At 36.1% G+C, this 63171-nt stretch overlaps 4 protein-coding genes across 4 annotated transcripts; all 4 read left to right on the forward strand.

The window, feature by feature from the left end:
- The first annotated feature begins 8266 nt into the window (after nucleotides 1-8266).
- elovl6 (ELOVL fatty acid elongase 6) lies at nucleotides 8267-28763 on the forward strand. Its single transcript, XM_028459157.1, has 4 exons — nucleotides 8267-8592; nucleotides 23882-24013; nucleotides 25920-26071; nucleotides 27182-28763. The coding sequence occupies exons 1-4, from the start codon at nucleotides 8510-8512 to the stop codon at nucleotides 27622-27624; spliced, it is 810 nt and encodes a 269-aa protein (XP_028314958.1). The 5' UTR covers nucleotides 8267-8509; the 3' UTR covers nucleotides 27625-28763.
- A 14740-nt stretch (nucleotides 28764-43503) lies between these two features.
- On the forward strand, nucleotides 43504-44688 carry LOC114470829 (golgin subfamily A member 6-like protein 6). Its single transcript, XM_028459158.1, has 2 exons — nucleotides 43504-43929; nucleotides 44287-44688. The coding sequence occupies exons 1-2, from the start codon at nucleotides 43528-43530 to the stop codon at nucleotides 44677-44679; spliced, it is 795 nt and encodes a 264-aa protein (XP_028314959.1). The 5' UTR covers nucleotides 43504-43527; the 3' UTR covers nucleotides 44680-44688.
- A 3175-nt stretch (nucleotides 44689-47863) lies between these two features.
- Nucleotides 47864-50203, forward strand: LOC114470805 (golgin subfamily A member 6-like protein 6). Its single transcript, XM_028459135.1, has 3 exons — nucleotides 47864-48581; nucleotides 48938-49102; nucleotides 50180-50203. The coding sequence occupies exons 1-3, from the start codon at nucleotides 47898-47900 to the stop codon at nucleotides 50201-50203; spliced, it is 873 nt and encodes a 290-aa protein (XP_028314936.1). The 5' UTR covers nucleotides 47864-47897.
- Nucleotides 50204-52539: 2336 nt separating this feature from the next.
- On the forward strand, nucleotides 52540-53954 carry LOC114470806 (golgin subfamily A member 6-like protein 6). Its single transcript, XM_028459136.1, has 2 exons — nucleotides 52540-53205; nucleotides 53562-53954. Exons 1-2 carry the CDS (start codon nucleotides 52540-52542, stop codon nucleotides 53952-53954), a joined length of 1059 nt encoding a protein of 352 aa, XP_028314937.1.
- The last annotated feature ends 9217 nt before the right edge of the window (nucleotides 53955-63171 follow it).

Here is a 63171-nt window from a genome sequence, read left to right on the forward strand (position 1 = left end):
GTCCATGCACTCAGAAATGACATAAACTGCGTGTAATGTAAGCCATGCATTATGAATCCAATTTGTTTGGGGGAGATTACGTAAAAAAAGAGTGTAAAATAGATCAGTGAAGATAGAAACCACTAGAGGGCAGTAGGAAGGTGACTATGGAACATCTACAGTACCTTTAAAAAACACTAATGCACTGGTTCCCAAACTATTTCTGGTCGTGACCCCATTTTTATATTCAAACAAGTTTTTTGCAGAGGTTTAAAGAGTACTGATATATCTTCCTCAAGTAGAATTATGGAGACCAGGGCTTGTTGTGACACAGGTAAGTTGTCACATCTTGTCCACCAGAGGGCGCAACTAAAAACTGGAATACTAGTTTTCCTCCTTTATGGTCACGTGTCATGTGTGGTGCAGACAAATTAACCATTTTGCACAACCCAAAGTACAAAAATATTAACTTTATACGTTTCAAAATACACTTCTGTCAGATAATAATCCTAACAGTGACACATGTGGACTTGCTAGAGGAACGATTAAGGCCTCCTGTCATACCTCAGTCGTTCCGTTTTAAGCTAACTTTAAGCTAGAGCTAGCGTTAGCAAACATGGCAGTTCGAGGCAACATGTCTCAGTCATTTTGGGGTTCATTGTCACATGTGATGAGTAATGAACCAATGCTGTCTTTATATGAATCTCAAATCAATCTGGAATGTTGAGTTTAATAAAGGTAAAACAAGCATTTGAGGCTGAGAGCCATAGCCTGTGTGCCAGCAGTTACTAAGGACTTTAATCCAGTGCATGTTGCATCAACATTTGTTCAACCGCTATGGTCAATGACTTTTTCCAGCTAAATATTGAACATTTTTCTGTGCCTGACGTCAATGTGTACTTTCAAGTAAAAAAAGAAGAACAAATAATTTTGTCCTTGTTTTATTAGTTGCAAAATCTAGTGGGACGTTATTGCCTGATTGTGGGGCAACATGTCACATGTTCATACTCTCTATTTGATTGATTATAACTCTGCACTGACACAAAATATGAAAATACCATGAATACAAAATATATACCCAAAACTTTGGTCTTTCATCTGGTACACATTTTGTCTTTAGAATGTAAAAAGTGTGACAACAAGCCCCGGTGTCATGTACTGAGTTTGCATCATACTGAGATTGTATATGCGCATATATGCGCACTACCAGAAAAAATGAATTTTTGCTAAAAGAAAAAAATCTTTTTTGTTTATTTTTGTTTTCGAAGTCAACGGACACGTGTTTTATTTGTTTATTGGATTGGGTTAGGGTGAGGGTTATAATCTCAGTACGGAGGTAAACTCAGTATGTGACACCAGTCTCCCCTAATGTGACTTGATTAAAATTGTACTCAAGTACAAGTTCAAGTAAGTCGTACCTAAAATACTCAAGTACAAGTCAAAAAGACACTCACATACCTCGGTTCCCTTGTATACAGTAAACATCTCATGTATAAAGTTCAAACAGAAAAGACCAAATCTTGTACAATTGAAACCTAACTTATTTTCTACAAAAGCATTTGTATAAAATAAAAGGATTGTCAAAATATAAAATTGTTTCTTATATAAAATAACGCCAATTAAATCAATTCAAAATATATATATATGAAAAAAAATGTATCAGGCTTTAAGTTTAGCTATACATTAATAAACTCTAAAACTGAGAAAATTAAATACATATAAAAAAATAAATAAATTTTTTTTTAAAAAAATGTAATTTCAATCAGTAATTTGATTTATTTTATTAATACTAGACATTTCAGATATTGATCATTCAGAAGAAAAATTGAGTCAAAACTATTTGCTTCAAAACATCCTATTTATTATTTATTATCAGTGTTTTTACACATTTTCATTGAAAAAAAGAAAATGCAGTGTTACACACGCCATCATAAAATAAAGTGCAACAAGTGTCTTTTCACTGAAACTACTGTGTAGATGTCTCAAAGTAACCATGACAACATAATGACGTCATTGTACCAACTGTAAGTGAGAACATTAAAGATAAATCACCCTGAGTTACTGATGATGCACAAAAACAAAAAACTAAAAAAAATGTATAATGTATCCTATTGTGTCAGTTTAAACACTGATCTGAACAGATTATATGAAAATAAAATGTCTGTGCACACATAAATATTGCAGGTATTACACACTGCCATCATAAAATCAAGTGCATCAAGAAACCATTGCAACACATTGAAAACATTGTAATCACTGAAATATTGCACAAATACACAAAAATATTGATTTTATATACATATATATATATATATATATATATATATATATATATATATATATATATATATATATATATATATATATATATATATCGTGAAATTGATTTTTTGACCCCATTTTATTTCCAGGTGACCCAAGGTTGATAAACCTTGCACTAGTGTATAATGCCTCTATTTGAATGTAAAGTACACATAGTACAATTAGATAATATCAAACCAAATGGTATTTAATTTTTTAATATAGGTTGATATTGAATATTGCGTTAATGGGTCGCATTCACCAGTTTCTTTTCAAAATGTCCAGACCAAATAATTCAAGCATTCAAAGATTATATGATACTTTATTAAAGAAAAACAACAATCTGCTGCAAATATGTATCATTACAATATATACCGTATATATACTTACACAACAGTAATTTTGCTCACATTTAAGCACCTGGAAAAGAACTCTATACACTGCGTTCACCATGCAATATGATAGACCTAGGTTTTTCAACCTTGGGGGTGTGACTCGCCTGAAATGTAAGTAATTGCTAGTTGAGTTTTAAAGACATATTTTAAAATCTTTAATTATTGTTTTTTATTTTCAAACTAAAAGACTAACATACAATCTTGAACAACTGTATTCTATACTTTCACTTTCTCAAATATAAATTTAGTTTAAATAAAACACAGTTTCAAGGAAAAAAAGTAATAAAAAATAACATACAAACACATTTGAGCTAGCACATTTTGTCACTTTGTGCACTAATCCTGGTTACTCTGTATTTGTTGCACAGTTTAACAAACATTAACAAAAACAAATTGAAGAAAAAAGTCTTTGGGGTCTTTGAGAGTTCTTTCCACAGTTTGCATCTAAAAATGACTGCATTTTAGTGATATAAGCATGGGAGAAAACTGCGAGCCTCTGAAAATATTATGGAGTTTCATTAAATTTGTGAATTTGAGACATCTCCAACTGGATTATTTAATAATTTACACAATAATTATTGTTTTCTACTGTCTTCTGCGGGCCGAATTGGATGCTCTCAAGGGTCAGATTTGTATTTGACACAAGTATTGTCACTGGTACTTGAGAATCAAAGTTGTGTTTTACTCCAGAGAGATGAAGAAAACGAAGGACACAAAGAAACAAGAGTTTTGCAGCAGAGATTAGCCACTGACCTTGCGGATAGATTGGAGTTTAAATCTCTTTGTGTGGATTATATATAGTCTAAAATCACACTTTCCCTCCAGCATTACAGTGTTGAATTCTGTCACAATAGTAGAGTCACTTTTTTCTTCATTAATTGTCCTCATCTTTCCTGTCAACAACAAAACAACATCTGTCGGTGTAGTTTTGTAACTGTGATCACTTCCTGAGTATTCACTCAAGTGATACAATGTGCCAGTTGAGTTTTATTTAGTTTTTTTTTTTTTTAAAAAAAAAAAGGCATCATTGTGAAAGAGCAGCACCTTCTCAAAACCCTCTGAACAAAACAGATTCCTGGACAATAGCAGACAAACCGGTCTCCCAACGCATATTTCCTTTCTATAGTGAAATCCCTTTATGTTCTCTACGTGCTCAGTAGTTGTTACCAAAGCAACACCTCAGGCCAGCAGCTGTAGTAAAGCGGTCATAAAAAATGTTTTCACATATTTGTAGTGACAGTGAATCATACAACGTGTCGAGCTTCACTACTGATCTCCAAACAGTTTTTTGACAGAAAATTCACATCATTACAACTTTGATCCATTCACTCTATAGCCATAGATAGCTAACAGGCTACGGCGTTAGTGGCTCGTGCTAGTGGCTACTATAAAGAAATATTTGTTAATCAATACTATAAATAATTCATGCAACAGGTGGCCGACAAGGAAACAAAAAAAAACCTATAATAAAATACATAACTACATACAAGATTTCCCCAAGTTGTTATGTAGTACTGCACCGCCAATGTGATTCTGGTTGTAGTGATGGGACTTGATTAAAAAAAATGTATATAATTAATTAGAGACTGTAACTAATTGATCTCGATAATATAAATTAATTACATACCAATATTTGACACGAGAGGCAACATTTTTCCAATATAAATGGATTTTGGTATATGATTGAATCAATTAAATCAATAAATGAGCTTAAACAACAAAATTGTGTTTATTATTGAAAGTGTCTATTCATACGGACAACCCCCGGTGCTATTGGTACGTCTACCAAAGTACACGTACGTAGCATCTTAGGGTTAGGGTTATGGGATAACCCTATATCTCAACAACTTTTAGGGTTAGGGTTAGATTTGCTGTTAGGTTTAGTCTTAGTCTTAGTCACGTGACCTAAACTGGCCAATGAGGGGCGCTGCATACGGATAGAATATTGGTATATTGATATGGCAACCGTACGGATAGCTAGCTTAGTGGTTAGCACATCCGCCTCACAGCAAGAAGGTCCTGGGTTTGCATGTTCTCCCCATGCTGCATGGGTTTCCTCCAGGTACTCCAGCTTCCTACCACAATCCAAAAACATCACTGTTAGGTTGATTGAAGTCTCGAAATCGCCCGTAGGAGTGAATGTGAGTGTTAGCGGTTGTGTGTCTGTGTGTGCGTTGCCCTAAGATGGACTGTCGCCCTGTCCAGGGTGTAACCCCACCTAACGCCCAATGAAAGCTGGAGATATGCACGACCGGACACCCACGACCCTGAAAACAGGAATGATTGGGTCAGAAAATGGATAATGGATGAATGTTCACAAAGCACAAACATGAATTTAAGTAAACTTTATAAATGCAGCTAGCACTGTCAGAGTGTCCGTGCTAGCCACAACATGTTTAGCATTGAGGTGGTAGCAGAGGCTGCAAAGCCTCGGTGATTGGCTAACTCTTTCTTGTACGATTTGCACACAACTGGGCTTTTGTTTTCCATCTGGTGTTTTTATAAACCAAAACTATCGCCCGGAAGCACAGCAATGACTTCTCCTCAGGTTCTCCTGTTTCTTGTGTTGTAGCCTATGCATCAGTATTGTGGTTATACCTGGAACTCATGAAATAAGAAAGGTTTCACGCTGTTTGGAGTGCAAAAAAAAAAAAAAAAAGATTAGCTGCATTATTTTTTCAAAGCTTCTATTTGTACGGTTGCTGTACGGTCAACCCCCGGTGCTATTGGTACGGTTATCAAAGTACAAGTACGTAGCGTTTTAGGATTAGGGGATGGGGTTTGGTTTAGGGTTAGGGTAAGGTTTCATCTTAGTCACATGACCAAAACTGGCCAATGACTGACCAATCACGTGACAGAAACTGGTCAAATATGGTGCTGCGTATGGATGGAATGTTGGTATATTGATACGGCAACCGTACGGATAGCAACTGCCTTATTTTTTTCAGCGCGTTATTCTTCTGTGATGAATTAATCGCAATTAATGCGTTAAAGTCCCAACCCGAGTTTCTGGCTAAATGCTAGCTTGGTATTTTCATCTGTTGCATATTTTTTTCTTTGCCTGAATGCAACAAAAGTGTGCCCCTATCCCTTTGTCTGTGTATTATGCTGTTATACATCAGAAACTGTAGTTTGAACTTGTTTGAGCAACATAAAATGGAAGAAAATCAAGCATATTTTCCACTATATTTAAGTTTGCTCATTTGTCTTGAACTTATTATAAATTATAGCGTTAAAACAACATGGCCCATTCAAAGGCCACCCACCAAATTGCTGAGCGTGCAACTGAAGACAGGACAATTTCAATCATCTGCAGCAACATCACAGATAAATATCTTTGAGCGAGACTTTTGGACCAAACTCCCCTAAGGGCAGACTGCAGGTGGTAAAAGACTCGCAGGTGAGCACGTACACAGATGCTACAGATGTTTAAAGTCCTCGTGCACATGCACACGCACTCCCAGCCCTCAGGAGTTCACTGATTGTTTCAAGTGAAAAGAATGAACTGAGGTTAAGTAATACCAGCTAATGCTATAGAGCACAACCTGGTAAAAGTGAAAAGTTCACACCTGAAAAAATAGTCTAATATTCAAAGACTAATAATTAGGTTTATCAGTTGGTTTAAGTACAATTCCTGAGTTTATTTAATGTATACAGAGCATACAGATGATGTACATGTGTTTGAGTGTTTGTGTGTGTGTTCATATGGTAAGTCTGTAACAATTAATGAACAATAAACAATTAAATTCATGTCTTAAAAAGTCTCATTTATTGTACAACAAGTAGGGGCAGGACTAGATAATCATTAAACTTCCTTCTGCCCCTTCTCAAACATTGCTGGAGCTCGTTTTATTTGAGCAAATGATTGCTTTATATTGTTTTGTAATGTTTGAGATAAATAAATCAATCAATATTCATGTGTTTTGACGCTTTTGGTATTTCTTACCCCTATTTAAACACTTAAAATGATCCGTTTTTTGCACAAAATATCAAAATTAGGGACTGATGATGAATATTGTTTGAGTCCAAAAAACTTTGTCCTGTATAAAAGTCTATCTCATCTTTTATTTTATGATTTTACAATAGACGATGTCTTATGGCAACCCACTCCATGTGTTTCATTCAAAATAGGTTTTTTTTTAAAATTAGTTTAAAAACAAATCTGTGATTAAAAACAGTTGTGTTCAGCTGTGTGATTGAAGGGATTGTGCGTGTCCATGTTGGCATTATGCAGGTGAATGTTCAGACGGACACGTAATGTTCAGACAGACACGTACACATTGCCTCACCATTAATATTTGCCTTTTTCCAAACACGACATCATGAGTAAGCATTTTCTGATACAGCTTTTGGACACAATTGTGATTCAATTATGATTGACACAAAATGCAATAAAAAAAAAAAAAAAAAAAAAACTTGAAACAAAAGTACGTCACCAGACATTATGAATTCATTATAATTGTGATAATGTGTATAAACGATTCACTTTGATAGAGATAATTGGGATAAAAAGATCAACCTGTTTGTTTGCAATAGACCTCATCCGTCTTTCAATATAATTTTGGTTTCTTGTTCTGAGCTGTGACATTTTTCTAAGAGTTCATTTAAAATTCCAGCTGTTCAGCCATGACTTTATCACCCCTGGGTGGTATGTGTCCATGGTGTACTGCACCCTGTACATAACTAATCACTCGTCATGCAGCTTTATAGAAAAACTAAACAATCAACTTCTTTACAGGTGTGGTGGAATGTGTTGTCGAGCAGGATGAAACTGGCTGAATCAGGGCCCCCGAAACCTCATCTTTAGAAAAAAAAAAAAAAAAGAACAATTATAAAGACTGTTGTGTATGATTCTTATACAAAGTAGTTGGAAAGTTGATTTTGAGAAGGGTTCGACATCCATAAGAAAAGACCAACCCCTAACCAAAACCACAAGCCAGGACTCAACTTTAGGCCCTCTTGCTTTTGGGTAAATATATTGATACAATAAAATGCACTATTATGTTTTAATCTAATTGAGTCATTCATTATTTTTTTGTATACCCATCCTGTACAAGGTCACAGGAACTTTATTTCATTTTATGTACAAATTGACAATTATATATATATATATATATGTAAAAGCAAAAAAAAATAATTGTATCGCGCATTTCATATACAAAGCAACTCAAGGTGCTTTACATGATAAAAAAGTGACAAAGAAAGCACAAAGAAAGAACATCAAAATCATTCGCAAAAACAATTTAACAAATTACATAAACAAGAACATGATTTAAAAAAAATCCTTCTCAGTCATACACAGTAGAGAAAAAAAGTGCATTTACTGTATTATAATACATTTATACAATTGATTTGCTTTTGTAACCGCCCCAATTTATATAAAATTATATTGTGAGCGGCTTTAGGACCTGGAGGCCACCCTCCTTAGGAGAGTGTGTCGGCTTGACCAGTAACGTTGCCAAATAAGGACATTTCCCGTAATTTATGTTTTTTTTTTTTTTCTTTTACATCCAGTTTGTGGGTGAAAATCCAATGACAGTCTAACGTATTTCTTACATTTCTGTGGCGGTAATCTATTGAAAACTCCAGTCACAGAGGTTTCCTGACGGAGAGTTGTTTGCAGTATCTGGCAACCCCGGCAGACTGGGAAAAAGACACCGCCGTCGCCGAGCTGCCTCGCGCACACATACGCCAGGTCCCTGAGAGCGGCGCGAGCAATGCAAAGAGTGCAGGGCCGCGAGGACTGAAGACGGAGAGGTGCGCGTGGGCTGAGCGGTTTACATTGAGCAAAAGAAGAAGAAAAAAGCGGAGAAGAAGAAGAAGAAGGCAGCAGTATGTCGGTGTTGGCTCTGCAGGAATATGAGTTCGAGAGGCAGTTCAACGAGGACGAAGCCATCCGATGGATGCAGGAGAACTGGTGAGACATCACTGCTAATCCTGCCTCAATCACCGTGATTAAAACTCACTATATATATGCGATATTCTCATTAAAATAATACAATAATGGATTAAAGGAAGATTAATCACACAGGCCTCTAGTCTGACCGCGTGCCCCGCATCTGTTGAACGGTGCATCTTTATGTCTGAGCACGAGGTGGCATTCGTCCTTGACTTTCACCGGTTTGGTTTTGTCCTCAGACATCAACACTGAGATGATAAAGGTCGGACAAAGCACAGATTCCAGCTGCTGTCGCCCCATTATTTACTCTCTGTGTATTGAGCCAAGCCTGGTGATGATGCTCATCATTTTAATAAAACCAACCGCCTTGGAAGTGTCTCCTAGGGCTGGGCGATATGGACCAACATTCAAATTCACATCTCTATATGTTTTCCTCAAAATGGCGATATACGATATAAATCCCAATATTATTAACTCTGTAAAGTCTTGTCGCAAAGACAATTCTGATGCAAAACGCTACACAGGCACATTTATTAATTAACAACTGCACAATATGTGCCAGTTTTGCCTATTTCTCTTATAAGGGACAGCACGTGTGAGTGAGTTTTGTAGTGTGGCTTGTTTAGGGGGAAGGTCATGGTGAGGACACCCTTAAAAATCCACCAAACTGTGATTTTCATGCTGTTATGAGAAGTAGTGAAAGCAGACTCCTCAAACAAGTATTTTAATGTAAAATACGCAATACCACATGAACATATCGATATAGACGATATTGTCATTTTCTATATTGCTATAATAGAAAACTTGATACATCTTGATTCTCGATATACTGCCCAGGTTAGTGTCTCCTTAAAATGAGGGATTCTTAAAGATGCACAATGGCAAGGTGCTTAAATTCCTTCTTTTTTTATATTCTGGATTTTCTACATTGCAAAGTCTAACTACCGGTAGTGTGAGTTTCAGAAGTTTTGGTGATAATTCAAGACGATGCGTTGAAGCAACCCCCTTCATAGTAGGGCTGTACATTGCCATGAGTTTGTCAATATGATGCAATTCACGATTTGCATGTCAAAATACGATATCTTAAGGCTGAACGATTAACCTTAATCGCATCGATATTAAGGTTTTCGCTACCGTGATTACGTAACCTCAGACGCTGAGGTGTTTTTGTCTTTATCATTTGAGTGATGTATATGTTCACCAATCAGAACCTCCTTCCTGAGCTGCTGGCCAATCAGAGATGGTTACAGGACACAAGCTTGTATGCGCTGCAGCGAGTCTCAGTTACCCCTCAGCGCTAACAACAGCTACACTTGGGCCCTGTAAAATTCACATTAATGGAATCACATAATCGACCAATGAAAACGCAATCTACCGTTGAACGCGGAAATGAATAGAATGGGGTTGAAGCGAAGTTTCGGGGACTGCTTATTGTGGTGCACCGTCCACCTCACTCCCATCCTGGCCACTTCAGACACAGTCTAATTTGCACTAAAACACTGTCTAAACTGCCAGAAAACTACACATATCATCACTGACTCCTAAATCAGAGCCGACTAGTGCCCGTTTAACTTTAACGCGTCTATAAAGCTCCGCCTGTTTCTCATGTAGCGCTTTATCGCTCCGTGAAAACATGATCAGCTTTAATCAGCTTCACCTGCTCAGTTTTTAAACATCTCATAAGAGCTACAGAAGATCTGTGGATAAAGTTGTTTTATTGTTGTGGACGAGACCATCAGTTAGGATTGTAGAGTCTGAAACATAATGATAACTTCTGAAACTTTGTCCATTTATTTTTGTTTAATCATTACTGTCTGGAATTATGTCATCAGGATCATTTAAATAAGGTTGATCAAAACTTCATCAATAAACCTGCTCAGATTCAGTAAACCATTGATCCCTGAAGGGGAAGTGGGTGACATTAAAGCTGCTATCCGGATTTTCTGAGAAACGTCTCGATGTCCCGCCCCCAAACAGCTCCACTTCCTCCCAGTGCCTTTGCCACGCCTCTACTTTTCTGCACGCACATCGCGGAACATAACCAAGTCGCATCAGGCCACATTAATATAGGTCTATGGGTCAGGTAAGAGCCAAAATCATATTTACCTGTTTGCTGTTGTGACACGCTGCCTTGGGTCCGTGCACGTTCACTTTGATTGACAGTCTCAAAAACAGGAAGTCAATGCCTATTGGCTGGGTGCACTTGGTGATCGTTTCCATTTGTATAGGGGTCTATAGGACGAAGGAGGGACTTGTATACATTAATGTATATGAATGACCACATAGTAGAGAACATAGTAAAAGACTAGTTAGATATTTTTATGAATTTCAAAAGAATCATACATAAACAGATTTCTCAGAAACTCCATCTATCAGTATTAATGCTGCTCTCATACATACTGTATATGACATGAATAATTAAAAATGAGCAGAACAATCCATGTCAGTACAACTTATATATATCTTTTAATTGTGTCTTACTCATTATTTTAAGTTACATTTTGATTTTTAACATACATTTTTGTTTAATTATGGGTTTTTTATTTATTAGTATTTATTTAGTTTCGTCACTTGAGTTAAAAATACATTTTCTGAAAAAATGTATTATTTCTAAAAAAAAAAAATGGAATGTAGCAATAATTACAAATTAATTTAAAAAAAAATTAAAGTCACAAGTAGAAAGTAGCTCAATTAAAATAGTACTCAAAGTAAAAGTTACGAGTTACTTTCACCTCATCCTTACGACAGAGCTGCTGGGAAGTGATATTCGAATGTGAACTGACCATATAAGGTTTTTTATATATTTTAATCGTACACATGTAAATATGACAGTTTTGTGGTGTTTTTAATTGTAAATTAAAACAAAAAAACTGATAAACACATTGACAACCAAAAACCAAACAGAAAATAAAACAAAAACCAAAATAAATTGGAATTCACTCAACATACATTTCCAATTCTTTTTAAATAGCAGGGTTCCAACCTTTTAAATAGTACACAAACTGCCGTAAGATATGGCGAACGAATGGAGACGTGTTTCACGCTTGCGTTGAAAGGATCCGAAAGGACCAGGCCTGCAAAAGGAAAAAAATATCTGTTTTGGCGTTGTGCATTACGTTTAATCTGGTTGGTCCAATTTGACATGATGCTTATATGTTGTCTGGTCATTTCATTTTTTGTAGTTTCACAATGTCCGTTGATCATTTTAATACTAAAAATACCAAATATGCTCACTAACGGTTGGGTGTAGATTATTTGAAAACGTACTTAAGTACAAGTAAAATGACTGATTTAGAAATTTAGTCAAAAAAGTACAAGTATCCATAAAAGCAGCTCAATTACAGTAAAATGAGTAGTACTTGTAATCTGTTACTTTCACCTCTGGTTAAACGAAGTGTGTTTACACTAAGTAGCTGAATGGTGGAAAGTGTGTCAGTGTTTACTCATGGTGTGGGTGTGATTGCCACTGCGCTCATAGTAGCATTAACCTCAACACATAGTAGACGAACCATCAAGTGCTTCCTGGTCGTGTGCGGCGATGCTTTGTTTTCTCATGTAGGCCATGACATGAGCAGGTTCAGCTCATGGCGCTTTGCTTTTGTCCAATTCCACATCTGCTTAACCAATAAATGGTTTCAAGCAAAACAAAACTAGTCGAGTGTAAAGTTAGGTCAAGCTTGTGGCACAATCATAATAACGTGAATGAAGCGTAAAGTAAATAGCATTTTTTTTTCTGTGTAATTTTCTAACAACACTTGCAACAATACACTTTTTCACATAATGCCTCGCCATGTGGCTCGTAGCCACTGGCTACTAACTATTTCCCCTGTTAATCAGCCATTATTCAGCTATGTGTATGTTCTTTACATGCTGTAATTTACACTAGCAATCACTGAAAGCGGATGCTTTCGGCTCAGGTGCTGTAGCATTAAGGAAGTGTCGTTATGGAAAGCTAATTCTGTCTTGCAGTACACGCATTGTACTGTGTTTTGCATCCGATTTAGTTTATAATGGTCCCACACTTCAGTTTACGTCGTTTTCTTTGCTCTCTCTGTTGCTCGCCTTTGTCTCCATTTTGCATTCCGCACTTTGCACGGTTGTGACATCATCAAAAGCGGACGTAGCTTAAACAAAGCATCGAGTCTGAGAATTTTGCCTCGAGGCATTTTAGTAATCAAATTACTGGAATAACTCGAAGAATCGTTTCAGCCCTAGTTATAATTACGTTTTTAATTACCCATGTTCAATTATGATTACAGTGAACATGACTTTTTTTTAAAATTACAATTAATTTACAACTATTTTTTATCCTCTGAAAGTCAATTACAAAAAAATAGTGGCATGTCCTGAAGAAAATGCAAGTAAGGATGCAGGTGCTCGCCCGTGTGGCACTGCAATAGTTAGCATTAGCCTAGCGTTAGTATTAGCCTTGCATTAGCCTTAGGGCGACCGTGGCTCAGGTGGTAGAGGGTCGTCTTCTGATCGAGAGGTTGGGGGTTCGATCCCAGTACCTGACTATGTGTTGAAGTGTCCTTGGGCAAGACACTGAACCCTAAGTTGCTCCCAGTGGTCGACTAGCGCCTTGCATGGCAGTCTGTCCCACTGGTGTGTGAATGTGAGAGTGATTGGGTGAATGAGCTGATGTGTAAAGCGCTTTGGGACTGCTTCAGTGTGGTGATAAAGCGCTATATAAATCAAGTCCATTTACCATTAGCTGAGCGTTGGCCAAGCATTAGCATTAACCTACCGTTAGCATTATTATTAGCCTTGCATTAGCCTAGCGTTGGCCTAGCATTAACCTGCTGTTCGCATTATTATTAGCCTAGCGTTAACAATAGCTTAGCAATAGCATTAACCTTGCATTTGCATTAACTTAGCATTAGCCTAACATTGGCAATAGCCTAGCAATAGCATTAACCTAGCATTAGCACTAACCTAGCCTCCTGCATCCTCACAAATTACATTCTCAATTACTAAAGTTCAATTACAATCAATCACAATTTGTTAGTTTTCTGTTAGCAGCTCTTATGATAATAAAACACTAAAAAAATACATATATATATATATATATATCATATATTCTCTTTCTTATCTATTGGTTACCTTGTTAGGCTTCCTGATCAATGAAAATATAGGTATTCATTTTTTTGTGTGGACATCTGAGCCTTTATTGTGTCAGTATACCCATCTATTTAATTTTTTTAAAATGGTAAAATGTGGCAAAGCTTGATATGAAACATACTTTAATAATTCACTCCTTATGTCTAGAACTGATCATAGAACTGTAACATGGTTCCCCAGTTTATAATTGACATTTGTTAGTTATAATTGACCCCAACCCTGGCGTGAATTAAACATCTCAAAGTTAACGTTAATAATTGTTTTTTTTGTTGTGTGTGTGCCAATCTTTATTCTTTGAAGATATCCTATATCATAGAAGTTTGTTTTATTTTAATCTGTTGGAGGAGAGGTGACTCACATTTAGAGGACGGTTTGTCTGACAGTTTGAGTTCCTGGAGTACATCTTTGGATTGATATCCAGTTATTCAAATGAAGTGTAGCCGATGAGAAGCAATGGTGCAGGAGCTGTCCATACCCTGGTACTGACAGTCCACCAATCACATTCATCTTCTGATGTCTGCTGACTGAGCAGCAGCGAATCACGTGGCAGTGGGTCTGCATCACCCTCCCTCCCTCTACCACTCCTGAATCGGGGGGGAGTGCACACTGCACACATGGCTCAGAGCGAGCAGCAACCACAACCGGCTGAGAGTTGATTCATTTCTGATCAAATGTGACGTGTTTTCATGGCTTTAGGGTTGGATTTAAGGAGTCAGATTGAGGGCATGTGGTGGAGAAAACACACATTTTCAACACAGAGACTCACAGTGTTTGTTGTTTGCCATTCAGCCACACACTAATGCCACTTTTTGTCTCATGGTGTGGATAAAGCCACATCCTACAAACCTCTGAGGGTCCAAAATGACAACAAATCTTTAATTTGGTATTTTTGGTCCTGCTTTTGAATGTAAAGCATGTTTCAAGTGATAAAAAGTGTAATTGACTGCACCAAAGGCCTGAAAGACAAACTTTATTTATTCCTTATTTTATTTATTGTCAACCTCTTATTTTTAGTGATTGATCCTATCTTTCTTTTAAGTGTTAATTTTTTCCATTTTAAATATTAAAAAAAGAAGAAAAAAAAAGAACTTTCTCTATTCTAAAGGCCCAATAAAATCCTTTTTTTCCTTCAAAATTCCATTTAATTTCCCCCCCCAATATCGCCAAAATAGAAAATTCAATATCTTGATAAATTGCCCAGGCCTATGCATTAATTGAAAAAGCTGAATAAATTAGCAAGTTTATGATTTTTTTTCTTTTAACTGTAAGTGACAATGGGGTCAGAACTTTTTTTCATGGGTGTTCCAGTCATCACTGGTCAGTATCTATTAAATCCATTGATGGAAGTATAAGTGGTGAACCAAGCACAGGATAATGCACCTCCATGGCGCCACAGTGATTGATGGCCATGGATAATTTATGCTCGTGTGTATATCAAAGTGATGCCCATGGCTCCATGTGTTCAGATTAGTCACAACGTTATTGCTGGTTCTGATCAGAATATACCCTGCTTAGTAGTTGTTGTTTTTCCCTCTCTAATAGTAACAGTTTTGGATGTTTTTAGGATTAGTACGATTAAGAACACACAGTGCTCGTACGTAACTGCCACATGCCTGAGGTTTGAACCTTTGTCTTTTCTTCTTAGAGGTGGCATTGGTAACCTCCATGACACCCAATGACAACATGCTTAGAAAACCTCTTGACCTGAACATGTACACCTTCAAACACATTAGCGTCTACACACTAAACACAACAATAACAGATAAACACCAACACGGTTATTTCTAGAATTCATATCCACAACATTGTTTTCCTTTACTTTACACATCTTACTTTGAGTCATTTAGTGTCAAAATCTTTGCACAATTTTTCTGGAAAATATTTCAAAGTAATTATTTCAATGACTGTCATTTTTTTTTACACACTTGATGTTATTTCTAAAATATCCTGACTGACTAAGATGAAATATCTTTTATGTAGGGCTGTAGTCGACACGTGCACACGTAGCAATTAGTCGACCTAAAAAAAATAAATAAAATGATTTAAAAAAAGGTGCTGTGCTGCAGCTGTCAGTGCACTGTGCTCTGATCGGAGCAGAGGGGCATGCAGTATGTGGTTACTTAAATAAAAAAAAAAAGAATTTAAGAACTTAACAGAATCAGAAACAGAATTTGTTTTAGAAGCAAAAGTTAAACTTTTTTTTTTTATTGAATTTGACAATTTGATAAACATACCACTTGTGTTTGGATTTATATATATATATATATATATATATATATATATATATATATACTGTATGTATATATATATATATATATATATTTGTACTTGAATTACAGTTAGTCACCATTTATTTGTTCTCACAAGTTAAATAAAAAGTAAAATAAATAGTATTTCATATCATTATGTACTGGTAAAGTTGAATTTTGTAGTTATTGCTATCGCGAAATATACCGAATTTTTTAGTATCGGGATGCATCGTATCATCTGATTCATGGCAATGCACATACCTATTTGTAAGTGTATATTTATTTAGGGTGTGCGTGCGTGTGACAGATATGTTTTAAGCTCCAGATATTTTAATGCACTTAACAAGCTGAGATTCATATTTACCAGTTTTACTACTCGGATCAACCTGTCTTCATCAAATTGTCAATGATCAGTCCTGATTCTGTAGCCTTAAATGTTTTTTTTTGGTGTTTTTTCTTTAATGTATTTTGACACCTTACATTTAGTTGAGTATTAGTTTAGGACAAGTTGAATCTTTTTCCAATCTACTGCTATTACTTATTGCGTTAACGCTCATTTTTTCTTGTCGGGTAATACTGTGATTATTTGCGTACAAACTGGGGTGCATCATGTTTTCATAAACACAGTTTAATATAATATAAACACACACTCAGCATTTGGCAGTAGCTCTCTCACTGGCTTTGCCGACTCATCCTTGGACTGTAAACCATGGATTACGTAACGGGGGAAATCTCCTGGACCGGCTAATACAGATCCACGTTCCAGAAAAGGTTATCCCACAGCTTTATAGAAAGCTGCCGTTGGGGGGAAGGGAAGATCAATGAGATGCTAGACACTAATGTTACATTATTAGCTCACATTATAATTCAATTTATTCATAAAACACTATTAAAAACAACACAGTTGACCATGTATAAACATAATAGACATTAGGCTGAAAAAGTGTTGCTTAATACCCCATGTTATTATGTTGCTTTATTGTCCTAGATTGATTAGTGTCTCTCTGTCAAATGGTGACAAATACAAAGAAGCCTGTCAAAGAAAAACTTAGTCAACAATGTTCTAATGCAGTTCCTAGAGCAGGTTTCTCAAATGGGGGTGCGTGTACCCCTCGGTGTATGCGATGGCACTACAGGGGGTACTCGAGAGAGGGTGAAAAATTAACATTAAAAATATGAGATTTTATGTTTGTTTTTAATTAAAAATTATAATCATACTATATAATACCAGCAACTCACCAAACGACAACAAAAACACACAAAATAAGAGGGAAATACACTGAATCATATCAAGAACAGACAAAAGCACAACAAAATACACAAAATGACACCAAAAACGCACGCACTAATTGAGAAAAATACATACTATTACCAGCAACACACAAAACGACAACAAAGACACACGAAATGGGAGAAAAATAAACAAGATTGTGACAAAATACAAACAAAAAAAACAGAAACATACAAAACGACATAAGAGACAACCAAACAACACCAAAAACACACAAAATAAGAGAAGAATATACTGATTAATAAAAAGAACAGACAAACAACAAAACACACAAAGTGACACCAATAACACACTAAATAATGATAAAAGTACAACACATTAGGAGGCAGATGACTGGAAATTATAAAAACTATAGAAATAAATCTAAGGCACTAAATATCATTTCATTTCACTTATTTACAAAACAAGATTTTTTAAAATGTGTGCTATCACTCGTTCATTCCAGCATTATGCTGTAAAGTTGTTTTTTTTAGAATTCAGAGTAAAATGTTGGATTCAGGAATAAGATAAAGGGCCAAAAAGGTCCTAGAGGACAGATATTGAAGTGTAGTTTGTTGTTGTTATGCTAGAATGAGTTTTTTTTTTTTTTCCACTGTCTGATAATTGGTGTGTTTTGGCTGCAGAGACGAGCCAACACTGAAGATCTCACCCTGCGACAACAATCACACATGAGAGAGAAATATGCCAGAAATGCCCTGACTATTTAACAAGCAGCTTCTTTGTGCACAACACGAGTCATGTCAGTACAAATGTTGTCACGGTTTAGGTTTATTTAGCAACCGTTTCTCGTGCAATGACTATTTTGTCAGGATGGAAGCTGCTTTTCAGTGAATCTCTGATTCATGCTGAGCTTCCATGAAACTTCTGGTATTGTAGTGTTTCATTTTCTTGCTGCATCAGCTCACTTTGACGATCAGTCCAAACCTGCTGCATCAGGAAGTAGAGAGCAAGGTATTTTTATCCAAACTGTGAGAGTCTTTTTTTTTTTTTAACAGATAATGTGACATATTGTTGTCTACTCTCATCCATAAGTGATAGAGGCTGATTAAGGCTGCAATGAGTTTTGTAGTCGGCATAAGATTTTAGAGTTTCAATACATTCTTTAATCTTGTAAATTAATGACAAAACCCAGCCCATGGCCGCTTCCTGCTTTCTTTCTGCTGCAGTACCTTACATTGACCACTAGGCAGTGTCACCCTACTAGCTTTGTGCAAGTAAACAGCAAAGAAGAAGAATGGCGGAAAGAGGAAAACACTGAATAAACTTAACGTGACCTAAAGTTTCTAAAGCTTAAGAAGTTTTCACCAGTGAAAAGCTTTTAAGTGTAAACCCTGAAGTTTCACTGTCGATCATCAAAGCTGCTATTCGGAGTTACTGAGAAACGTCTCGATGTCCAGCCCTAAACAGCCACACTTCCTCCCCCGGCCTCTACCAATCTACCAGAAGCCACGCCTCTACTTTTCTGCACTCGCATCACAGAACATAACAAGGTCACATTAATATTAGTCTATGGGTCAAGTAAGAGCCAAAATCATATTTACCTGTTTGCTGTTGTGACTCATGGCCTTGTTTCCGTGCACAGTCCCGCATTCACTTTGATTGACAGTCTCAGAAACAGGAAGTCGAAGCCTGTTGGCTGGGTGCACTCAGCATTTGTATAGGGGTCTATAGGACGAAGGAGGGACTTATATACATTAATGTATATGAAATACCACCGGCAGTAGAACATAGTAAAGGCTAGTTTGGTATTTTTATGAATTTCAAAAGAATCATACATAAACATAGATTTCTCAGAAAATAACGGCGTTAGGTAACGGCGTTTTTTTTTTTCAGTAACGGTGTAATCTAACTAATTACTTTTTACGCCGTTACAATGCCGTTAACGTTACTGAACGTTAAATGCGGTGCATTGATTGAATAAACTGTTATTCAAAAGCACCCCTAGCTTCATACGCAGCTGTAGTGAGGAGGTGGGTTAAAAACAAGGTGAGCGATTATGATTGGCTAAGGCGGTGTCATGTTTCATGGTAGCCAATCAGAGCCAGTGTTTTTACACACGTGCTACACACACAACCACTACAGATTTGATGAAGTAGCAGAGATGGCGAGCGTGGAGCAGTCAGATGAAAAGTTGTTATTTTTAAGGTGACGATACAAACACTACTTTAAATTAATTGTGGTCAAAGGCAAGAACGTGCATGTGAAGTGTTCATTATATCCGGGAGTGAAGACTTTGTCGACATCCTTTGTAAGCAACTCAAATTTAATGAAGCATCTCACAATGACACGCATCTAAAAAATCTGAATTCTTTGACATAAAGCAACTTTTTTTTTTTTTTCAAATAGTTAGTTTTCTTTGTAATGAGTTACTTTTATTATAGAGTAATTCAATTACTAACTCAGTTAACAAATTACTTTTCGAAAAAAGAATGGATGGATTAGTTGACTACAAAAATAATCATTAGTTGCAGCTCTACTGAACTCCCCCGACCAAGAACCGCAAGGCATTTTGGGGGATGTAGGCTAAGGAACGGCTTGAGCCTCTTGAACAGTTAATTCTTTTATTGAGGTTTTTTGAGTTTTTTCCGTTGGTTTTTTTGACTTCTTTTTAAATGTTAAAGATTAATATAAAATCAAATAATTATGATTTTTTTTCTCCTGGTGCTTATTTTAAATAGGTTAAAAAAACAACAAATAATTATCGATATCAACTGATATATCTATGCGAGCATCTCTCAAATTTCACTGTACCACCAAGTACCGTGACAATAAAAGACTATTCTATTCTATTCTATTCTATTCTATTCTATTCTATTCTATTCTATTCTATTCTAAACAGACGCCTCTGAAGAAGACTGGCAGTTGACAGTCGAAACATGTCAGGGGATCAAAGTACATTTCCTGAAAAACTTATTATTCAAAAAGAACTTGCTGGAATAATGACTAATTCAGGGTTTTTGGTTCACGCAATAGAAAGGGCATTTTGGGTGGATCTGGATCTTATTAATTTCTTTGATTTTAACCAATCACTAATGAGCAAGTCGGCTGACCAATAAAATAATGGATTGAAAACAGGATTCTTCTGTTCTTATGGCTTATAAAGATTTTATCTCTTCACCTCCCTGTAGCTTGTCTGCATTTTGCAGAATTTCCCTCTGAAGGGCATTAAATAAAAGTCTTATTTTGGTCCCATGTGCTAAAAATGACAAATGAAACCCTGGAACGTCCACATAGAGCCGTGCTACAGGCTTTTAATCACATGTGTAACCTTTGACACAACGACAGCTTCTGAGAATATTTGTCCTCTGCAAACGCCCAACCTTGGCATTTCTTGGAGAAGAGATGATGTCATCCTCCAACCTAACCCCTTTGTGAATGATTCAGGTTTTTTTTTTTTCTCTCACTTTGACAGGACTGTAATGTTCTTTGTTCAGCTGGAAGTCGCCCGAATCACAAAAACAGTGCACTGACACAATGACATCCCTTATGGAGAATGGTTTCTAAAGCTGTCACACACACTTTAACTGGTTTCTGCCCATGTTTGAACTGCCTGATGATAATCCCTAGAAGATGATTATAGTTTAAAAAGATGGTTTATATGATTATATATATTCTGCCCTGAAGATGATTACAGGCATGATGTCATCACAACCACTGAAAACATGCACCCAATTAGGGATGGGAGATACAGACTTAAAAAATGTGTCCTGATAATTCCTGGTATTTATCACGATGACGATAAAAAATACGGAAAATAAAAGCAAATAAATGAATTAAACATTCCCTAACTTAGAGTGTAAACGGGTTCCTTACAAACACAAATGAAATGAAATACATCAACACTAGAATATGTTTCAGTAATAGCATTTACACATTAAAATAAGCTACAATAGCTGCTAAGCTGATATTTTAGGGAATATACAGTATTTGTGCATGTGGGTCACTCTATTAGTGTTACTGTATGTAATTCATTCATTTCCTCATTTATAATGCAATTGCTTTCTAAAAAAAATTAATACAAACCACTGCTGCTGAATCCTGTTTATTTTTCATTTTTTATCTGATAATGATATACAGTATAGGAATGTGAGATATTTTATCGTTTGATTTATCGTCAAAAACATTCTCACCGGTAGGAATTTGTCATCCCATGATATAAACGATAAATTCCCATGTCGGAAATTAGTGAGTGCCATGAGCCATTTGTCCCTTAAATTAGCCAAGAATGCCCCAAAAAAAACGCCAAAACTGCCTCGTTTGTTGTCAACAACTTATTCTCTGGAGCGGAACGTTGTTTACGGAAGCTCTGCACGGTGTGCACTGCCACCGCCCCCCGCACACACCGCCGTCTGTGCGTGTGTGTGTGTGTGTGTGTGTGAGGGTCGGGGGCGGAGCTCCCGTGAGCAGCGCTTCGCTCCAGACAATAATAAGTTGTTGACAAAAAACTTGTGGGCCCTTTTGGGCCATGGAACAAGGTTTTTGGGGGATTCTTGGCTAGATTGAGGCTAAATGGCCCGTGGCCTTCACTAATGTCTGACACTGTGCACAGTTAAATACGTCATCGATGGGAATTTGTCGTTTCTATCGTAGGATGACATATTCTTACCGGTGAGAATGTTTTTGACGATATATCGTAAATGATAACTTATCACACATTCTTACACCCAATGCAGTATTTCTATCTTATTTTTGTGTGATTAGGACCATCTGGAGGTCAAAATCAAGGCAGACATAAACTGCCTTTATATTTACACAGTCTATTGATTTCATGTTTTTTGTTGAGTTTATTTCCTACTTAAAGCCACGTACTGACTCACAGTTCTTGAGTCATCATTAACCTCGGGTTGAAACTGTGTCCCAATTTCAGTTTTTTTTTTTTTTTTTCCGGTTGCACGGGTTGCTCACTGTAAAACACGTTTGGCATCTAAAGAATGTGGTTTGTGATGTTGTCGTTTTAAAGTCAGCCCTGAGCTTTATAACTCAGTCGGAAAAGTTGTTGGCGATGTTTATTAACCATGAAGTGATATTAGCTAGTTGGTATTAAGTGTGTGTCTTGGTGGTAACGTACCATCATGCCTCTGTCTCCATGCTTTGACAAAATAGGTTTGTTCACTGTAGTCAGAATCAACTGGAAAGAAGGAAAACCAGACGAATGTGTGACAATGACACACCTTAGTTTGAATCAGTATCTGTTGAGTATCGCTACACAGCTTTAACCTGAATTCAATCCTCAGGAATTCAGGGAATCAAGTCATTTTTCTGTGTTTGAGTGTTTATTTTTTACTGAGTTTTTAAAACAAATAGCTGTACTTTCTACATTTTAAAAATGAGCTCTTTACTTTTACTTTTACAAAATGCACAATTTTGGTAGTTTGAGCTTTTTTTCTGTCAGGCAGTTCCCTTAGTTTAATGGTTAACATTTCCAAGTTTTTCAAAATGTTAAACTCTGGGTTTAATTGAGCATTTGCAATTTTTTTTTCTTGACACATTTTATTTACAAACCATATTTACTATGAGTGCTAAATTCTCCAGATGTTCAAAGGTAACAGATTTAAGTTGTTTCCCTGTACCAGTATTCTACAAGTTCCTAAAAAAAATAAAAGATATGGAATTTGTTGGTTTAAAAACCCTGTCTTATTATTGAAGGGACATTTGTTTTACTTTTTACTTTTTAACTTAAGTACATTTAGTAGCATGCACTTTTTTACTTTTACTCAAGTCAGGGAGCAACTTCAATCCTTTTACCAGAGTAATTTTTTATTCAAGTATCGATACATTTACTGCAGTACTGAAGACGAATACTTTTGCCATCTCTGGTTCTGTTAGAGCAAACCTGCTGTTGTTAATCTGTCCAATGAGAAGGAATTGATTTAATAAAATAAACAAAAACACTTTTCAGGTAGTTCTTTTAAGGTAGTATTTCATTCTGCACAACTGCTCTACTTCTACGCAGCATGGAGAACTTATCACTATATTATTCTGGCTCTCCTGGAACATTTACTAAGTAATGTTACTTGTGAAAAACTAATAAACAATAAATGATTATAAAACGCAGAGGCATGCTACAATATCATTTTTTCTTACATTTCCATATGCAGTTATGGGCCAATGAAAGTTTTTTGTCGGATTTCAAGAGACCCAGTAACCAATGCATATATGTGAATAATCATTAATGATGTGAACAGTCTATGTTCATAGCTCAAAACTGATCATATTACAGGGAACTGAGGCATATGTAAAGTTGTTTACTGAACGCTCAAACATGATCCAGACACAAACTTTTTCCCAATTTTGAGGGGCTTGCACGTCCACCAGATAGGATGTATAGCAAATATTTCTGTATATTCTGAGAGAGTAGGTGGAGCTGTATTACTGTACCAAATTTCAGTTTCCTATGTAATTTAGTTCCTGAGATATTGGAAGCTGAAAATGGAAGAACGCACAAAAAGCAACACACATCCTCACTAAGTTGTTCATACCTCAAAAATAATTATTTGGATCACAGGGTGGGATGTCCTAAAACGTGTTGAAATGACAGAATGAGCCTGGACGTACGGCATCATGGATATAAATGATGCATTTTACATTCAGTCATGTACATTGTGTATTATTTTACATTTTTCAAACCTTTTTTTGCTGTTTGTAGGAAGAAGTCCTTCCTGTTCTCTGCGCTGTACGCCGCCTGTATCCTTGGAGGTCGTCATGTCATGAAACAGAGGGAGAAGTTTGAGTTGAGGAAACCATTGGTGCTGTGGTCTCTCACTCTTGCTGCGTTCAGGTAAATATAAACACTCATTATTGTCGTTAAACTTAAGCAAAACAAAATGTATGTTGTTCACAAATCAAAAATATCCTGATAGTGTTAATTTAACTTTAAATGGAATAACTAATGAGAGTGTGTCAGAATTTAGGTTTTTAGGAGTTCTCATTGATGAAAAATTTAAGTGGAAGTCGCACATAGCTTACGTATGAAATAAAATTTGTAAAAACATTGCCGTTTTGAGTAAAGTAAAGTTCATGCTGAATTACAAGGCAATGAGAATTCTATATTGCTCCTTTATTTTGCCATATTTAATGTATTGTTTGGAGATATGGGGTAATTCTTATATTACTAATTTAACGCCCTTATTTCTTTTGCAAAATAGGGCTATAAGAATAATTAATGGAGTTGCTCCAAGAGAGCATACCACAGGACTGTTTCTGAGGTCAGGACTACTTAAACTGATGGACTTGGTTGCTTTACAAACTTTATTAGTTGTTCATAAAGCAAAACACTGTCTGTTACCGCATGGACTTCAAACCCTTTTTACTGTAAACAGTGAGACAAGCAGAAGAAATAGTGACTCAAAACAACCTTTTGCAGGAAATACCCTCAAAAAATGTGTCTCTCAGTATCTGGTGTGATACAATGGAACTCTCTAGAAAATGATCTAAAATGTTGTTCAAATATTCTTCAATTCAAATATAAGTATAAACAGCACATACTTGTATAAAGATGAATGTGAAAATTGTTAAATTTACAACAACTGTTGTTTTAGCAAAATAATTTATAATAATTGAGAAATAAAATTAAAAAAAATAATAAAAAAAAGTAAAAATTGTTAAAATCGAAAGTTGATTACATCTGTTCTGGGCTATTGTTATCTTTTGGCGTCGTTGAGGCCATCTAATTTGTAACGTTTTTGTTAAGAATGGGGTAGGAGTTCATAAGATTTTTTCTTCATCCTACTCCTGTTCTTCTTTTCATGGAATGTATTATTGTTGTATTTGCTGGATTGTTGTACCAATTTATGTTGCATTACCATGAAAAAAGAATAAATAAAATGAAATGAATTATTACAAACTCTGACCATTTTTTTTCCCCTCATTAATCTGTCACATCTTCTATCGTCGTCATCGCGAGCAGGAATCTGGAAAACACAAAGGCTGTTCATGAACACAGGGGTTCTCAATCCTGGGTTTGTGAGACACAGGGAGGGGGTCACCAGATGCCTTCAAGAAACTAAGAATTTTTTTTTAACAATTTGAGCCAATTTTCGCTTATTTTCATCCTTTTATCTGCAACTTGCACAACTTGCCATATCTTTTAATCTATTTTCATCACTTTTTCTTGCCACATTTTTGATCCTTTTAATGCTTTTTTGCTACATTACTCACATTTCTGCCACTTTTCCATCACATTTCAATGCCTTTTCTGCACATTTTTACCACTGTCAAAACATTTTTGAGACTTATAAACCCTTTCCACTTGTTTCCCCACCTAATCCCATTATTGTCACTTTGAGCCTCTTTTCACCCTATTTTATGTTTATTTTTGCCACTTTAACCACATTCATGATTTGTAATGCCCATTATTTGCCAGTTTAAACTAATTGGTGTGTACTTTTTAAATTCTATTACCCACAATTTGCAACTTTTAACCAATTTCTGTGCTTTTTAAAATCCCATTTCACCACCATTTCCACCATTATTGGTCACTTTTAACCCATTTTATTTCTGATTAAAACAAAGATTTACATCTTTAAGATGACTATATACTATGACGCAAATAATAATAATAAACTTTCTGGATAACTGTTAATATTATTCAGATAAATAAATAAATGTGGTTATCACACATTCATAGAACAATAGACCATCATTTTGCTGAATTTATGGATGTTTTTTTTTATTTTTGATTGCAGTATATTTGGTGCCATTCGCACTGGGAGCTACATGACGTACATGCTGATGACCAAAGGGCTCAAAGAGTCCGTTTGTGACCAGAGCTTCTATAACGGGCCTGTCAGCAAGTTCTGGGCCTACGCCTTTGTACTCAGCAAAGCCCCAGAGCTAGGTAAGTTACTGCTTTACCTGGACCTGCAAAATCATATAGTCATTGAATGCACATAAGAAGATCTTGTTTTGGCATTATTATGTTTGGTGACAGGATTGTACAGTTAGATTTACTGTTTACTGTGTTCATACGATAAATCTGACTAAATTAATGTAAAGCTGAGGATCAGTGACAATAGCCAGTGATCCTCAAACAGAGCTTCTGAACTTCCTTTTTCAATTTTGGTCCAGTGTTGTGTGGCCACCAAAGTAAACACACACACACACACAAAAAAAAAGGAAAATACACAAATGACTGAAAAGGAGTACAAAATCACAGAAAAATGCACTAAGGAACAACAAAAATAGACATTTACTCTAAAAACACTCAAAATGACTACAGATTTAAATGAAAAAATGCATAACAAAAACAAACAAAATGACAAGAAAAATACACAAAATAACCCCAGACACAAAATGATGGGAAAATACACAAGTGACAGAAAAAAGAATACAAAAACCACAGAAAAACTAACAAGAACAACAAAAATACACAAATTTACTGTAAAACACAAGATAATTAAAAATATACACTAAAATAACTCAAAAATGTCTAAGACGATAACGAGAACAAACAAAAAAAACACCAAATTTACACAAGAATGTCTTTGAAAAACACAGAATGACAACAAAAATACACAACATGACTCCAAAAAACCCACAAAAACAAGAAAACCAAACTAAACCCCTTGTCCTTTCCTGTGTTAATGCTCAGACTGGTTGTTATTCTAAACACTGATAACGTGGCCCTGACATCTGACAATCACATTTTTGTTTCTTCCACTGTGATAAAAGTTGCCCATCTTTGCCCTACATAGATTTCATCATTGGCTGTTAAACATCCTGCCAAACGTACATTCAGCCACTTGTTTTATGAGGACAAATATCATGGAAATGCGTGATATTGTCCCACAACATGTAGGTGAGTGTTTAGTCTATGTCGTATAACTCTTTTGTTATCAACAGGGTCTTTCATTTTCAGAGATTTTGGGCGAGATTGGACATTTTTCTGTTCTGTTTCTCATCCTGTGTTGACTTCTGTTCCCCCGCCCATCCCCCTCCCCCCCTGTAGGTGACACTCTCTTCATCGTCCTGAGGAAACAGAAGCTGATCTTCCTCCACTGGTACCACCACATCACCGTGCTGCTCTACTCCTGGTACTCCTACAAGGACATGGTGGCCGGCGGAGGCTGGTTCATGACAATGAATTACCTGGTCCACGCCGTCATGTACTCTTACTACGCTTTGCGCGCGGCCGGCTTCAAAGTCTCCCGCAAGTTCGCCATGTTCATCACGCTGACGCAGATCACCCAGATGCTGATGGGCTGCGTGGTCAACTACCTGGTGTACTCGTGGATGCAGCAGGGCCAAGAGTGTCCGTCCCACGTGCAGAACATCGTGTGGTCCTCCCTCATGTACCTCAGCTACTTTGTGCTCTTCGTGCAGTTCTTCATCGAAGCCTACATTGGAAAGACCAAACTAGCAGCTCAGGCCGTCGCCAAGAAGAGCGAGTAAAAGCTCGGACGCCACACGCGTGAAAAGAAGGGAGACTTTAGACGAAAAAAGGGAGAGATTTGTGGACGAATAGCGACCAGAGGGGGGGCCTGAGTGAGTGATGACGAGCAAAGAGAGAATGCCTGAGTGAGAGAAAGGAGGTGGATGTCGTGGAGTGGTTGGTGACTGTGCGTAAACATGGCTACTAACATGCGGACCTTAAAATTGACCTCGTCGGATGCGAAGGTGTGGCGCTGCAATGTTTTAAAGCCATTGTGCGTAAAATATTTTAAAATTCCCCCATTCAATAGTTTGTTTTTTAAATTTAACATTATTAAATATTAATTCACCAAAATAAAACTACAATGTCACATAATTGAGTTTACTTAATGTTTTTCTTAAAGAAGGTACTTGTAATGAAGAATAAAATTGAGGGTAATGTGAGCCATCAGTATGTTTATATCTGTGTTTTTTTTAATTGAATGGAATACTTAAAGGTTGGTGAGTGTATGAAGGGTTAATGGCACTGTTTCATCTGTGTCTTACTTTGTAATTTGTGACATGTTTCTCAGGTTGTAGTTTCTCTTTCCTAATATGCACATCAAAACAGTTTTTTGGGGAGCTACATTTAACGTTTCACCCGTTTACAGTATGGCTGAATGCGAACAAATGGATGAATATTTGATAAGAGAGTGGAAAGATTGCCTGAGATGATTGTGCTGCTCTTTGCCATGATGGGTATTCCGGAGCTAGCAGACGGACTAACAAGCCCACTTTGTTTTCCAAACTCTTCTGGTTATGAAGGAGAACCCAAAGCGCTTGTTGTTGGAGAGTAAAGGCCAAATCCAAGGACATTCATATTTATGTTTATTAAAATAAATTAAGAAAGAAAGAAAACAACAGTGAAAATGACAAAATCTACTGTACTGAACATGTAGTGTGTGTCTTTAATGGTGTCTGTTGTGATCTTGTCTATTTGCACTGTACAAATGTCCAAAAATGTCCAGTTGTTGCTAAAAACCTAAATGTACGAACAAAGTGTGCAGAAAATACACCGTGTGTGTGTTTCTTATTTTGTCTTCTGAAGCGTTGTGGTGTCTGAGGCACTGCTCAAAATGTACGGTTGTTTTATAGGGGTTAATAAATAGATTTGAATCAAACTGATGTTTTTCGACATTTTGAATGACCCGCAAAGAAGAAAAAAAAAGTTACAGAACTGCAGCTTTTTCTTCCTAATACATATTCATTACAATATGTAGCCTGTTTATCAATATTAGGCTAAGATGTTCACTCCCCCACCCCCCAAGTATGCTGAATGAATTTTTAATGGGGACCACGCTGGCAAACCAGTGGTTCCCACTCAAAATCAAGCAATCTAAGATGGCCGCCATCCGTATTGCTAGTTTGGATCTTTTGTCGTAACTGTGATTCTATTTGACGTAGAAGTATTATCTCAGTGGCGAATTACAGGTAAGACCATGATGGGCTAGGAGTTAGATTCCCGCTCTATCGCAGTCATTTTCGTGTTTTGGGACAAGACACTTTACCCACATAGCCTAGTATGAATGTGGTGAGTGTTGGTGGTGTTTAATACAAAATAACTATAAAACGTATATATACATCAATATAGGCGATGATTGTAATTTTCTAAATCACCAAAATACAAATGTTGATATATTTCCCAGGCCTACTATATAAATTTCAATGCATTATAATTATTAGATATAGTATTTTAAGCCATTTCATCACAATCCTTGTCCCCAAAAACTTAAATTTTACCACAAAGATGTTTCTACGTCAAACAGAACCGAAGTTATGGTAAGATTGAAATTAGCAATATGGATGACGGACATGTTGGATATTGCTCCGAACATAAATTCACATTAATATAACTTTTTTTGACCACTGAGATATATGTCAAATAAAACCAAAATTATGACCAAATTTTCAAATTGGCCATCTTGGATTTCTCTAATTTGAGTGGAAACCATTGGTTTGCCAGTGTGGATCCCATTAAAAATGGATTCAGCCTTCTCAAAAGCCTCCATGTACAAATTTTCATGCATTCTTCCAATAGTGAACATCTTTTTGATATATCTGCCAGGTTAAAGCAAATCCTTTTCTCAAGTTATCATCTTATAACAGGATGTAACTTTTCTTTTTAAGCTTTGAAAATAGTTTTATTACATTTATTTGATTTCCAGCCAGTGCTGCTCATAATGGTTCATCTGTAAAATAAGAAACCTAGTAGCCAGTCATTAATTCTTACATGAGTAGGAGTGTCCTGATGCAAGTTTTTTTACTGACATTGCAACCTTGAGTGTAGTTGGATACAGATATTGATCCAACACAAATCATACATACTTTTATTACTTACAGTATGTTGTAGTGTGGATGCGAGAAAAGGCTTGCTTAAGTGATATTACTCAGAGAACAATAGTAACAGGTTTGTGGAAAACTGACCTATTTATTATTAACTAATGGGTTACATATATTTTAACCTTAAACATAAGAATATTCTACACTTAAAGAGAGAATGAGAGTTGTGTCTCAGATATGTGAAGGATGCATATTGTTTTGGGACGCATCATCAGTAGTGTTCCTTTGAATCAGACAGTGTTTTGGCCTTTTATACACTGGACACCCTCATCAAAGGTGGCCAACTACAGGGTAATCAAGCCTGAGCATGCATCCCATACTGTAAGTGTTTCCATTTTTCTCCTATCTGCATCTTAAAAAATATCCTTAATATATCCATTAGATCTCAAATAAAAGCTGATGTGATATACTGTGGCCATACCAGCCTGTCATTGCCCAATCGCGTTAGATCTCGGAACCTAAGCAGGTCTGTGCCTGGTTAGTAGTTGGTTGGGCCACAGTGGTGTACAGTTGTTCCAGTGATATCTGTCATTTTGACCATGGGCAAGACGCTTCTGAGGGGCCGATGGCCACTATGGCAGCCTCGCTTCCGTCAGCTGTGGCTACAGTAGTAGCTTACCACCACTAAGTGTGGAGTGAAAAAGTAATGCCTTATTTCTGTAAAGCGTCTTTGAGTGTCTATGATAAAGTGCTATATGAAATCCAATGTATTATTGGAACACCCTTATACTTCACACATATCTTTGTACAGTGTATCTGGAAAGTATTCACAGCGTTTATTCCAAATTGTATGAAAATAATCTCTTTCCTCAAAATTCAGCAAATGGTGTCCAATTAAGTGAATTTAACACAGGAGGATTCCACTTAAGCTGTAGAAACCTCTCAGTGATGATCAGTAGAAACAGGATTCACCTGAGCTCAGTTTTCATCTTCAATGGCAAAGGCTGTGAATACTTACGTAAAGGTAATTTATTAGTTTTCTGTTTTTCATAAATTAGCAAAAATCTAAAAACTATTCCATATTGTCATCGTGGGGTATTTTGTGTAGAATTTTGAGGAACTTTAATAAGGTTTGGAATGAGGCTGTAATGTAACCAAATGTGGAAAAAGTGAAGTGCTGTGAATACTTTCCAGGTTGCACTGTACATATACTGTATATATATATTTGAAATTCTAGTTGTACTTCAAAACTTAATTTTTTTTTAAATCAGAGACAGACGGGAGCAAAGTTCCTTTCTGATGAAATACAAAGGGGAGGGAAATGCTTGTGTAAACTTTACACACATTGATTGGATGTTACAAAATGTTCCTAAAACATAGATATGGACAGTATAAAACAAATAAATGCTCCATAACTTGGAGCGTTAGCAGACATTTAACATTGACCTATAACACAGTAGACACAGAAACATTATATCAGTGTGTTGCTTACATTAAACAAATATTTCTAATACTAAACATGACTTCAATTTGTCTCATTATAGTGTTAGTCTTTATGTATGTTGTAAATGACCTGATTATGGTAATATAAGATGTATTAAGCAGATGTTTTGATGGATGTGACATGTCCTTACAGGAAATAATAATAATAATAATAATAATAATAATAATAATAATAATAATAACTAGAAAATATTAGTGAAAAAAGACGAAATAACATTTTAATTTTGATCCAATGCATTGTGGGTTTTTTGTTTTTTTTTTCAGTGATATGCTGTCGACATCTAGTGGTGACAAATGGTAAAAAATACAACTTCGCCTTTAATCTGATCACAAATTGGGAGTAAACCTCATTTTCTGTGAATTGATAAATTCTAAACATCATTATGAAATCCAATCTATGTCAAAATGTCATTTGTATTCCCAAAAATCAAAGAATAAAATCGTTTTTGGTACATTTATGTTGAAAATGTGTTGCCACAAAAGTTTATTGTATTTAATTTACTTTTTTTTTTTTATCCAATTAAACGTAATTTTCTTGCCATTGAAAACTAAAGTAAAGAAATGGTAATTTTATTTTGTTTAAATTATTAAATCACAAAATGTAGATTCCAGGCTTTTAACAGCTGAGACAACTTAATACTATTTTTTTTTTTGTCCGTTCTGATACTTGATAGATTTTGGTCCATATGTCCAATATATGCATTAGACGCCCCGATCTTAGTTAAAACCCTTCCAATCCAGTGTTGCTCTGTCCTCCTAGAGAGCTGCAGGGAGCAAAAAGTGACCAGAAGGATCAGAGCAAAGCCTTTGAGTGGGTTGTTAATTCCCCCTTTAGCTCCCATCAGCTGCCCTCTTGGTTGGAATGAGACCAAAGAGATAAGACAAAGCTGGACCCATCTGCTAGAGAAGGACAAAACAGAACAGTGTTTTTTTTTTTTTTTTTTTAATTTCCAGCATTAACTGAAACTCATGCATTAAACCAAAAATATGACAAGCTGCTACGGCATATCATTGTATATCATATTCAATTATTCTAACCACAACTTTACACTTATTTCCCCCCACCATAGAAGTGTTCATTAAAACTGATATTTTAGGGCAATGATGTGGAAACCATGTCTTTGGTAGATTTTTATTTTTAATATACATTTTTTTCAGCTCAACAAAATCTGTAAGCCAAATTCCTTGTAGTTTTTTTTTTGTTTTTTGTTTTTTGTTGCCATAATCATTGTGTTTTTATTCTTATGACTTCTTTTTGTCATTATTATTAGTCTTTCTTTGGGTTGAGTATTTGTCCACTATTGGTTACTAACATTAACATTGCTTGCATGTCACTGTGGGATGTACTTTACAAAAAATATGAACAATTATAGTTGCCGCACAGCAATGGTCGGGGCCAGGCAATTATAGGCAAACAAGACAGCAGCATATAAGCATCTAAAGGGAGATTTCAAATTACTGTCAAGACTTTAGTTATTAAGATAAAAATTTGGAAATACACATTGCACCTTAGCATAGAGATGATTTTTTTTTTTCTTTTTTTGGCTCCATAAGTAAAAAACAGATGTTTGAAAAGACTGTTTTTGCATTGACTCCAATTGTTTACAGAGTGAAATTCAAAATTCTGTAAAAAAAAATCAGAGGTGTAAAGAATAGTGGTATATTCTACTCTAGTGGAAGCACTGTTACTTGATTGAAATTGTACTCAAGTACAAGTAAGTCATACATAAAATACTCAAGTACAAGTAAAAAGTAGCTCAATGAAATAGAATTCAAAGTAAAAGTTGCAATTTACTTTGGTAATAAATCTTGCCACGGTTCCCTTACATACAGTAAACATCTCATGTAAAAACTTAAAAAGGAAGAAGCCAAATCTTGCTCATTTGGAACTTTATTATTATTTATCTAATTCATTTTCCACAAGGGCGTCTGTATAGAATAACAGGTTTGTCAAAATGTACAATTCTTTTTTAGATAAAATAACACCAATCAATTCAAAAGCCACTCAGTTACAGTAACGTGAATACTTGTGTTACTGTGTTAAATGTGTTACTTTCACCACTGTAAAAAAAAAAATCCTTTTTTCGAGTTAAAATTACATTTTTTTGTTCGAAACCTCATCTTCCATCATAACAAAATGTTGTCACCTTTTATGAACATTAAAAATGTATTTAGCAAGAATTGTTGGAAAATTGTGGGAGGTTTGCCAAACCGTTTCTATTCAAACATTTGAATGCACTGTAGACTCATTTTTTAATAAATCAAAAAATCGGAGTGGATGGCTTGTGTTGGACCATCTCAATATGTGCTGGAGCAAGTTTGGTGTCAACTGAGCAAAGATTGTAGGATTTTAAAGAGTTTTTTTTTTTTTTTTTTTAAACAGAGCGATGGACTTTATAATTTGCAATAGGTTTAAATGAACAAAAGTTTCATTTGTATTAGGGCTGAAATTTGGTAAAAGTTGCAAATCTGTGGCACATATGGTTGATTTATTGGGAATTTTCCAAATGTTGAACTTTAGAGGCTTGCTGTAGCGCCACCTTTAGAACTATTGGCCTGTTTTAACAGTTAAAGCAATCTGTTATGTTTTTTATGTCTGGACACACATTTAGGGAACATATTGTGCCTTTTATGCTGTGTAATCAAGCCAGTATAGTGACAAGTGTGAAGCGTAGCTATAAAGTTGATGGCTGTGGACAGGGGGAATGAGTGAGTGGAAATACCTAAAGCAGGTATTTGGGATTAACGTGTCTAAAGTTAATCCCAAAGCGTGCCAGTGCATCGTAGACCAGTATATGTGCAAAAACCGCTACCGCAAACCCAGGAACTGCCCCTGGCCCGCAGATGCAGCCAGGCCAGCAGATAGAGCGGAGGCCAGGGAGCCCCAGGCCACCCCCCCACGGCCGATCAGCCCCCCAGGCGCCCGCAAGAACTCATGCCGAGAGGCAGCCACCGCCCCCCACACACACATCCGAGGAAGCCCCAAGCAGCCGAGCACCCAGCGCATCCCGCCACCGACCGCAACCCCCAACCCCAAAGCCCCCCGCCAGCATCCAGCCCCCCCCCACCCACCCACATCCAAGCACCGGGCGCCCGCCGGTGGGCCCAGAGCCAGCAGGGACTGGACCCCTGGCCAGAATGACCCGGAACGGAAGCAGCACCAAGAGCAGCGCCCCCAGGGACGACGACCACGCCCATAGTCGCCGAGAGCACCAAGGGGATACTGCAACTTGCCCCGCCGGCCCCCAGGCCAAGTTTTTTCTGTCATTTTCACTTTCTCCTGTCAGCCAAATAGGAATCTCTGAAGGACCGTATTTGGCCTCCGGGCCTTGAGTTTGACACAAGCTCTAAATCAATGATTCTCAACTAGTGGGTTGGGACCCAAAAGTGATTTGCGAACAGGTGGTCAAAAATGAATAAAAAAAACTTAATGTCTCTCATGTTGGACTTTTATTTTGAAAGAAACTTTTCTTTTGACATGCATGCAGGGAAATGCATGTTGCACCAGAAAATATATAGATTTAGTTGAAAAAAATATTATTTGTGCTTTCAACAGCTATTTTTGAAAAACTAAATTTGGTTGGTTGAATTCGAAAAAAAAAAGAAAAAAAAAGAAAAAAAAAGTGGGTTGCGATTTAATGACCGTGGCAAAATGTGGGTCCCAGGGTGAGATCAGTTGAGAGCCCCTGGTCTAAATATTCAGGAAAAGGTAAATATATTGATGTAAAGCTCTTCTGTGTACAGAAAAATGATAAAATAGTCTATGACCGCAGGGGGTGACAGTTCCCACTCTGCGGTTTTGTAGTAGACAATGAAGCAGAGAAGAAGAGCTCTCCCAAGGGACTTTTACTCTCCCTTAAACAGTGCTCTGGTGGCTGAAGTTAGTGAGTAATTCAAGAACTGTCAAAAATGGTGCAAAATAATGCATTTTGTTAGGTCTGATCTTCTAATAAGGACATTTTTAAGCTTTTACGCCACATTTGTAAAAACAGTGGAGGATCCCTTTAAGAACAGCAGTGGAGCTTTCACATGACACAAGGGTACAGCATGTGACCTGCTGCCTATGGCTGAGCGCATGCTGGTGATTGAAGTATTTATGACAGAAATGTAAAAGGTTTGTATCATATTCTGCTGTAGCCTCATCCAAAGGACAGAGAGAGCATAACCACGAGCACGATGCATGCTGAATTAGAATAATACGACATACAAATAATATGTTGTGCTGCTTAACTGTCCGATTACATTTGGGGTCAATTTGAACCCATTCAATGTTTATCATTCAAAAAAACAATAGTTGATTTTGTTTGTTTTTTTGCTTTATAATTCATTATTTTCCATAATTTGATGGGTACATTTGATTAAGCATAACATTATTAGCTGTTAAAACTTGTCTGTGTGTGACCGTACATCCCCATACCTGCAGGTACGGAATTAATACTTGAGTTAATACATGAGATTGGTGTGATATTATATAATAGGTAATAACCCCAGATGTGGTCCAAAAAAGGAGATAAAAATAATTAAATATGTTTATGAAATGAAAGAGGGGATCGCCAACATCAATTCTGTGAATCATGAATGTGCACCCCAAATTAGAAAAGATTTGTATGAAAGATTTTCCAGATAAACTAACTCTAAAAGTGAAAGTTTGACCTGATGGAGCTTCACAAAATTGATTTTCACCATTTTTTGCAGATGGTGTTTTTGCCATGTTCACATTCACATTGTAAGCGTCTGTACCAAAAAATGAAGTAAATTGCTGCTCATTTAGTGATGGTACACTTTTTCACAATATGGAAGTTTTTTTTTCTATTTTCAAGAGTAGTGTTTGAACTGTTTGAATGTTCATGCTCATCGACCCATAAAAGCAAGAAAGTTCTGTGTGCGTGCGTGTGCGTGTGTGCGTGTGTGCTAGCGCACCATCTATATCTACTTCACTGCACGCCTCCTGCATCCTCACTATTGTTATCTGATTTTTTTTTCCGTCTGCGTTAACTTGACAAACAAGCTATCAAGAAATTCAGAAAGTTCCTGAGATCTATTCTATTGCTTTTATCATCTGTAGGTTTAAAAAATATATATTTTCCATTCATTTATATTGGAAATTTGAAGCCCTTGTTCACCAGCCATTCCTCAACTGATTCAAACCATTCAACCTTTAACATGTTCAGTTACTACCTCCAACACATTTCAAATTCTTTCAACCTTATTGCTAATTTTCAGCTAACGCTATGTTAATCCTAATGCTAGGTTAATATTAACGCTAGGCTAATGTTAATGCAAGGCTAATGTTAATGTTAGGCTAATGCTAATGGTAGGCGAATGCTAGACTAACGGTAATGCTAATTTAATGCCAACACTATGTTAATGCTAATACTAGACTCATGTTAGATTAGTGCTAATGCTATATTAATGTTATTGGTAGGTAAATGCTAATGCTAGGTTAATGCTATTTTTAGGCTATGCTGATGTTAGCTAATGCAATTGCTAGGCTATGCTAATGCTTGTTAATGCTAGTTACTACTAATGCTAATCAAGGCTAATGCTAAAATTAATGCTAATGCTTGCTAATGCCAATGCTAGCTCATGCTAATACTCGCAAATCATAATTCTAATACAAATTTATGCTAATGCTAACTAATGCTAAGCTAATACAGTGCAATGCGGGCCAGCACCTGCATCCTCACATGCATTTTCTTGAGGATATGCAAGTATTCTAGTTCTAATTGGTTTGTCCTGATGGTGGCGCTAGAGAACAGGTCAAGGTTTCATTATCAAATGGTTATTTATGTATTCAACAAATAAAGTGCCTTACACAACAATTTAGTCAATAATTTTCTGAAAATAATTGTCCAGAGGCAAATATCGCAAAATATGTGTTAGTTATATTTGAGGATAATAAAAGGGCTAAGTTTTAATTATGAGCCATCACCAACACTCTGAACCTTTCCACTGCTCACTGAGCTGCGTTGACGAGACGACGACCCAGAAGTTTTGTACGCTCCACCCAACAGCCAAAAAAAGGGGAAAAAACAGCTGATGACATATCATGGATCAGAGTTTGGTTTCCTCCCCTCGGCAAAGCGCTGTAAATACCCACAGCTTGCTTTGACAGCCTGATAGATGAGCAGAGTTTACCTGCGTCCTCACACACGACGAAGCGCTACACTATGCAGATGCTGTAATGACGTTCCTCTGCGATGTAATCACTGCGACTGGCACATTAATTTTATCCGAGTGGAAAAGCACATACATCAATTTTGCAGCTTCTCGTCAAACTGTCAGCGCATGGGGATATGCATTACTTTAAGAGTTAAGGTCACACTTGTTCAGACAATGGTGGTAAAATGAGGACAAAGTCAAATGGAGTTTGGTTCAGTTTGAGATAGAATCATGTTTTCAACCCATTTTAATCTGCTGCTGAACACAAATGACTTTCCTGCCTGCTTCATTCAATAGAATTACATAACAATGTGAGCCCATACTTAACTCTGCATTGTGCAATGATGTATTGTTAAAGCGAGGAATAAAGTGACAGATATGACTTAGAAGGACAAAGAAAAAAGCTTTTAAAAACCAAAATGATGATGAGACTTTTGCCTAACACAATCAGCAGCTTCAGAAAGAGTCATTCAGAAGCACCAATATGTGTTTTTTATAATGGGAAAAATAATGTTATAATTCTTTTCAAATGTATCAGACCTGAAGGAGTGTACATTTAGTTTAGTTTAGTTTTTTTTTTTCCCACAGGATTAAGGAAACTAATTAGAAACCTTTGTTAAAATAATATTTATTACACTATAATAAATGTGTGTAGTCAGTTTCCATTACTTTGCCATCTTGCTATGTTCTTACAATATTCAATATTAATAAAATGGTATTGGGGGGGGCATAAAATGGTAGGAAAAGCTGTGATGTTTCCTGAGTAACTGGGGCCAGATCAAAAGAATGGAGGGTTCACTTGGATGTGTATTGAGTTGATGATTAAATAATCAATTATTATAAGGGTTAAAAATCATTTTTTTGGGGGTGGGGGGGGGTTAGCTCTGTTTATATGTATTTAATTTCATTATGTTATTGTTTGTACCAAGGCAGCGGAAATCACATTTAGAATGTTTTGTTGATTTTAAACCATGACAACCGACAGAAGCCAATGGAGATGAAAGCCAACATCACTTCAAAGTACCTGGATTCTTCCTTCTTAGAGCAAACAGCTTAAAGCCTTAAAAACTCCACTGTTTTGTGAATTTTATCTTGCTTTTTTGTCCTGAAACATTGACAATGGAACAAAAACACCGCGATTGAACATTACTTTTGGTGACTTTGGGATTCTGAGCCTTGTTGACAAAACCACGAGGTGTCATTCCACCAACCAGTGCAAGATCATAGGAAGAAGGTAAAGACGCAAAAAATGAAGGGAGACCAACCATCATCTCCTGGAGACAAGGGTGACGATGAACAGTCAACCACTCACCAGTTACCATACCAGTGAGTCCCTGTGAACCAGGTTGGTCCACTGGTTCCGACCAAGCACCACCAGGGTGTATCACATGTGAAGAGATGGACATACAAGGATCCTTTACAAGGTACCAGATGGAATTACGAGGACAGGGACCTGGAACACCTCAAACTGGCTTGGATGTTTCCAGAAAGGAATTCCATGAGCAGGAAGAACAATGGGAAGAGGATACTAACGATGATGATGAGAGAAAAACAGAATCAGATTTCATGGGTTGAAATCCAGGAGGAGGAAATCTCCAAGCTCAAGCTTAGCCTGGACCAAGGAAACAAGAGTTACGCCGAGGTGAGTCTAACCAGATGAAGATGCTGAAGTGGCAGCGGGAAACCACTCCTCCTTCAGCGTCAGAATCAGCTGATCTTCAATCTCACACACTCACTGGATCAGACCAAAGAAAAAGTAGCGGAGCAAACCAGGGAGCTTCAGCACCAGGAAACACAACAGTGAGTCCTTATTCTTTATTCAACTTTTATTTACTTTTTTGAACGGCGCTTACAAATTGAATTTTGTTGTCACATTTATTTAGAAATTAAACTAATTCAATCAGTTACAAAATTAAATATTAATACAAACTTCTGAAAATAAAAGTAATGAATTAATATTACAATAATTGTTCTACAGCACAATAATATAAAATGTTTTTACTGCTGATTTCAATGTCTTGTTGATTTTAAAGCCTTAATATTTTCTGTTGCACTTTTTTAATCATGTAAGCACATTGAGTTGCCTTGTGTATGAAATGCACTATACTAATAATGTTTCTTGTTGATTCTAATCTCCACACAGATATCAGAAGCTCAGAAGAACGTCATCATCAAAGACGAAGAGCTGAAAGTGAAGGATCTCTCATGCGTGGCAGACATTGAAAAGACGTTCTGAGGGCCGATCTCAGGCAGGCGCCGGAGAAATTAAAAAGTCAAAGTGATCAACACGAGCAACTGTTGGAGGTGAACGCCAACATGTTAGTGGTGAAGTCAAAGGAGCAGGCCTACTGCAGTCTGGAGGAGCAGATGAAAGAAAAGGTGACCATGCTGAAGAACGCCCTGGTCGTAACACAGAACCAACTGAAAGCCAAGATTTGGAATTAGAAGAAGAGCGGTCCAGCCATGCTAAAAAGAAACCACTACGGAAAAGAATCCTCCAGTGGTTTAAGAGGAAAACCAACGTTAGAACAATACAAACCCCATGAAGATTTAAAACATTCCTCTCTCTCCTTTTCTCCCTCTAATGCAGGAAAAAACTTTTAAAAAGAAAAAAAAAAAAGATAAAATAACAAATGAATAAAAAAAAGTGTTTGTAAAATAATTGTTTGTGTTGAACTGAGTTATTAATTTGGGTCAGACCATGAAATTCATAGTTATAATAACTATTTTCCTCAGAATTCTGACTTTAAACTAAAAAATGCTGACTTATTTCTCAGAATTCTGACTTTAAAGTGAGAAGTCTGACTTTAAAGTGAGAAGACTGGCTTTAAAGTCAAAATTCTGACATTTTTCTGGCTTACATTTCGAATTCAGAAATGTTTCCTCAGAATTCACACAAAAGGGATTGGTAATGCACTGCACACTGTTTTTGTAAACTCTCAATGAACAATTATGTCAAATTTGTGTTAATTCTGTTAGCTCATGAATTTTTTTATTCCATCGTTGTGCTCTATTGTTGTTTTTTCACAGTGTTCTGAACAAAATGTTGTCGTAGGACAAAGGGGGCAGGGGCGCAAATCCGGTGGGGGATGCAGGGGTCGTGTCCCCCCAAAAAAAATCCCATTGTAAACACTAATTAAAAAAAAAAAAAAATTACAGTATAGTAAACCTTGATTACTTTAAATCAACAGTTTCACATTATTTTTACTTGTGATGCTTTTATACTGGCCATGTAGTTCATAGTGCTGTGGACTTGTAGCTAACATTCACGCCAAAACATTTGTATTTGTAAAGTTTGTATATTCTACGTTTTGTGGCATATTCAATTATACTTATAGTTTGTGTAAGGTTTGTGTATTCACTAGGTGTGTAAATCAGGACGTCAGTGAACGCACCATCAAACCTGTTAACTATTTCACTCCTCACTGCATTTTAGATGGAAGTTCATTGCACTTTATTTTAAAACATACTGGGCATTTTTCTAGATGTATGTGGTTAATTTATTTTTATTTTTTTTTAGGATTTAAGAACTTAACAGAATTCTAATCTGTTGGTGAAGCAAAAGTTAAACTTTTTGGAAAAATGTAATTTAACAGTTTGATAACAAGGCAACTGTATTAGTATAGCACATTTCATACACAAAGCACCTCAATGTGCTAAACATGGGTCAAATAGTGCAACAGAAAACATTCAACAGCTTAAAAATCAATAAGAACAATAATGTCAGCAGAAACAACATTTAAAATCACCACTAAACATAATCAGTAAACATTTAAAATCATCAGTAAAAACATTTAAAATCATCCAGCTAAAAACATTTAAATCACCACTAAAAACATGTCATAATCATCAGTAAAAACATTTAAAATCATCAGTAAAAACATTTTAAATCACCATAAAACATTAAATCCATCAAAAAACACAATTAAATCAACAACATGACAAAAATCTCCCCCTCTCAGTCATACGCGTAGAGAAAGAAAAACCTTTAACTTGGATTTAGGATGTTCACATGTGATGCTGATTGGCTCTGGGCCTTCACTATCTGACCTGTGTCCATGGTATCTGTGAACTCTGGGCCTCCACTATCTGACCGCTGTCCATAGATGCTGAGATATCCACTGGTCATAACCTGACTAAAACATCTCACTGATGATACTGGACCAAACCCATTCACATACCACTCGTTTTTTGATATTGTTACTTGATTACAGTTAATTATCATTTATTTGTTCTCGCAATTTTTTTAAAATTAAATAAAGTTCTATTTCATACCATTTTGTAGCATATTGTGACGTGAAAATTATGAACATTTTGCTTAGAAAAACTATTTAAAACACAACTATAGATCAAAAAGATGGAATGAATGAGTGATAACACACATTATTAAGAATCATTTTGTAAATAAATGGAAAGAAACAGTATTTAGTGCCTCATGAACAGATTTAGCTCTATAGTTTTTTATCATTTTTGTTCATCTCTCCTGCCTATTGCGGGACCGAAACTCACGTCTACTGTTTTCAGTTCATAATTTATTAATTTTTCACTATCTTTCTCTTTATATTTTAATGAAGTTGTAATGTAAAATAACAGTATGATCTTAAAGAATTGCTTCACCTTTACATCAGGGATAACAGAGTTACTCACAGTAGCACACACACAGGGTACTCTTTAACTCTTTAACTCTCTTTAAAGTTATGCTCTAATGCGTTTTAGTTTGGGCCCACCTTTACGTCTATCTTCTAAATGTATCTAGAATTTAGACCACATGTCAAACTCATGGCCGGGGGCCAAATCCGGCCCTTTGGAGCATCCAGTTTGGCTCGCAGGAGGAAGTAAAAATTACAGAGAAAACATGAATCATTGTGTAAATGTATTTAATTTATTTTTTTGGTTTATTTACCAGCTGCGGAGCACCGTCGGGCCAAGATGTCACAGTCTGAGTTGTTCACAAAGTGAAAGTATAGAAATACAGTTGTTTAAGAATGTGTGTTGTTTTAATAAAAAAAAGAACAATAATTACAAAAAATTATTTGCATTTTTCAGAAACTTCAGGTGAACCGACATTGGTTGAAAAATAGATTTAGTGGCTCCTGAATAGATTTATTTCTGTAGTTTTTATTATTTCCAGTCATCTCATGCCTGTGGGGGCAAAGACTGACACTTTATTTGTTTTTTTTCTACTCTCTCCCTCAAGTCCCCCTATAGTGCCATTGTGTATCCCTAGTGGTACACGTACCACCATTTGAGAAACACTGCTGTAGACTAAGCTACCCTTCAACGTCTAACAGGCCCCCGCACTGAAGACTTTCAAATCCTGCTTTAAATCCACTTTTACTCTTTGGCTTTTAATTCACCTTGATATTTTATTTTATTTTATTTATAAATAATTTTTTGGGGGGGGGGGGGGGGGGTTAGCTCTGTTTATATGTATTTAATTTCATTATGTTATTGTTTGTTACCAAGGCAGCAGGAAATCAACATTTAGAATGTTTTGTTGATTGTAACCATGACAACCGAAAAGAAGCCAATGGAGATGAAAGCCAAATCACTTCAAAGTACCTGGATTCTTCCTTCTTAGAGCAAACAGCTTAAAGCCTTAAAAACTCCACTGTTTTGTTGAATTTTATCTTGCTTTTTTGTCCTGAAACATTGACAATGGAAGAAAAACCAGCGATGAACATTACTTTTGGTGACTTTGGGGATTCTGAGCCCTTGTTTGACAAAACCAGCGAGGTGTCATTCCACCAACCAGTGCAAGATCATAGGAAGAAGGTAAAGACGCAAAAAATGAAGGGAGACCAACCATCATCTCCTGGAGACAAGGGTAATGATCAACAAGTCAACCATCCACCAGTTACCATACCAGTGAGTCCCTGTGAACCAGGTTGCCCACTGGTTCCTGACCAAGCACCACCAGGGTGTATCACATGTGAAGAGATGACATACAAGGCATCCTTTACAAGGTACCAGATGGAATTACGAGACAGGGACCTGGAACACCTCAAACTGGCTCTGGACGTTTCCAGAAAGGAATTCCATGAGCAGGAAGAACAATGGGAAGAGGAACGAACGATGATGATGAAGAAGGAAACAGAATCAGATTTCATGGTTGAAATCCAGGAGGAGGAAATCTCCAAGCTCAAGCTTAGCCTGGACCAATGGAAACAAGAGTTACGCCGAGGTGAGTCTAACCAGATGAAGATGCTGAAGTGGCAGCGGGAAACCACCTCCATCCTTCAGCGTCAGAATCAGCTGATCTTCAATCTCACACACTCACTGGATCAGACCAAAGAAAAAGTAGAGGAGCAAACCAGGGAGCTTCAGCACCAGGAAACAACAGTGAGTCCTTATTTCATTTATTCAACTTTTATTTACTTGGTTTTTTTTAACGGCGCTTTTACAAATTGAATTTTGTTGTCACATTTATTTAGAAATTAAACTAAATTCAATCAGTACAAAAATTAAATATTAATACAAACTTCTGAAAATAAAGTAATGATATTAATATACAATAATTGTTCTACAGCACAATAATATAAAATGTTTTTACTGCTGATTTCAATGTTCTTGTTGATTTTTAAAGCCTTAAATATTTTCTGTTGCACTTTTTAATCATGTAAAGCACATTGAGTTGCCTTGTGTATGAAATGCACTATACTAATAAATGTGTCTTGTCTGATTCTAACCTCCACACAGATATCAGAAGCTCAGAAGAACGTCATCATCAAAGACGAAGAGCTGAAAGTGCAGGATCTCCTCATGCGTGAGCAGAACATTGAAAAGGACGTTCTGAGGGCCGATCTCAGGCAGGCGCAGGAGAAATTAAAAAGTCAAAGTGATCAACACGAGCAACTGTTGGAGGTGAACGCCAACATGTTAGAAGTGGTGAAGTCAAAGGAGCAGGCCTACTGCAGTCTGGAGGAGCAGATGAAAGAAAAGGTGACCATGCTGAAGAACGCCCTGGTCGTAACACAGAACCAACTGAAAGCCAAAGATTTGGAATTAGAAGAAGAGCGGTCCAGCCACGCTAAAAAGAAACCACTACGGAAAAGAATCCTCCAGTGGTTTAAGAGGAAAACCAAACGTTAGAACAATACAAACCCCATGAAGATTTAAAACATTCCTCTCTCTCCTTTTCTCCCTCTAATGCAGGAAAAAACTTTTAAAAAAAAAAAAAAAAAGATAAAATAACAAATGAATAAAAAAAAGTGTTTGTAAAAATAATTGTTTTGTGTTGAACTGAGTTATTAATTTGGGTCAGACCATGAAATTCATAGTATAATAACTATTTTCCTCAAGAATTCTGACTTTAAACTAAAAATGCTGACTTATTTCTCAGAATTCTGACTTTAAAGTGAGAAGTCTGACTTTAAAGTGAGAAGACTGGCTTTAAAGTCAAAATTCTGACATTTTTCTGGCTTACATTTCAGAATTCAGAAATGTTTCCTCAGAATTCACACAAAAGGGAATTGGTAATGCACTGCACACTGTTTTTGTAAACTCTCAATGAACAATTTATGTCAAATTTGTGTTTAAATTCTGTTAGCTCCATGAATTTTTATTCCATCGTTGTGCTCTATTGTTGTTTTTTCACAGTGTTCTGAACAAAATGTTGTCGTAGGACAAAGGGGGCAGGGGCGCAAATCCCGGTGGGGGATGCAGGGGTCGTGTCCCCCCCCAAAAAAATCCCATTGTAAACACTAATTAAAAAAAAAAAAAAATACAGTTTAGTAACCTTGATTTACTTTAAAATCAACAGTTTTCACATTATTTTTTACTTGTGATGCTTTTATACTGGCCATGTAGTTCATAGTGCTGTGGACTTGTAGCTACACATTCACGCCAAAACATTTTGTATTTGTAAAGTTTTGTATATTTCTAAGTTTTGTGGCATATTCAATTGTACTTAATAGTTTGTGTAAAGGTTTGTGTATTCACTAGGTGTGTAAATCAGGACGTCAGTGAACGCACCATCAAACCCTGTTAAACTATTTCACTCCTCACTGCATTTTAGATGGAAGTTCATTGCACTTTATTTTAAAACATACTGGGCATTTTTCTAGATGTATGTGGTTAATTTTATTTTTATTTTTTTTTAGGATTTAAGAACTTAACAGAATTCTAATCTGTTGGTGAAGCAAAAGTTAAACTTTTTGGAAAAATGTAATTTAACAGTTTGATAACAAGGCAACTGTATTAGTATAGCACATTTCATACACAAAGCAACTCAATGTGCTAAACATGGTCAAATAGTGCAACAGAAAACATTCAACAGCTTAAAAATCAATAAGAACAATAATGTCAGCAGAAACAACATTTAAAATCACCACTAAAAACATTTAAAATCATCAGTAAAAACATTTAAAATCACCACTAAAAACATTTAAAATCACCACTAAAAACATTTATAATCATCAGTAAAAACATTTAAAATCATCAGTAAAAACATTTAAAATCATCAGTAAAAACCTTTAAAATCACCACTAAAAACATTTATAATCATCAGTAAAAACATTTAAAATCATCAGTAAAAACATTTTAAATCACCAGTAAAAACATTTAAAATCATCAAAAAACACATTAAATCAACAACATGACCAAAAATCTCCCTCTCAGTCATACGCGGTAGAGAAAAAGAAAAACCTTTAACTTGGATTTAGGATGTTCACATGTGATGCTGATTTGCTCTGGGCTTCACTATCTGACCTGTGTCCATGTATCTGTGAACTCTGGGCTCCACTATCTGACCTGTGTCCATAGATCTGAGATATCCACTGGTTCATACCTGACTAAACATCTCACTGATGGATACTGGACCAAACCCATTCACATACCACTCGTTTTTGATATTGTTACTTGAATTACAGTTAATTATCATTTATTTGTTCTCGCAATTTTTTTATAATTAAAAAAAGTTGTATTTCATACCATTTTGTAGCATATTGTGACGTGAAAATTGTGAACATTTTGCTTAGAAAACTATTTAAACACAACTATAGATCAAAAAGATGGAATGAATGAGTGATAACACACATTATTAAGAATCATTTTGTAAATAAATGGAAAGAAACAGTATTTAGTGCCTCATGAACAGATTTAGCTCTATAGTTTTTTATCATTTTTGTTCATCTCTCCTGCCTATTGCGGGACCGAAACTCACGTCTACTGTTTTCAGTTCATAGTTTATTAATTTTTCACTATCTTTCTCTTTATATTTTAATGAAGTTGTAATGTAAAATAACAGTATGATCTTAAAGAATTGCTTCACCTTTACATCAGGGATAACAGAGTTACTCACAGTAGCACACACACAGGGTACTCTTTAACTCTTTAACTCTCTTTAAAGTTATGCTCTAATGCGTTTTAGTTTTGGCCCACCTTCACGTCTATCTTCTAAATGTATCTAGAATTTAGACCACATGTCAAACTCATGGCCGGGGGCCAAATCCGGCCCTTTGGAGCATCCAATTTGGCTCGCAGGAGGAAGTAAAAATTACAGAGAAAACATGAATCATTGTGTAAATGTATTTAATTTATTTTTTTGGTTTATTTACCAGCTGCGGAGCACCGTCGGGCCAAGATGTCACAGTCTGAGTTGTTCACAAAGTGAAAGTATAGAAATACAGTTGTTTAAGAATGTGTGTTGTTTTAATAAAAAAAAGAACAATAATTACAAAAAATTATTTGCATTTTTCAGAAACTTCAGGTGAACCGACATTGGTTGAAAAATAGATTTAGTGGCTCCTGAATAGATTTATTTCTGTAGTTTTTATTATTTCCAGTCATCTCATGCCTGTGGGGGCAAAGACTGACACTTTATTTGTTTTTTTTCTACTCTCTCCCTCAAGTCCCCCTATAGTGCCATTGTGTATCCCTAGTGGTACACGTACCACCATTTGAGAAACACTGCTGTAGACTAAGCTACCCTTCAACGTCTAACAGGCCCCCGCACTGAAGACTTTCAAATCCTGCTTTAAATCCACTTTTACTCTTTGGCTTTTAATTCACCTTGATATTTTATTTTATTTTATTTATAAATTATTTTTTGGGGAGGTGGGGGGGGTTAGCTCTGTTTATATGTATTTAATTTCATTATGTTATTGTTTGTTACCAAGGCAGCAGGAAATCAACATTTAGAATGTTTTGTTGATTGTAACCATGACAACCGAAAAGAAGCCAATGGAGATGAAAGCCAAATCACTTCAAAGTACCTGGATTCTTCCTTCTTAGAGCAAACAGCTTAAAGCCTTAAAAACTCCACTGTTTTGTTGAATTTTATCTTGCTTTTTTGTCCTGAAACATTGACAATGGAACAAAAACCAGCGATGAACATTACTTTTGGTGACTTTGGGGATTCTGAGCCCTTGTTTGACAAAACCAGCGAGGTGTCATTCCACCAACCAGTGCAAGATCATAGGAAGAAGGTAAAGACGCAAAAAATGAAGGGAGACCAACCATCATCTCCTGGAGACAAGGGTGATGATGAACAAGTCAACCATCCACCAGTTACCATACCAGTGAGTCCCTGTGAACCAGGTTGCCCACTGGTTCCTGACCAAGCACCACCAGGGTGTATCACATGTGAAGAGATGACATACAAGGCATCCTTTACAAGGTACCAGATGGAATTACGAGACAGGGACCTGGAACACCTCAAACTGGCTCTGGACGTTTCCAGAAAGGAATTCCATGAGCAGGAAGAACAATGGGAAGAGGAACGAACGATGATGATGAAGAAGGAAACAGAATCAGATTTCATGGTTGAAATCCAGGAGGAGGAAATCTCCAAGCTCAAGCTTAGCCTGGACCAATGGAAACAAGAGTTACGCCGAGGTGAGTCTAACCAGATGAAGATGCTGAAGTGGCAGCGGGAAACCACCTCCATCCTTCAGCGTCAGAATCAGCTGATCTTCAATCTCACACACTCACTGGATCAGACCAAAGAAAAAGTAGAGGAGCAAACCAGGGAGCTTCAGCACCAGGAAACAACAGTGAGTCCTTATTTCCTTTATTCAACTTTTATTTATTTGTTTTTTTTAACGGCGCTTTTACAAATTGAATTTTGTTGTCACATTTATTTAGAAATTAAACTAAATTCAATCAGTACAAAAATTAAATATTAATACAAACTTCTGAAAATAAAGTAATGATATTAATATACAATAATTGTTCTACAGCACAATAATATAAAATGTTTTTACTGCTGATTTCAATGTTCTTGTTGATTTTTAAAGCCTTAAATATTTTCTGTTGCAGTTTTTAATCATGTAAAGCACATTGAGTTGCCTTGTGTATGAAATGCACTATACTAATAAATGTGACTTGTCTGATTCTAATCTCCACACAGATATCAGAAGCTCAGAAGAACGTCATCATCAAAGACGAAGAGCTGAAAGTGAAGGATCTCCTCGTGCGTGAGCAGAACATTGAAAAGGACGTTCTGAGGGCCGATCTCAGGCAGGCGCAGGAGAAATTAAAAAGTCGAAGTGATCAACACGAGCAACTGTTGGAGGTGAACGCCAACATGTTAGAAGTGGTGAAGTCAAAGGAGCAGGCCTACTGCAGTCTGGAGGAGCAGATGAAAGAAAAGGTGACCATGCTGAAGAACGCCCTGGTCGTAACACAGAACCAACTGAAAGCCAAAGATTTGGAATTAGAAGAAGAGCGGTCCAGCCACGCTAAAAAGAAACCACTACGGAAAAGAATCCTCCAGTGGTTTAAGAGGAAAACCAAACGTTAGAACAATACAAACCCCATGAAGATTTAAAACATTCCTCTCTCTCCTTTTCTCCCTCTAATGCAGGAAAAAACTTTTAAAAAGAAAAAAAAAAAGATAAAATAACAAATGAATAAAAAAAATGTTTGTAAAAATAATTGTTTTGTGTTGAACTGAGTTATTAATTTGGGTCAGACCATGAAATTCATAGTATAATAACTATTTTCCTCAAGAATTCTGACTTTAAACTAAAAATGCTGACTTATTTCTCAGAATTCTGACTTTAAAGTGAGAAGTCTGACTTTAAAGTGAGAAGACTGGCTTTAAAGTCAAAATTCTGACATTTTTCTGGCTTACATTTCAGAATTCAGAAATGTTTCCTCAGAATTCACACAAAAGGGAATTGGTAATGCACTGCACACTGTTTTTGTAAACTCTCAATGAACAATTTATGTCAAATTTGTGTTTAAATTCTGTTAGCTCCATGAATTTTTATTCCATCGTTGTGCTCTATTGTTGTTTTTTCACAGTGTTCTGAACAAAATGTTGTCGTAGGACAAAGGGGGCAGGGGCGCAAATCCCGGTGGGGGATGCAGGCGTCGTGTCCCCCCCAAAAAAATCCCATTGTAAACACTAATTAAAAAAAAAAAAAATACAGTATAGTAACCTTGATTTACTTTAAAATCAACAGTTTTCACATTATTTTTTACTTGTGATGCTTTTATACTGGCCATGTAGTTCATAGTGCTGTGGACTTGTAGCTACACATTCACGCCAAAACATTTTGTATTTGTAAAGTTTTGTATATTTCTAAGTTTTGTGGCATATTCAATTGTACTTAATAGTTTGTGTAAAGGTTTGTGTATTCACTAGGTGTGTAAATCAGGACTTCAGTGAACGCACCATCAAACCCTGTTAAACTATTTCACTCCTCACTGCATTTTAGATGGAAGTTCATTGCACTTTATTTTAAAACATACTGGGCATTTTTCTAGATGTATGTGGTTAATTTTATTTTTATTTTTTTTTAGGATTTAAGAACTTAACAGAATTCTAATCTGTTGGTGAAGCAAAAGTTAAACTTTTTGGAAAAATGTAATTTAACAGTTTGATAACAAGGCAACTGTATTAGTATAGCACATTTCATACACAAGGCAACTCAATGTGCTAAACATGGTCAAATAGTGCAACAGAAAACATTCAACAGCTTAAAAATCAATAAGAACAATAATGTCAGCAGAAACAACATTTAAAATCACCACTAAAAACATTTATAATCATCAGTAAAAACATTTAAAATCATCAGTAAAAACATTTAAAATCATCAGTAAAAACCTTTAAAATCACCACTAAAAACATTTATAATCATCAGTAAAAACATTTAAAATCATCAGTAAAAACATTTTAAATCACCATTAAAAACATTTAAAATCATCAAAAAACACATTAAATCAACAACATGACCAAAAATCTCCCTCTCAGTCATACGCGGTAGAGAAAAAGAAAAACCTTTAACTTGGATTTAGGATGTTCACATGTGACGCTGATTTGCTCTGGGCTTCACTATCTGACCTGTGTCCAAAGATCTGTGAACTCTGGGCTCCACTATCTGACCTGTGTCCATGTATCTGTGAACTCTGGGCTCCACTATCTGACCTGTGTCCATAGATCTGAGATATCCACTGGTTCATACCTGACTAAACATCTCACTGATGGATACTGGACCAAACCCATTCACATACCACTCGTTTTTGATATTGTTACTTGAATTACAGTTAATTATCATTTATTTGTTCTCGCAATTTTTTTAAAATTAAATAAAGTTCTATTTCATACCATTTTGTAGCATATTGTGACGTGAAAATTGTGAACATTTTGCTTAGAAAACTATTTAAACACAACTATAGATCAAAAAGATGGAATGAATGAGTGATAACACACATTATTAAGAATCATTTTGTAAATAAATGGAAAGAAACAGTATTTAGTGCCTCATGAACAGATTTAGCTCCATAGTTTTTTATCATTTTTGTTCATCTCTCCTGCCTATTGCGGGACCGAAACTCACGTCTACTGTTTTCAGTTCATAGTTTATTAATTTTTCACTATCTTTCTCTTTATATTTTAATGAAGTTGTAATGTAAAATAACAGTATGATCTTAAAGAATTGCTTCACCTTTACATCAGGGATAACAGAGTTACTCACAGTAGCACACACACAGGGTACTCTTTAACTCTTTAACTCTCTTTAAAGTTATGCTCTAATGCGTTTTAGTTTGGGCCCACCTTTACGTCTATCTTCTAAATGTATCTAGAATTTAGACCACATGTCAAACTCATGGCCGGGGGCCAAATCCGGCCCTTTGGAGCATCCAATTTGGCTCGCAGGAGGAAGTAAAAATTACAGAGAAAACATGAATCATTGTGTAAATGTATTTAATTTATTTTTTTGGTTTATTTACCAGCTGCGGAGCACCGTCGGGCCAAGATGTCACAGTCTGAGTTGTTCACAAAGTGAAAGTATAGAAATACAGTTGTTTAAGAATGTGTGTTGTTTTAATAAAAAAAAGAACAATAATTACAAAAAATTATTTGCATTTTTCAGAAACTTCAGGTGAACCGACATTGGTTGAAAAATAGATTTAGTGGCTCCTGAATAGATTTATTTCTGTAGTTTTTATTATTTCCAGTCATCTCATGCCTGTGGGGGCAAAGACTGACACTTTATTTGTTTTTTTTCTACTCTCTCCCTCAAGTCCCCCTATAGTGCCATTGTGTATCCCTAGTGGTACACGTACCACCATTTGAGAAACACTGCTGTAGACTAAGCTACCCTTCAACGTCTAACAGGCCCCCGCACTGAAGACTTTCAAATCCTGCTTTAAATCCACTTTTACTCTTTGGCCTTTAATTCACCTTGATATTTTATTTTATTTTATTTATAAATTATTTTTTTGGGGGGTGGGGGGGGTTAGCTCTGTTTATATGTATTTAATTTCATTATGTTATTGTTTGTTACCAAGGCAGCAGGAAATCAACATTTAGAATGTTTTGTTGATTGTAACCATGACAACCGAAAAGAAGCCAATGGAGATGAAAGCCAAATCACTTCAAAGTACCTGGATTCTTCCTTCTTAGAGCAAACAGCTTAAAGCCTTAAAAACTCCACTGTTTTGTTGAATTTTATCTTGCTTTTTTGTCCTGAAACATTGACAATGGAACAAAAACCAGCGATGAACATTACTTTTGGTGACTTTGGGGATTCTGAGCCCTTGTTTGACAAAACCAGCGAGGTGTCATTCCACCAACCAGTGCAAGATCATAGGAAGAAGGTAAAGACGCAAAAAATGAAGGGAGACCAACCATCATCTCCTGGAGACAAGGGTGACGATGAACAAGTCAACCATCCACCAGTTACCATACCAGTGAGTCCCTGTGAACCAGGTTGTCCACTGGTTCCTGACCAAGCACCACCAGGGTGTATCACATGTGAAGAGATGACATACAAGGCATCCTTTACAAGGTACCAGATGGAATTACGAGACAGGGACCTGGAACACCTCAAACTGGCTCTGGATGTTTCCAGAAAGGAATTCCATGAGCAGGAAGAACAATGGGAAGAGGAACGAACGATGATGATGAAGAAGAAAACAGAATCAGATTTCATGGTTGAAATCCAGGAGGAGGAAATCTCCAAGCTCAAGCTTAGCCTGGACCAATGGAAACAAGAGTTACGCCGAGGTGAGTCTAACCAGATGAAGATGCTGAAGTGGCAGCGGGAAACCACCTCCATCCTTCAGCGTCAGAATCAGCTGATCTTCAATCTCACACACTCACTGGATCAGACCAAAGAAAAAGTAGAGGAGCAAACCAGGGAGCTTCAGCACCAGGAAACAACAGTGAGTCCTTATTTCATTTATTCAACTTTTATTTACTTGTTTTTTTTAACGGCGCTTTTACAAATTGAATTTTGTTGTCACATTTATTTAGAAATTAAACTAAATTCAATCAGTACAAAAATTAAATATTAATACAAACTTCTGAAAATAAAGTAATGATATTAATATACAATAATTGTTCTACAGCACAATAATATAAAATGTTTTTACTGCTGATTTCAATGTTCTTGTTGATTTTTAAAGCCTTAAATATTTTCTGTTGCACTTTTTAATCATGTAAAGCACATTGAGTTGCCTTGTGTATGAAATGCACTATACTAATAAATGTTTCTTGTCTGATTCTAATCTCCACACAGATATCAGAAGCTCAGAAGAACGTCATCATCAAAGACGAAGAGCTGAAAGTGAAGGATCTCCTCATGCGTGAGCAGAACATTGAAAAGGACGTTCTGAGGGCCGATCTCAGGCAGGCGCAGGAGAAATTAAAAAGTCAAAGTGATCAACACGAGCAACTGTTGGAGGTGAACGCCAACATGTTAGAAGTGGTGAAGTCAAAGGAGCAGGCCTACTGCAGTCTGGAGGAGCAGATGAAAGAAAAGGTGACCATGCTGAAGAACGCCCTGGTCGTAACACAGAACCAACTGAAAGCCAAAGATTTGGAATTAGAAGAAGAGCGGTCCAGCCATGCTAAAAAGAAACCACTACGGAAAAGAATCCTCCAGTGGTTTAAGAGGAAAACCAAACGTTAGAACAATACAAACCCCATGAAGATTTAAAACATTCCTCTCTCTCCTTTTCTCCCTCTAATGCAGGAAAAAACTTTTAAAAAGAAAAAAAAAAAGATAAAATAACAAATGAATAAAAAAAAGTGTTTGTAAAAATAATTGTTTTGTGTTGAACTGAGTTATTAATTTGGGTCAGACCATGAAATTCATAGTATAATAACTATTTTCCTCAAGAATTCTGACTTTAAACTAAAAATGCTGACTTATTTCTCAGAATTCTGACTTTAAAGTGAGAAGTCTGACTTTAAAGTGAGAAGACTGGCTTTAAAGTCAAAATTCTGACATTTTTCTGGCTTACATTTCAGAATTCAGAAATGTTTCCTCAGAATTCACACAAAAGGGAATTGGTAATGCACTGCACACTGTTTTTGTAAACTCTCAATGAACAATTTATGTCAAATTTGTGTTTAAATTCTGTTAGCTCCATGAATTTTTATTCCATCGTTGTGCTCTATTGTTGTTTTTTCACAGTGTTCTGAACAAAATGTTGTCGTAGGACAAAGGGGGCAGGGGCGCAAATCCCGGTGGGGGATGCAGGGGTCGTGTCCCCCCAAAAAAAATCCCATTGTAAACACTAATTAAAAAAAAAAAAAATTACAGTATAGTAACCTTGATTTACTTTAAAATCAACAGTTTTCACATTATTTTTTACTTGTGATGCTTTTATACTGGCCATGTAGTTCATAGTGCTGTGGACTTGTAGCTACACATTCACGCCAAAACATTTTGTATTTGTAAAGTTTTGTATATTTCTACGTTTTGTGGCATATTCAATTATACTTAATAGTTTGTGTAAAGGTTTGTGTATTCACTAGGTGTGTAAATCAGGACGTCAGTGAACGCACCATCAAACCCTGTTAAACTATTTCACTCCTCACTGCATTTTAGATGGAAGTTCATTGCACTTTATTTTAAAACATACTGGGCATTTTTCTAGATGTATGTGGTTAATTTTATTTTTATTTTTTTTTAGGATTTAAGAACTTAACAGAATTCTAATCTGTTGGTGAAGCAAAAGTTAAACTTTTTGGAAAAATGTAATTTAACAGTTTGATAACAAGGCAACTGTATTAGTATAGCACATTTCATACACAAAGCAACTCAATGTGCTAAACATGGTCAAATAGTGCAACAGAAAACATTCAACAGCTTAAAAATCAATAAGAACAATAATGTCAGCAGAAACAACATTTAAAATCACCACTAAAAACATTTAAAATCATCAGTAAAAACATTTAAAATCACCACTAAAAACATTTATAATCACCACTAAAAACATTCATAATCATGAGTAAAAACATTTAAAATCATCAGTAAAAACATTTTAAATCACCAGTAAAAACATTTAAAATCATCAAAAAACACATTAAATCAACAACATGACCAAAAATCTCCCTCTCAGTCATACGCGGTAGAGAAAAAGAAAAACCTTTAACTTGGATTTAGGATGTTCACATGTGATGCTGATTTGCTCTGGGCTTCACTATCTGACCTGTGTCCATGTATCTGTGAACTCTGGGCTCCACTATCTGACCTGTGTCCATAGATCTGAGATATCCACTGGTTCATACCTGACTAAACATCTCACTGATGGATACTGGACCAAACCCATTCACATACCACTCGTTTTTGATATTGTTACTTGAATTACAGTTAATTATCATTTATTTGTTCTCGCAATTTTTTTAAAATTAAATAAAGTTCTATTTCATACCATTTTGTAGCATATTGTGACGTGAAAATTATGAACATTTTGCTTAGAAAACTATTTAAACACAACTATAGATCAAAAAGATGGAATGAATGAGTGATAACACACATCATTAAGAATCATTTTGTAAATAAATGGAAAGAAACAGTATTTAGTGCCTCATGAACAGATTTAGCTCTATAGTTTTTTATCATTTTTGTTCATCTCTCCTGCCTATTGCGGGACCGAAACTCACGTCTACTGTTTTCAGTTCATAGTTTATTAATTTTTCACTATCTTTCTCTTTATATTTTAATGAAGTTGTAATGTAAAATAACAGTATGATCTTAAAGAATTGCTTCACCTTTACATCAGGGATAACAGAGTTACTCACAGTAGCACACACACAGGGTACTCTTTAACTCTTTAACTCTCTTTAAAGTTATGCTCTAATGCGTTTTAGTTTGGGCCCACCTTTACGTCTATCTTCTAAATGTATCTAGAATTTAGACCACATGTCAAACTCTTGGCCGGGGGCCAAATCCGGCCCTTTGGAGCATCAGTTTGGCTCGCAGGAGGAAGTAAAAATTACAGAGAAAACATGAATCATTGTGTAAATGTATTTAATTTATTTTTTTGGTTTATTTACCAGCTGCGGAGCACCGTCGGGCCAAGATGTCACAGTCTGAGTTGTTCACAAAGTGAAAGTATAGAAATACAGTTGTTTAAGAATGTGTGTTGTTTTAATAAAAAAAAGAACAATAATTACAAAAAATTATTTGCATTTTTCAGAAACTTCAGGTGAACCGACATTGGTTGAAAAATAGATTTAGTGGCTCCTGAATAGATTTATTTCTGTAGTTTTTATTATTTCCAGTCATCTCATGCCTGTGGGGGCAAAGACTGACACTTTATTTGTTTTTTTTTCTACTCTCTCCCTCAAGTCCCCCTATAGTGCCATTGTGTATCCCTAGTGGTACACGTACCACCATTTGAGAAACACTGCTGTAGACTAAGCTACCCTTCAACGTCTAACAGGCCCCCGCACTGAAGACTTTCAAATCCTGCTTTAAATCCACTTTTACTCTTTGGCCTTTAATTCACCTTGATATTTTATTTTATTTTATTTATAAATTATTTTTTGGGGGGGTGTGGGGGGTTAGCTCTGTTTATATGTATTTAATTTCATTATGTTATTGTTTGTTACCAAGGCAGCAGGAAATCAACATTTAGAATGTTTTGTTGATTGTAACCATGACAACCGAAAAGAAGCCAATGGAGATGAAAGCCAAATCACTTCAAAGTACCTGGATTCTTCCTTCTTAGAGCAAACAGCTTAAAGCCTTAAAAACTCCACTGTTTTGTTGAATTTTATCTTGCTTTTTTGTCCTGAAACATTGACAATGGAACAAAAACCAGCGATGAACATTACTTTTGGTGACTTTGGGGATTCTGAGCCCTTGTTTGACAAAACCAGCGAGGTGTCATTCCACCAACCAGTGCAAGATCATAGGAAGAAGGTAAAGACGCAAAAAATGAAGGGAGACCAACCATCATCTCCTGGAGACAAGGGTGATGATGAACAAGTCAACCATCCACCAGTTACCATACCAGTGAGTCCCTGTAAACCAGGTTGCCCACTGGTTCCTGACCAAGCACCACCAGGGTGTATCACATGTGAAGAGATGACATACAAGGCATCCTTTACAAGGTACCAGATGGAATTACGAGACAGGGACCTGGAACACCTCAAACTGGCTCTGGACGTTTCCAGAAAGGAATTCCATGAGCAGGAAGAACAATGGGAAGAGGAACGAACGATGATGATGAAGAAGGAAACAGAATCAGATTTCATGGTTGAAATCCAGGAGGAGGAAATCTCCAAGCTCAAGCTTAGCCTGGACCAATGGAAACAAGAGTTACGCCGAGGTGAGTCTAACCAGATGAAGATGCTGAAGTGGCAGCGGGAAACCACCTCCATCCTTCAGCGTCAGAATCAGCTGATCTTCAATCTCACACACTCACTGGATCAGACCAAAGAAAAAGTAGAGGAGCAAACCAGGGAGCTTCAGCACCAGGAAACAACAGTGAGTCCTTATTTCATTTATTCAACTTTTATTTACTTGGTTTTTTTAACGGCGCTTTTACAAATTGAATTTTGTTGTCACATTTATTTAGAAATTAAACTAAATTCAATCAGTACAAAAATTAAATATTAATACAAACTTCTGAAAATAAAGTAATGATATTAATATACAATAATTGTTCTACAGCACAATAATATAAAATGTTTTTACTGATGATTTCAATGTTCTTGTTGATTTTTAAAGCCTTAAATATTTTCTGTTGCACTTTTTAATCATGTAAAGCACATTGAGTTGCCTTGTGTATGAAATGCACTATACTAATAAATGTGTCTTGTCTGATTCTAATCTCCACACAGATATCAGAAGCTCAGAAGAACGTCATCATCAAAGACGAAGAGCTGAAAGTGAAGGATCTCCTCGTGCGTGAGCAGAACATTGAAAAGGACGTTCTGAGGGCCGATCTCAGGCAGGCGCAGGAGAAATTAAAAAGTCAAAGTGATCAACACGAGCAACTGTTGGAGGTGAACGCCAACATGTTAGAAGTGGTGAAGTCAAAGGAGCAGGCCTACTGCAGTCTGGAGGAGCAGATGAAAGAAAAGGTGACCATGCTGAAGAACGCCCTGGTCGTAACACAGAACCAACTGAAAGCCAAAGATTTGGAATTAGAAGAAGAGCGGTCCAGCCACGCTAAAAAGAAACCACTACGGAAAAGAATCCTCCAGTGGTTTAAGAGGAAAACCAAATGTTAGAACAATACAAACCCCATGAAGATTTAAAACATTCCTCTCTCTCCTTTTCTCCCTCTAATGCAGGAAAAAACTTTTAAAATGAAAAAAAAAAACATAAAATAACAAATGAATAAAAAAAATGTTTGTAAAAATAATTGTTTTGTGTTGAACTGAGTTATTAATTTGGGTCAGACCATGAAATTCATAGTATAATAACTATTTTCCTCAAGAATTCTGACTTTAAACTAAAAATGCTGACTTATTTCTCAGAATTCTGACTTTAAAGTGAGAAGTCTGACTTTAAAGTGAGAAGACTGGCTTTAAAGTCAAAATTCTGACATTTTTCTGGCTTACATTTCAGAATTCAGAAATGTTTCCTCAGAATTCACACAAAAGGGAATTGGTAATGCACTGCACACTGTTTTTGTAAACTCTCAATGAACAATTTATGTCAAATTTGTGTTTAAATTCTGTTAGCTCCATGAATTTTTATTCCATCGTTGTGCTCTATTGTTGTTTTTTCACAGTGTTCTGAACAAAATGTTGTCGTAGGACAAAGGGGGCAGGGGCGCAAATCCCGGTGGGGGATGCAGGGGTCGTGTCCCCCCAAAAAAAATCCCATTGTAAACACTAATTAAAAAAAAAAAATTACAGTATAGTAACCTTGATTTACTTTAAAATCAACAGTTTTCACATTATTTTTTACTTGTGATGCTTTTATACTGGCCATGTAGTTCATAGTGCTGTGGACTTGTAGCTACACATTCACGCCAAAACATTTTATATTTGTAAAGTTTTGTATATTTCTACGTTTTGTGGCATATTCAATTGTACTTAATAGTTTGTGTAAAGGTTTGTGTATTCACTAGGTGTGTAAATCAGGACGTCAGTGAACGCACCATCAAACCCTGTTAAACTATTTCACTCCTCACTGCATTTTAGATGGAAGTTCATTGCACTTTATTTTAAAACATACTGGGCATTTTTCTAGATGTATGTGGTTAATTTTATTTTTATTTTTTTTTAGGATTTAAGAACTTAACAGAATTATAATCTGTTGGTGAAGCAAAAGTTAAACTTTTTGGAAAAATGTAATTTAACAGTTTGATAACAAGGCAACTGTATTAGTATAGCACATTTCATACACAAAGCAACTCAATGTGCTAAACATGGTCAAATAGTGCAACAGAAAACATTCAACAGCTTAAAAATCAATAAGAACAATAATGTCAGCAGAAACAACATTTAAAATCACCACTAAAAACATTTAAAATCATCAGTAAAAACATTTAAAATCACCACTAAAAACATTTAAAATCACCACTAAAAACATTTATAATCATCAGTAAAAACATTTAAAATCATCAGTAAAAACATTTAAAATCATCAGTAAAAACCTTTAAATTCACCACTAAAAACATTTATAATCATCAGTAAAAACATTTAAAATCATCAGTAAAAACATTTTAAATCACCAGTAAAAACATTTAAAATCATCAAAAAACACATTAAATCAACAACATGACCAAAAATCTCCCTCTCAGTCATACGCGGTAGAGAAAAAGAAAAACCTTTAACTTGGATTTAGGATGTTCACATGTGATGCTGACTTGCTCTGGGCTCCACTATCTGACCTGTGTCCAAAGATCTGTGAACTCTGGGCTCCACTATCTGACCTGTGTCCATGTATCTGTGAACTCTGGGCTCCACTATCTGACCTGTGTCCATAGATCTGAGATATCCACTGGTTCATACCTGACTAAACATCTCACTGATGGATACTGGACCAAACCCATTCACATACCACTCGTTTTTGATATTGTTACTTGAATTACAGTTAATTATCATTTATTTGTTCTCGCAATTTTTTTAAAATTAAATAAAGTTCTATTTCATACCATTTTGTAGCATATTGTGACGTGAAAATTGTGAACATTTTGCTTAGAAAACTATTTAAACACAACTATAGATCAAAAAGATGGAATGAATGAGTGATAACACACATTATTAAGAATCATTTTGTAAATAAATGGAAAGAAACAGTATTTAGTGCCTCATGAACAGATTTAGCTCTATAGTTTTTTATCATTTTTGTTCATCTCTCCTGCCTATTGTGGGACCGAAACTCACGTCTACTGTTTTCAGTTCATAGTTTATTAATTTTTCACTATCTTTCACTGGTTCATACCTGGTGACCATGCTGAAGAACGCCCTGGTCGTAACACAGAACCAACTGAAAGCCAAAGATTTGGAATTAGAAGAAGAGCGGTCCAGCCACGCTAAAAAGAAACCACTACAGAAAAGAATCCTCCAGTGGTTTAAAAGGAAAACCAAACGTTAGAACAATACAAACCCCGTGGACCTTTGTGCAAAATTTGGTCTTTGTTCGCGTGTGGAATAATTTGAGGCAAAATTGACAGATTTTTGTTAACATTTATAGTTCTTTCAATAACTTGAGATTAAAAATGACGACTGTTATGTGATATAAGAGCTAGGAAACTGAAAGAGCCATGCAAGTATTGTGCATTTTAATTGATTTTTTTTTGTACAATTAGTTGGTATGTTACATGTTTTTTTTTTATATAATTTTCACTTTTTTGAGCTGGCTGGATTTGTCCCCGGGGCCTTGAGTTTGACACATGTGGCTAAATATTATACATAGATCAGTGATTCTCAACTGTTGGGTCGCGTACCTGTACTGGGTGGGTCGCGGACAGCTGGTCAAAAATAAATAAATAGGATCAATCTTTTATTTTGAAAGAAATTTTTCTTTTGCATTTGAAATGCATGTTGCACAGGAAAATATTTAGATTCATGTTTTTAAAAAGATTATATACGTGTGCTTTCAACAGCTATTTTTGAGAAACAAAATTTGTTTGGTTGAATTCTAAAAAAAGAAGTGGGTCGCAATTTAATGACTCTGGCAAAAAGTGGGTGCCAGGTTGAGACCAGTTGAGAACCCCTGACATAGATTATACATACATATATTATACAGAGGACACAATGAAGTGAACATTTTTAAAAGAAATTACAGAAGAAGAAAGAAAGAAAAGAAGAAGAAGCAGACGCAGGAAAACAATGGGTTCCAATTCGTCTCCAATGATGTGATAGTCGCGAGGCCCCGTTTATGTCCAGTGTCAGTGACTCTATTGCCCCCCAGCCAACAGTAATACAAGCTAAATTGACAAAGGGCCAGATTCCATCTTTAGTTGAAGGTTTGCTGCTGCTGCTGCTGCTGCTGCTGCTGTTCAGAGTGGAGCCCTAACCTATCTGTTTGCCATAATGGAGTCCAATATATAGATAAGTGTCTCGCCAGATAAATCAATATCGACATGGCCTGCTGATGGTTTTTGAGTTAAAGTGCTTTGTTTTCTGCCATCGCCTCGAAACAAAGAGGCTGTGTGTGTGTGTGTGTGTGTGTGCGTGTGTGTGTGTGTGTGGGCCCCTCTATTAACAATTCCCAGTCAACCTTGAGACTCAAGAGTCGCACACGGAAATGAAGCAGAAATAGAAAAGGAGAGATAGAGTGGTGGTCGAGGGTGGCAGCGCTGGTACCAACACCACTAGAGCGTTAGATTTGATGGGAGATAGAAAGGCATCGTGCAGTGGAGCGCACGAGCTCCCAAGAACAATGTGATGGTGTGCAACGGGCCTGGAAAGGTCCCTGAGTGCTTAAATAATCTTCTAGGTATGGGAAAATGTCGTTAAAAAGTAATCTCTCTCTCTCAAGATAAGTGCTGGGAACTAATGTTTACTAATAGTATTTATGTTTTTTAACACACAAACAGGGAATTTAGGACAGAACGCAGCATCATTTCTTTAAATGTACATTTATTCAGGAAAATAAAGCTTCGACTTATACATAACTTTATCCAGTTATAACCAGAGCGAAGTACAGAAACCACAAAAAAATTGAGATGATGCTTGTGTCTACATAATGATCACCCGAGTTTTGGTTATTTTAGTCGTAATCCATAAATATCATCCTCATCATCTCCATTCAATCCTCCCTTCAGTTCAGTTTATTCAATATAAGCATCAACAAATATCACTTAAAACATATAAAGTCAGAATAAAGATCCAAACCCTTTTCTTGCTATTATTTTTTAATGAACTCTTCGTTAATACACACATTCAATTTCAACTTGTGAGAAAATAAATTAAGCTTAAACTTTGCTGATCAATCACAGTAATACATTGTAAAAGTACCGACTAATATTTAACTTGTCCTAGACCAGCAATTCTCAACTGCTGGGTCGGGACCCAAAAGTGGGTCGTGGACCTCTACTGGGTGGGTCGCAGACAGCTGGTCAAAAATAATTACATACTTAATGTCTCTCATGTTGAACTTGTCTTTTATTTTGAAAGAAACTTGTCTTTTGACATGCATGCTGTGAAATGCATGTTGCACAGGAAAATAAATAGATTTATGCTTTTAAAAAGATTCTATATGTGTGGGTTTTCAACAGCTATTTTTGAAAATGGTTGAATTCTAAAAAAAAAAAAGTCTCCCAGGGTGAGACCAATTGAGAACCTCTGTCCTAGACGACACTTTGGACCATTATTTACACCAGATTAACTATAAAACAGTTAGGTAATGTTAGATTTTGTCTTAAAAAACTGAATATTATTTGCTACATTAATAATTGTACTTAAATTTCACAACAAATTAAGTT

This window comes from Gouania willdenowi, chromosome 10, assembly GCF_900634775.1.
Source record: "Gouania willdenowi chromosome 10, fGouWil2.1, whole genome shotgun sequence".
NCBI lineage: Eukaryota > Metazoa > Chordata > Actinopteri > Blenniiformes > Gobiesocidae > Gouania > Gouania willdenowi.

Bases quoted from the DNA above. Each gene is read 5' to 3' on its own strand.
- elovl6 (XM_028459157.1), top strand. From the start codon at position 8,510: ATGTCGGTGTTGGCTCTGCAGGAATATGAGTTCGAGAGGCAGTTCAAC. The intron at 24,014-25,919 runs GTAAATATAAAC...TTTTGATTGCAG, and splicing joins CTCACTCTTGCTGCGTTCAG to TATATTTGGTGCCATTCGCA. The intron at 26,072-27,181 runs GTAAGTTACTGC...CCCCCCCTGTAG, and splicing joins CAGCAAAGCCCCAGAGCTAG to GTGACACTCTCTTCATCGTC.
- LOC114470829 (XM_028459158.1), top strand. From the start codon at position 43,528: ATGACATACAAGGCATCCTTTACAAGGTACCAGATGGAATTACGAGAC. The intron at 43,930-44,286 runs GTGAGTCCTTAT...ACCTCCACACAG, and splicing joins TTCAGCACCAGGAAACAACA to ATATCAGAAGCTCAGAAGAA.
- LOC114470805 (XM_028459135.1), top strand. From the start codon at position 47,898: ATGGAACAAAAACCAGCGATGAACATTACTTTTGGTGACTTTGGGGAT. The intron at 48,582-48,937 runs GTGAGTCCTTAT...ATCTCCACACAG, and splicing joins TTCAGCACCAGGAAACAACA to ATATCAGAAGCTCAGAAGAA. The intron at 49,103-50,179 runs GTGAACGCCAAC...TGTATTCACTAG, and splicing joins AACACGAGCAACTGTTGGAG to GTGTGTAAATCAGGACTTCA.
- LOC114470806 (XM_028459136.1), top strand. From the start codon at position 52,540: ATGAACATTACTTTTGGTGACTTTGGGGATTCTGAGCCCTTGTTTGAC. The intron at 53,206-53,561 runs GTGAGTCCTTAT...ATCTCCACACAG, and splicing joins TTCAGCACCAGGAAACAACA to ATATCAGAAGCTCAGAAGAA.